This window comes from Lycium barbarum, chromosome 1, assembly GCF_019175385.1.
Source record: "Lycium barbarum isolate Lr01 chromosome 1, ASM1917538v2, whole genome shotgun sequence".
Taxonomy (NCBI): domain Eukaryota; kingdom Viridiplantae; phylum Streptophyta; class Magnoliopsida; order Solanales; family Solanaceae; genus Lycium; species Lycium barbarum.
The window spans coordinates 126,808,484-126,880,572 of NC_083337.1; the positions used below are offsets into that span (position 1 = coordinate 126,808,484).

The 72,089-nt window shown below is 36.2% G+C and overlaps 2 protein-coding genes across 2 annotated transcripts; both read left to right on the top strand.

Moving 5' to 3' along the window:
• Positions 1-12,298: 12,298 nt before the first annotated feature.
• On the top strand, positions 12,299-15,219 carry LOC132599586 (uncharacterized). Its single transcript, XM_060312934.1, has 2 exons — positions 12,299-12,663; positions 14,413-15,219. Exons 1-2 carry the CDS (start codon positions 12,499-12,501, stop codon positions 14,920-14,922), a joined length of 675 nt encoding a protein of 224 aa, XP_060168917.1. The 5' UTR covers positions 12,299-12,498; the 3' UTR covers positions 14,923-15,219.
• A 3,935-nt stretch (positions 15,220-19,154) lies between these two features.
• LOC132613829 (uncharacterized) lies at positions 19,155-30,904 on the top strand. Its single transcript, XM_060328105.1, has 3 exons — positions 19,155-19,304; positions 22,645-22,720; positions 30,522-30,904. Exons 1-3 carry the CDS (start codon positions 19,155-19,157, stop codon positions 30,902-30,904), a joined length of 609 nt encoding a protein of 202 aa, XP_060184088.1.
• Positions 30,905-72,089: the final 41,185 nt, after the last annotated feature.

A 72,089-nucleotide genomic window follows, 5' to 3' on the forward strand; every position in this document is an offset into this window, starting at 1 on the left:
AATATATAACAATTATCAGATCACCAATACTAAGGGCAGGCCTAGAATCGTGGCCCAAAATGATCTTCTCCTTAAAATTTTCTAAGTGTCAGGCGGTAATATACATGATATACCACTGATATACCTACTAAAATAGAGAGCAAAACCCATGAAGGGCATACCCTCTATACACCTCAATATACACTTTATACTCAACTAATATCAACCCTCAAACATCATATTTAGATCACATAGAAGATTTCAAATCTACCCAGCAATGCCACAATCCCAAACTTAGGTATTTAGTTATCAATTAGGACCGAACAAACCGTCTTAGATTCTTTAGTATACATAGTTTTAAGGCCAGCTATCAACAAATTCAAAACAAGAGTGTCACAGAGTGACTCAACTAGTACAAGAGGAAAAACCAAGCAGTTTCAAGCAAGCAAGCTATTCATGAGCCAAATTCAGAACTTTTGAAGAAGTGTCAATGCAGGAAAATGGCATAGAGATGGATCACCACCTAAAACTACAACCAACATATTGCAGGTTCAAGCAAAATGAAATAGTACCAATCTGAGCTAAATATACTTTTAGTTTTCAAGGTCTTCAAATTACACTCAACAAGTTTTGAAAATTCATTTAGATAGTCAACATGTTTTAAACCAAGTCTCAAAGTAAAGGTGCCAACTTGCATTTTTTCCAGAAATACAAAGAGGTTTAGAGGTTTAAGATAATGCACAGGTGGGGTTTCCAAACACAGGTTAAGACAAGACACAAGCAACTCAACAATGCCAAATTCTGTGGGGTGTTCAAGAACTTTTAAGGAATGCTTCAAATCCCAACTTATTTTTCAAATTTCCTAATTAGACTAGTGGGAGCAAAATGATAGTCACACACAGTTATGGCAACAAATCACCAAATAGACATCTAGACAATTTCCAGACAACTTCAAGGAACCAAATAGGTGTAATTTTTAGTCCTAAGTATAAATTAGAACTAAATGAAAAGGGAGGATTATAAGCATAAGCACAGATTCCAAAAGAAAGGGCAATATCATCACTGTTTTCACTTTTCCTTTTAAATATAGACAGAATTTAGAGGAAGTTTGTAGCAATATTATTGGATTTTAGTGTAGGGTGATCTATCAGACAAGGAAAAAAAAAAGGAAAAGTAGCCAAGTTAAAAAAAACAAGCAAATGCAGTTTTAGCTTTTCAAAAATGTTTACAACTTCCTTTCATTATTAACACAACATACTTAAAGAATAAGCTCACAGTTTTAAACTTAGCACCTCTTTAATCATATTTCAGACAAGTTTCCAAAATTTCAAATGTCACAGAGATTGTCAACACAGGAGGAAAGCAAGACGGGCAAACAAACAAGTAGTCCAATTCATTCTTTAGAGGTTTAAAACTAGCTCACATAAAGCAAAGATACAGAATCTCTCTGAACTTTTTTAAATTAGTTTTGAGTCTCAAAATCAAATTGTAATGCACAGTTAAACAAATAGAGATGCCCTATGGCCTCAAGTAAAGGGAATTCAAGTAATAAAGGGGAATGATCCTTTCAGAGTTCTTGTTTCACATCCTAGATTTCTTTTAATGCTAAATGCCCTACTGAGTGATTTTTATTTATCAAAGCCAATTTTATAGACTAAGTTTTACACTATTAGAGGGGTTTATCTAGGTGGAAAGTTAGAGTAATCACTCAAGTGAATCATAGGATACACAGTTTACACATACGAGGTTCAAATCTCCAATTTTATAGTTTTATAGCCTATTAGTCAACAAAATTGGTATCAATGATAAACAGAAATAGAATCCACAAGTTTAAGTACAAATAGCTAATACTAGGTTCAACATGTACTCTAATCACTTAGCAGGAATCACAGAGCAATATTACACAAGAAACAGTTTTACTTAACTTCATACTTCTCAGATTTGGAACAAATGAGCAAAAATGCAAACCATAGCATAATTATCAATCATAGTCCACTGGTTTTGAGTCCAAACAAGTTCTTTCTTCTTAAAATCTCAATCTTAAAGATTCCAAGTATTAAAAGGTTCAATTTTTCTTCCAAAATAGCAATGTTACTCTAAACAGTGTACAAGTTACAAATACTATCATTCAAAGAGGTATTTCAAGCTAGGTTGATTTCAAGAGATCTAACAACGTCTTAATAAGGCTAACAAGGAACATGGCCTAGCCTAGGAATGGTTTTAAGTTAAATTTCTCACATTGCAAGTCATACAACAAAGACAGTTTCAAACAGGGAATACTACAGTTTAAGAGAATCTAATGAGGATTCATATAGGGTACATGACACTCAGTGTAGGATCATCAAATGGCAAATAGAGATCAATCATAGTTTAAACAATACTCCAAGGCTAGATTTAGATAAAATGTACCTTGAGACTCATTTCAAAATAAAGGAAAGACAAACTGAACTAGTAGGAGTGTCTCCTGGTTTTAGATCATGTTTTAGCTTAATTCAAGGACCTCTTAGTATTCCAACTTCTAGAAAACTAAGTGTTTTAAAATCTATAACTAAGCTAAGTTGTTTTAAAAGAACTTAAGCTATAAAACAAACAGTTTTGCACACTTAGGACACACAAATGAGGAAAGAACAACTTTTACAAATCAGGGACTACATTCATAAATTGACACAAATGTAAACTTCTTATGGTCATTTTCTGAAAACACACTTCATTTTTCAATCTCTTTATGACTTAAATGATTTCAACCAAAGCAAATGTTAAAATGCAGGGCATTTCCGGCCTAGTTTATTGTTGAACTTTTCAAAAAATTCAAACAAGAAACAATACAAGATTGTACAGACTTACAAAATCACAATTCAGCAAACAGATTTCAAATTTTAGACTTAGCAACCCTTAGTCAATTTCATGATCTCAAAAACTTCATGAACCACACACAAGATTAACTTACACTTTTATTTAAACTATTTTGACAAAGTTAAAAGCTAATAAAGCATCCAACTTCTCATCTTAAACCATAATATTTACTTAGACAGTTTTAAAAATTCAAATCTATGAACTATATTCTAGAAAAAAAACTTAAGCCTCTTTAGAATTATTTTTTACTAATCTGAAAGCTAAATAGATCACAAATCAAGTTTAAAGACTCTTAACTTTATTGAGTATCAAGTTTTTGCAGTTTTAAAGTCAAAAGATGACTTGCAAATCCTGTTTTTCAAACTCAAACTCACATAGGACATTCAAGTTTTCACAAATTTCAGTTAAGCTTTAAAACAAGACTCCATGGTCTATTTTAATAAAATTTGCTTATTTAAAACAGTTTTAATATCTTAAAAGCAGTCTCCTCATTCTATATGGATCAAACTATTTAAACCAGCCAATATTCAATCAACAATGAATGAAAGAAGTCATTTTTTAACCTTTAAGACAAAAACAGATTTAAAGGGGGGCACATTTTCTAGACTTAGAGGTAATATTAACTCACTAAACTTACTCAAACAGCTTCTAATTATTATGATTCTAAAAATATCAACACAAAGTCAAGAATGCATAAAGGTTATATACTAGGGAAAAAATTCCAAGCAAACAATGTTACTTAATCAAGAACTTATCAAAAGTAGCTAACTTAGATTAAAAACATCAACTTCACTAACCTTGTGTCAAGAATCCTAACTTAAACTATCTTTTTCTTCATTTTTATTAACTTAACCAACTCAAAACTACTTACTATTGTCTAACTTTAAGCTTCCTAACTCATTTTTCAATTTCAAATCACAACAAAGGACACAGAATGCTCATTTAAAAATTAAAATAGAATCAAACTAATATGTAACCATTTTTCCAGTTAACAAGTATCACAAACAATAGATAATCATAGTTTGAAATGAAAACAAGGATTGAAATAAGAATTTACCTTTTGTTGGGGAAACCTAAAGGTCAAAGGTGGGATTGGTTCAACACTTCAAGCCACAAAACCATTCTCCAATCCTTAAAATAACCTTTTGTTTCTTATATTTTTATATTCTTCTCTATATATTGTATTTTTCCTATATATTTATCAATTGTATAGCTAATGTAGATGAGACATGGGGTTTTTTTAGGGAATAAAACTGGACCCATAACTTGTTCACAAACTTGCTATTTATAGCACAAAATCTATAGGAATCCTAGGACAAAAATAGAAGGACACCTGGCCACTATTTCTCCCCCCAAATTCCCAAAATTCGTACCTTATCTAGATTTTAAAATAAAATCAGATAGGACAAAATGAAATGCTAACTAATTGTACCCTAAATTTAAAATAAAATCCACAAAAGTCAAATAAATACAAGGAATAGTATACTTGCTAGCACAAACCATCTCATGGTACAATTCCAACGGTGCAATTGTACCAGAATTGTACCAATGGGATAAAATCCCCAAATTCGTACCCAACCAGTGGAAACTCGGGGAAATTACCGTATTTCTCCACACAAATATGTGTGGTCCACAAGATGGCTAAGGACTCGAAGTCCCGCCTATGGCAACCATCACTCATGGATAAACCCGAGCAACATCCATAAGAACACGGCTCAGATGGTGTAAAAACTAAAAATTACACGAATTTAAACCTGGTAATCGTAAGAACTCGTGAAAGGACATAAAAGCCCTCTCAAATCTGGCCAAAAATGGTCGTGGATAGCCATGGAGGCGGAACCCTAGAAACGCCTCCAACATTGCCTGAGAAGAGAGGAGGAAAAGGGTCGAGGTCGAATGAGGAATTGGTGGTGGGGGGGGGGGGGGGGGGGAAAGTTTATTTTATTAAACTTTCACTCCCCCTTTTAAAAACCCCCCCCCCCCCCCCACCCTAAAGTTTTAAAAGCATTTAAATTAACCCCCCTTTCCCCAATTTAAATTAAATAAAGACTAAGTATTATAAATACACATATAACTAAATATAATAGTTGTTTAGGCTAATTAAAATTTAAAACCCATAAATTTAAAATATTAGCTTCAAAACAAACCTAATATTGATATAGTTCTAGGGAATATTTAAAAATGTGAAAAAATGCGATAAAAAATGAGCCGTAATTCATACGTCGTCTTAATCAACAATTTTCCCGAGTTAGACGGAGCAAGATACATATTTTATTTTTGAAATATATTTATGAAAGTAAATAACTCGTATTTTTCTTGCAATTGTCAATTTTTACAGAATAATAATTTAAATTTCAATTTTTGCAATTTTCTCGGGATTTTTGAAATTTTAATTTTTTAAGGGTGCATCCTTGCTCCGTCTTTGACTCGGGAATTTTAAAGATTAAAATACGCGTCTTATGAGGTGAAAATTAGGTGTCAATAGTAGTGTTATGATTACCATTAGTTGTTCTAAAGCTCTTTGGATCATGTGTATAATCGATGAGGACTCTAATATAGTGTAATCAAGTGTTAATATAGTGTTAAAATAGCATCAAGTCTTTTTATTTATTCTATTTTATTTAAATATAGCCTTTTTAGGCAAATATTTGATGATTAAGGACCATTACTTGTTCTAAAGATCTTTGGATCATGTGTATAATGGATGTGGACTCTAATATGATATAATAAACTGTTAATATAGTGTCAAAATAGCATCAAGTCTTTTTATTTATTTTATTTTATTTAATTATAGCCTTTTTAGGCAAATAGTGGCCTGGTTTATATATCAACTGCTATTTGGACTTAGGATGTTGTTATATGGTTCATTAGCAGTGTTTGCTATTTGGAAATGTCTAATGGGTCTGTAGTGGGATTGAGTCTTTCATTTTGTGCGTTTGTATGATGAATTATTAAGAATATAAAGAAAATTTTATTTATATGAGTTTGCGTATAAATCTTAGTCATAGTCTATAATAATAATCACGTCTATAATAAACATTCAATACATACTCATAGTCGATAATCATAAATATTGACTCAAGTCTATAATAAACAAAAGCACATTCAAATCCACAAAGCAACAACACAGTTAAATACAAATGTTGCAATGCTCCAACCTTGTCATAAATTACCACTTACAATTCACAAGGCAACAACACAGTTGTCATAAATTGTTTGTTAAAGTAAAAAAAGTTAAAACTAAGCAATAAAATTGTTTGTTATCATCCACCACACACAAATTAATTGTTATCATCCACCACACCCAAATTAATTTCCTCGACAACAGTTGAAACAACTTTTTCAGCGTCAAACTCAATATTAGTTTCATCATTAGAGACTTCTTTTTCATTCTCAGCTTCATCATTGGGGACTTCTTTTTCTACCTCAACCTCAGTAGTAGGGACTTCTTTTTCCTTCTCTCCTTCAGCAGCAGGGATCTCGACTTCAGCAGTAGGGACTTCTTTTTCATTCGCAACTTCAGCAGCAGACTCCTTCTCAACTTCAGTAGTAGACACAACAGCAGGGAGATCTTGATCAGTTGGCACAGAGAGATATTGAGCACTTGGCACATGGACATCTTGAGCATTTGGTACATCGACATGTCGAGCAATTGGCTGATCAACATCAACCTCAACCTCACCAACAGCTTCATTGAGAGTCTCATTCTCTTTCTTCTTCGCCTTCTCGCTCTTTCTAATTCTTAACCCCCCAACATAAGCGACAAGAACCTTCAAAGACTACTCAATCTTCTCCACACGCTGCTTCAGTTGCTCATGCTCCACCTGCCCACTTGGTGCAGCACGACCCATAGATGTCCTAACACCAATATTATCTTCTGCGGCTGAATTACCACCAAGATCTTCTGAATGATTATCCTCGACCTTTTGAGTATAGCCCTCATCAAAATGCTCCATGGACTCCTTCCCTTTCCTACTAGAAGCCTTCGAGGAATTTTTTGGTGTAATCAAAACAATCACGCCTTCAAGTTCATGCTCCAACTCATCAATGATTGGATCATTGTTTTCATCATCATATGGCAGTAGATTTTTCATGTAATCCTGCTCCAACTCACGCGCTGTAAGGATGAGGTAAGAGTGGACCATCTACAAATAAAGAAAATATTAACATTAAGCTTATCGTTTTGCTAAATAATTAATAATAGACTCTAAATTTATACCTCGATAACTCCAGCTCTCTTAAATGGATCTCCTTCAGCGAATCGCTCCATTTTCTTCATGTGCTACCTAAGAATCCTAGGAATAGGGAAAGGAACCTCCTCTGATTTCCCAGCATTCCTTCCAAGTGTAGGAAAAGCTTCATATGCCCAGACCTGTAATCACAGAAATAAAAACTGAGTGAAAATAAACAAGACACCTCTACTGTACCAGTGGTCTATAATATTTACCATGAATGCCCAGGGGAAGACATAGAGAGCATATGATGCAACCCTTTTCTCCGCGTACACTTGGTGGTGCTTGGGAATGTCTATCTTGTTCTTCAAGTGGTCTAGAATGAGTTCAAATGATTCCTTTCCCTAAGGATAGTTGTTGAAGAACTCCAAATCATCTGCCATTTTTATCGTGTCATGATCCACACCCCTCGACACATCTTTGGCAAGCAATATTGTGTGTAGAAACCACACTAGACAACATTTGAGCTTTTCCTCTTTGGTCAGCCTAGGCCCTCTGATCACCGCCAACAGCTTTTCTGCAGAAATCTTTCTATCGCGACAAACTTTTGTGCAGAATGCTGCCCCTTTCATAAGTTCCCTTTCCTCTCTAGTTCGGCTGGGATATGATCCACAGTTTAGACCAGTGATTAAAGCAAACTCACTCAAGCCAAAACACACGGTCTTGTCATTCAACAAGAACCACATCTCACGCTTCTTCTTATAAACCACACGCACTTCTTCTTATGAACCACATGACGAAGAACCGTATAGTGTACCAACATTCCATTGAATCTATTGAAGTGTTCTGATATTTTTCTTAAGTGACCAAAACACGAATGCCTAAACATTTTCCTAAGTTTATGATCTGTTATCAATGTTTTAAAATCAGCAAGCAATGCCAGCCTACTCCTAACCGAAACTTTTACTGGAAATGATTCGTAATCATCCAGCCAATTGATCAGACCATACTTGTCGACGTCAATTGTCCTTGCACAATATGGCAACGACAAGGGATCATCATTTTCATCACCACCAGACTCTTCAGAAACATGGGGATCATCTCTTTCGCCTTCCTCGACATTATACACATCATTATTCTCCTCCATGTACGCTTCATTTTCAGGTTCTACAGTTTTTCTTCTTTTACCTTCTCGGCTATAACTTCTCTACCTTTTATTTTTCTCTCGTCAGATGTGGCCCTAGAACGGGTTTGAATTATGTGCCCTCCTCTTCCTCTAGTTGTAACCATTTTTTATAATCTATATACAAACAACACAGTGACGTTGATCAGCCACGACAAAAAAACAAGAATAATCGACCAAAAGTCTATTAATAGACCATACTTTACAAAAAGCAAAAACAGAAAAACAAAGATCGAAACAAGCAAAATAAGTAGAAATAACACATATTTCTAGCAAAAAACAGGCGAAACTTCCAAAATTTTGAAAAAAAAATAATCTCAACTTTATGAACACTAGGGTTCTATCGAGTTCGTAAAATAATAACAACTTTCATGGCAAAATGGAGGTCTAAATGTTCTGGAGAAATTAAAGAAAATACCTGAAATGAAAGGCAGGAATGTTACCAAGATTGAGGGAGAGGGAGAATTCTAATGGAAACTTCAATTTTTTTAGGGCGGGAGTTGGGAAGAAGTGAGGAGAGAGAAGGGGCTTTTGTATATTTTAATAATAAATGAAAGGGGATTTAAGTGTATAAGTTGTAAACTCCAAAGTTTTTAAAATTATAAAGTGACCCCGGGGCCATAACCCTTAACCCTAAAATGAAAAAATAAAGGAAAAAGAAAATGAGTAGCTTTTTGCAAATTAAACTAAGGGAGTGGCTTAAAAGCCAAATACTCTCCAAAGTCTTGGATGCACCTTCCCTAATTACCTTTTTAACTGACTGGGCATCTTTGGCACACGACCACGATAATAATCTTGTGGTGCCAAAACTTGTCCCTATTGCAAGATCCCTACCAGCTACTAAAGAAGCCCCACCATCACCTTTCGTTTTTTCCTTTTTATCACAGAAGTACTCATGCCTTACAAATATTTATATTTTTAGCGCTTCTAACATTGAAAATCTTAAAACAAAGGCAGCTTGTGAAAACATACTAACGCCATCGCGTGTTCAAGCAGTGACAGCTTTCATGTGGAAGAACCTGACAAACGTTTCCAAAAGGACATCATCTATGATAATCCACCTCGTAAACATGAGGAACCGAGTTAAACCTCCGTTGTAAGTTCATCGTAGCATTGGAAATTTCATCGGGACCTTCGGAGCATTTAAAGATGAGAGTCATTACAAAGATAATTTAGCTGACATGGTGGCTTTGTTACGAAAAGGTATATCTGAATTTGATGATAAATATGTTAAAAGAATGACGGGAAATGAGGCCATGGCAGCTACTCTAGAGCTACGAAAAGATGCAGGAGATTCACATCTTAGAAAGGATGTTGATATCTTCAGATTCAATAGCTAGTGTGGTTACTCATTTCATGATGTGGATTTTGGGTGGGGGAAACCAATATTTTTCAATACATTTACCGGACGGCCTTTGGAGAATTGGGTTATGCTAATGGATACAAAAGATGGAAAAGGAGTGGAAGCCAGGATTACTTTGAATAAACAGGACATGGAAATGTTTGAAAAAAATGAAGAGCTACTAACTTATGCAACTCTCAAGGCCAGAATCCCTACCTAGATGAATATGTTTCTTATCATTTTGGTCTCGACGAAACTTCTTTCAATACGTCTTAAGCTAGTCTCTCTGAAATAATACTACTCCGAATAATGTAATAGAGTTTGATAATATTGATCTTTTCTTGAATAAAATTTGAAATTTTCTCTTTTCAGGGGTTTATTGTTTGAATTAACGTAATTCCAGGATTAGGATTGAATCCTCTCCTCTGACCTATAATGCAATTTCCAGAAGAAGAATATATAGTAGTAATAGATTAATAGTTATCCCTATATGTTGTAAATCACGAACCAATGTAGTCTTTTTTGCAAAAGGAACTAAAAAGAAAATCACATTTCGCATTATTATAATACCCCGAGTTAATTCATATATACTTTAATTACTTGCTACTTGGCCAGACAATGTTTGTTACAGCATACATGTATGTTGTTGTGCGTTGGCCTTGGTTTTGATATATTGAGCTTGTTGGAAGCCGTTCGAATTGATTTGGAGTCCCCTAAATAAAAGAGTATAGGTCATGAAAAATATATTAGGATCATAGTGTTAGGGTTTTGCCCTAACTTTTTTATCATATTTAGATTTTACCTATTTTTGAAGAAGGGCAAAGAGTTTACCATATTTGGTTTTACTTTTCCCAAAAGGAAAAATTTTAATATTTCATTTTTGGGTAACCTCTTTCTCGGAGAAAAAGGTTTTGAACCTCTATAAATTGAAGAATTCTTCTCATACAACATAACATAATAACATCCACAATGTAGTCTCTAAAGAGTCTCGTTATGGGGACATTGTTCTCTCAATAATTTTTATATTTTTTTTTTATATTAGTTTTTCAATATGTAAGCCAATTGGTCAAACCATATTATGTTATACATATTATAGTTTTGTGTCTCGTCTAATTTATCGTAGTTCAAGGTTTACAATCTATAGCTTCTGCATGACGCCCTGTTATTTCGATCCCAACACATAGTGTTAAATATAGAAGTTAGAATCCATAACCTAATTAACTAGAATCCATAACCTAATTAACCCCGAAAATGGAAAAAGGAGAAGAATACGGTGCTCCCTCTATTCCAAATTAGATGTCATGTTCACTTTTAAAGAGTCAATTTGACTAATCTTCGAAGCTAAATTAGATTATAACAACTCAATAACTTAAAATTAAAAATTAGATATTCAAAAACTATACCAAAAGTATTACCAGTTGCAACTTTTCTCATGTCAATTTGATGAAAAATAATATTTAAAATATTATTCAAAGCTTACATAGTTTGACTCTCGAGAAATCAAACGTTACAACAAATCTCATATTTGTGTTTTTTAAAAAAGCTACTCCCTCCGTCTCAAAATATTTGTTGCATTTTTCATTTACACGCCCATTAAGAAAACATTTATAAGGGTAACATTTTTTACTATTTTACCCTCTTAACATATTTCATCATGTTCTCTCTCTTCAATAAATATTTACTCCATTAATGATGAAACCTCTTATATGTTGGTATGTGAACTCACAAAATCGGGAGAGGATCCCCTCCGGTAATGATCCACCCGCTAATTCTCAAAGGGGTTTTGGGATGTCTCCACGTGTTCAAGAACCTTTTAAAGGTCAATATTTTCGTAGATATTATGTCTCATTTATGTTTAAAATTCTCGTTTCTCTTTCAAAAAATAAAATTTAATACAATAATTTTCAACTTCTTCCTTTAGCTAAGCTTCTGTGAATGATGCATACTCCAATTTAAATAGGATGATGCTGCTGCCAACAATACTAATGGCTCGGATGACATTATATTTGAGCTTACTCTAGTTATTCTCTATATTGTTGACTTGTAGTCAGTAATCCACTGTTTTATTGATCCACTTTCTTTAAATTTGCACCAACAATCTCCTTAATATTTATGAATGACTGTCTGAAATCTATTAGAGAAAATTTTAATGGAAAACAAATCCCTAAAGAGAAATAAGAGTGGAGGTGAGAACCTGACTTGAAGTTTATTTTTCCACTCGGGTTGTGGACTTTGCTGGAGTAATATTTTGAAATGAACATGGTATCCACAACAATTTAATCTTGACCTTTAAAAAGTTCCTGAACACGTGGCAATATCCCAAGATCCCATTGAGAATTACCGGACGAATCATTACTGGAGGGATCCTTTTCCCACAAAATCAGCCCATTGATGTAATTAATTTAAGGGTAAAATGGAAAAAAGCTATTTAATTTTATCTTGGGTAAATAAAACGATAAATATTTTGAGATAAGTATTTTTAGTAAGGACGATAAATATTTTGAGACGGAGGGAGTATGAGTTGCATCTTTTCTCATATCAATTTAGTGAGAAAATATATCTTAAAATGTTAGTCAAAGACTCAAAATTCATGCAGTTTGAATTTTGGGAAGCGAAAGTGTTACATAAATTGAAAATATGTAATAACCAACCAAAATGAAAAAAACAACGTGAAGACCAACGAAGAAGTCTCCCCGCCGCAGAAGGTTATTCCCACCCAATAAAACATTATGTGTTCCCCTTGCATGTTTTATTCCCTTCAAACTTCTTTGTGATAATTAATTCTCTCATCTCTATTAATTACATCATTGCCTTTTTCCTCTCTTTCCAATCGTCTCGCTCAACAAGGCCTAAATATTAACCCAAAGGATATTAATTATATTCTCTCGATCGATCAATCAGTAATTTAATTTTCTGATCATCTGAAAAATATATATCGAATAAATCCATTGTTTAAATCATCTTAAAAAATGGGAGCATGTGCAAGCAAACCTAAGGTCTTGGAGGGTACCGCTCCTGAAAATGAAAAATCAGATTTGGCGAGAGAAGACATGAAGAACAATAATAAGGAAGAAGGAATTGTGGGTGATGATGTTGCCAATAAGCCCCACTCTCTCAGTAATTTGTTCAAGGAGGTATATATTCTTAATACATTGATTATCACTACTTCATATCTCTCTATATATAATATCTAATATACTCCCTCCGTTTCAATTTAAGTGTCTTAGTTTGACTAGGCGCAGATTTTAAGAAATAAAGCGATACTTTTAATCTTGTGATCCTAAATTAAAGATGTCTATAATGTACTAAAATGTCCTTTGAATCTTGCGGTTTTAAACTTGTCATGTATGGTGTTTGAATTCTCAACTTACTAATATAGAAAAGGAAACTCTTTTTGGGACTGACCAAAATTAAACAATACATGCACGCATAATAATCGTACTGTCGCATGCATTGTGATCTTCTATCTGTCCTTTCCTTGGCTACATTTTTAGTTTTGTTTTAGAAGGCTTTATAAAGCTGGAACATATATGTGAGATTCCGAATGGAACTCTTTCAACTTTTCACATATTGTCAATGCAACTACTTTGATATTAATGTAGTTTTTCAATCTTAAAAGAAAGCTATGCATTTTCTTGGATCTAAAATGCTTGACATGTTCGAGAAGCTAGCAACTATCACCCTATTGGTAAAAACTTGCCCGTAGAAACTTCCGTTATTTGATTTACTTGCCTGAGATTGTTATGCTACTTGGAATTAAGGCCACAAATGTTTTTGTTAAGAAGTCCAAATTATTGCCGTTGATATTTGCTATTATTGCGATTAATACAAATATATATGATCACTTAGCGATGAATATTCAACCTTGGTAGACTTAGCCCCTATGTTTACGTCAAGTCAATAGAAATGACATATGTTTGTACATAATATTTTTTCACCTAACCATAATTAATTAATATATATTCATACTTTACTAAATCACTTAATCATAATATGTTGCTATGATTTGGTGTAAAATCGGGTGCGACTAACTTTTTACTGTTTGTTGGATTCACATCTAAATTTAGCTTGTATTTTTTTTTTTTTGTAACTATAAAATCTTATTACCATCAACAACGAACAGAAAAAGCACAAGCTAAAGAGCACTGGAACTCTTAACCACCTTCTAGGAAGGTGTCAAGAGAAGCAAGCCTCAAAGAGAACTAAGTACAAAGAGCCTCAAGAAATCCTATACATTTGCTAGCCTGATTCGATCCTACAAACTATCCTTTCCTTTACTTTATCTGATGCACTACAAAACTAGTATTCACAGTAAGTTCCTTAAATATTTTCCAGTTTCTAGCTTGTATTTATAACGGCCAGTCATTAACTAATAGGAGAAAGCTATATTGCCTCTTGGTAGACGCCATTTCTTGCACCAACATAGTACTCCCTGAGTCCCTTCAGGTTCATTTTAGATGGGAGTGTTTGGTCATGAAGTTTGAAAAATAAAGGAGGACATATAGAAATATAAAAAAAAATAAAAAAATAACTTAATCATTTTAAATATGTCATGAGATTCTTGAAACTGACTAAAAATGAAAAAATATGTCATATAAAGTGGAACAGGTGAAATAGTTTAATTTGTTAGTATTAAAAAAAAAAAATTGCCCCTAAACTATGCGAAATAGAACAGATTTGCCCTGAATTAATAGTCGGGGTCAAATATGCCCTTGCTAGTACTAATTGAGCTCAATTTTGCCCCTAAACTGTGCGAAATGGAACAAATTTACCCTTATTTTAAACTGTGAAAACTTAGCACACGATGATGCCACGTGTCACACAATTAATTTGTAGTAATTGATAAGTTTCTTTGCATCTAACTAAGTGTTGATTGGATGCAGAATGAAGAAGGCCAAGGCTCAGAACAAGTGAAAGAGGAGACATCTCAGACCACACAAGCTACTGAATCCCAGCCAGAAGAAATTGAAAAAGCTGCTGATGCCCATATAAAGACTGAGATAGAAGAAGTTGTATCAAAGACAGAAACACCACAAGCTCAAACTTTTCTTGAAAAGACAACAGATGAAATAAAATCGGAAGAGGAAGTTATAAAACCAGAAACAGAAACTCCCATGGAAAAGAAAGTAGAGGAACTAAAAGAAACAGTGGAGACTCCAACAGAGAAGAAAGTAGAGGAAGTAAAAGAAACAATGGAAACTCCAACAGAGAAAAAAGTAGAGGAAGTAAAAGAAACAGTAGAGATCACTCAAGAAGAGAAGAAAATAGAAGAAAACTCTGAAACAAAATCCGAAGCTCCAGTGAAGAAGAAAATGGAAGAGAAACCAGTTATGGAGGCAAAAAAACCTGTCATTGAAGAAAAGAAATCAGGAAAATTTTGGTCGGACAAGTAAATGGAGATGCTTTGAAGGGCTAACAGTTGGTTCCTTGATTACTTGAAAGTTGAAGGGTGTGGTTAATTTAGATGGTATGATCCTGATTTTCTTATTGAACAAGTTGGGATGAGCAAGACTTAATATTTCAATATTCATATCATTCATCTCATTATCATACAGTATGATTCATACTATGTTTTCACCTCGTACACTAGCACATTTGATGATTCATACTATGTTTTCACCTCGTACACTAGCACATTGGACACAATCTACTTTTAATTTTCTCTATCAGTAACAAAAATATGTTTTATTCATGTTCACCATTCATGAAGCTAAATTTATACTTTTGTGGATATAAAAAGTGAAAGAGAGGGTGAGTTGCAATTTATTCGACTTTAATAATTTTAATTTTTTTAATTTCTTTCTTAAATTTTGTGTCGGATCAAACTAATCAAATAAAGTAAAACGGAGGAGTAGTTATTATCACAATTTATAAGCTGTTAAGAATTCTTTAACAAAATCCTTTCAAGTTTCAATTGCGATTTTTTTATAAATTGGAGATGGAAACAGATATAAAACAACAAATATAACTGCAGTAAAAATATAAAAAGAACACAACAATTTTGTTATATTTGTTCGACCTAATAAGTGTTGAGCCTATGTGTAGTTCCTTCGACTCTCAAGCGCTTTTATATTTTTCTTGATTACTTAGTCACAAGCAAGTTTTGACACTATCATCACGAACATGCAATTTTTCCTCTATCACCATGAAGCAATCTTCAGTGCTTCAATCATTCCTTGTACAACCTCTTTCAAGTAGTTTTTAACATAGCTTCCTTACTATTGTATTTCCTTTCGATACTTAATTTTGAGCTGAGGGTCTATCGGAAACAACTTCTCTACCTTCACAAGGTAGGCGTAAGACTGCGTACACACAACCCTCTCCAGGCCCCACTTAGCTTGTGAGATTACATTAGGTATGTTGTCGTTGTTGTACCTTTGGGAGAAAGATATTCAAGTTGCACATGAATTTGTCCATCAAAATGTGAGATTTACAGAGATATGCAAAAATAAGTCTATATTTAAATAACTCACAATACTATTCCACTTTCAAAATATAACAACAAAATCTTTACAAAATAAGTACAACCCCAACAATCCCACAAATTAAAATTAGGGATTTTGGAAATCTTCCTTTGTGATCTTTCTTCTTATCTTCTCTTTCTTTATTTTTTCTCTTTTCACAAATCCTAGTTATCGTTGTCCCCATCCCAACCCCCATTCTCCGTCACCGGATTCTACCTGTTTGTTGTTGTTCGCCGAAACATTGATAGAGTTTTTTTGTTATGGCTGCTTCTTCCCTGGAGTTTTGGCATTATTCATTGTACACTTTGTATGTAACTATATATAATAGTATATCGTATGTATGTTAATGTATACATAGGACATATACTTACATACACATGAAATACAATTATATACATGTGGCATACATAGTATATATCACTTGTATGTCACTGTATATCAGGTGTACGTTGTATGTGTTGACACTCAATTTTTACCCTCCCTCTTCCAGTTCACTTCCTCGAGCTTCTAATGTATTTTTACTATTATAAATATTATTGTTATTATTGTTATCCTTTTATTATTCATGCTACATTTTTATTATCAATGTTACTACTATTACTTTACACTTTTTTTTTTAATGAATGATTCTCATTACGTTATTTCCGTACTTATTAATTAGCTATAAGTCGATACATCATATGCTAAATCATTAATATTAGTATTTTATTTTCTACATATTAATTACTTTTATTTTCTACATATTAATTACTAATTGTCATCACATAATATATATTGTACTAGTTATTATTAAGGGAAAATTTCACAAATGACTACCTTTTAAGGTTAAATATTGGGCGTAGCTATATGTTTAGTATTTACGCGTCGTAGCAAACATTGTAGCTTGTTTCAGTGATTGTGTATTTGTGTATTCAATATTGTAACTAGCTGTATTCATGAATACATTCGCTGGATTTTGCTGAAATAATTGTGTAATTTGCTGAAATCGTGGGATAAAATCTCGTATACATGGCAATCCAAATAAAATCTTCCTAAAATCACTCTCAACAACCTGGCTTCATAATGTCACACGATTCTTCAATTATTTCATTAATTCAAATTTAAAATCTTCTCCAAAAACATGAAAATAGAGCATATCCTTTCAAAAAAATTGAATTCAAATATTTCAAAAAACATCCAGAAAACTACATCAACATTCAAATGCGAATACACCACGTTTGTAGACATCCAATTTGCTATTGTTCGTATTAGTTTCTACTGTTTCATTAGCGTTGATGTATGCCGAAATTATTGTAGTGTTTTCATCGAAATTATATACGTTAATTGATTGGGAATTTTGAAGGTAGATATCAGTTCAAATGATGTTGATGATGAAAGATTAGTTTTACGTTGATTTTTGTTGGTAATCAACATAGCTGCATTCAAATATAAAAAAATGTCAAACATAACTGTAGTTATTCGACATTCCGGGTTTTGGAACGCTGAGAATTATTTTGTGAATTACACAATAGATGCTATAGTTTTCAAAGATTATACCTCGTATGATGATTTGGTTGCTGCAATAACAAATCAGGTGCGAATAGATACAACTACGAAAATGATCAATATCACATACATGATCGAGGGTGATTCTATGCCTCTTGAAATACACAATGACATGAGTGTCAGGGTGTATGTTGAACTGAAGAAAGAGAATAGGCAGTTCGGGATGTATCCATTGTGTATTATTACAGCTGATAAGGTGGGTGAACAAAGTGTGTCGAGTGAAATTGTTGTTCAAGGTGAACCAGCGCTAATGTCATATAATCATGAAATACAATCTATGAATACAGATGATGCTATGTCACTGGTAACCATGACTGTTGGTCAGCCAATAGTTGTATACAATGATTTGATCATTTCAAACAATAATCACAACTAGGTTATGGTAAATCAGGAATACAGTGATAAGAATACTTTGAAGGTTGTGATAACGAAGTATGCAATTGACAATAGGTTTCAATTCCATACGGAGAGGTCAAATTCTATAAGTTAGTAATATGTATATATATTTCTGTATCTTAGTTTTATTTTTAAGTGAGTGTATTAGACATAGCTGGTTATATTTGTGTCTGATTGGTATGTGTGTTCTAAATTGAAAGATTGCATAATGAATTTAGCTGTATTAGCTACTGAATGTATATGTATACAAATCTGAATTTGCAGCTACACCATTAGGTGTATTTCAGAACAATGTGAGTGGAAATTAAAGGCTTCAAGTATTAACAGATCAACAATGTTCAAAATCAGAGAGTTTGTGGACAAACACACATGTCTGTTGAAGGATAAGGTGTATTCTTGTAATCAAGCAAGTAGTGATTTTGTAGCAGGCATTATTAAACCGAAAATAACAAATTATAAGAGGAAGTACACGCCAAGGGATATAATATATGATGTGATAAATGAATTTGGTGTGTAAGTGTCCTACATGAAGGCTTATCGTGCTAAAGAAAAGGCTGTGACGGAGTTGAGGCGGGATCCAGCTGATTCATACAAGAAATTACCTGGATATGTATACATTTTGGATAAAACATACCTAGGTTCTCATATAAGAATGCTCAAGAATATTGGGAATGAGTTCTTGTATCTGTTTGTTGCACTGTATGCCTTTATAAAAGGGTTCGACTATTGTCATCCCATCGTAGTTGTAGATGGCAGCCATCTCAAATCAGAATACAATGGGACATTTGTTTCGGCAAGTACTTTGGATGGTGCAGGTATTCTAAAATACATTTTCTGATTATTTGTGTAACCATGAATACAGTTAGTGTGACTAATTCAATAACTGAAATACATTTTTTTTTGTTGAACTGTATTTGCAGGGAACATACTTCCTCTAGCATATGGCGTTATTGATTCAGAGAATGATAGGTCTTGGACATAGTTCTTTCTGCAGTTGAAGGAAGCATATGGGATACAGGAGAACATGTGTATTGTGTCTGATAGACATGAAAGAATCATCAAGGATATATCTAGAATTTATTCTGGTGTTCCTTATTTTTGCGTGCATATGGCATCTTTGGAAGAATGTATACAGTAGATGTAGGAAAAGTCACGAGATATTGAGTGGAGTGTTCTATTCAACGGCAAACACATACACGTAAGAAGAGTTTGATATGTTAATGGAAAAGGTTGAGAAGGTGGATATTCGTGTGAAGGAATACTTGGATTTGGCTGGAAGGGAAAAGTGGGCTAGGCTTTATGCTCCAGTTAACAGAGCATGGACTATGACATCAAATATTGCTGAGTCTATCAATTCAGCAATCGTGCAAGTAAGAGAATTGCCAATCTATGATTTCCTTGAAGAAGTTAGGATGATGGGATGATGGAATCACACCAACCAACAAAACAGTTCATATACATTCACTACTCTTGGGAAAAAATCAATGATTTGCTATCCATCAATGAGTATAAATCGACGCGCATGAAGGTTTGTTTTCGTGTTCTTAGTATGTATTTATTATTGTTGGCCATGTTGAAGTGTTCTGAATTATAAGAGTAGCTTTTTGATAAGTTTATACAGTTGTGTATTTAAAAAATACACCTGCAAAAAAACTGAATTACAGTATACTGCAGATCTGTATAGTGTATGCAACCATACTTAACTCCAATTTAAATGTTGTGTTACACCTAAAAAAACATTCGCGTCGTTTGCATCGTAAGTAAACTAAAGTAAGCTCGGAGAGGTCATGGAATCCTTTTAGGTTAATGAATACTCTTAACAAGTGTCAAGCAAGTGCCTAAAGGTTCCGGGACCAAACAAATCGAAGAAAATAAATTTGTAGAAAAATTTGGAAAAAAAGTTGGCAGAATTTTGGGCAAATTTTTAGTAAACTTTGGAGGGGTATATATCCTAGTATATTAGGAGTTTTAAGGTGTTTCGAAAGCCTAAAGTGAATTTCGTCGAGTCTAGTTTCCAATGCAACAAACCTCTCATCGATACGGTATTGGAGTAGAGAATTATGGACGTTACAAGTTAGGCTGACAGAGCAGAAACGCGTGCTACAGTAACCGAGTTGCTACAGTAATCGAGCTGCTATAGTAACCGACTTTAGAACTCTAGAAATATGAAACTGACTTTAGAACTCTAGAAATATGAAACTGACTTTAGAACTCTATGTCACACCCCATTTTAACCCGGATCAAAATTAGGAGTATGACATATTGGTGATTCCTATTTTGTGTTTTAAGGAGTCGCCACCTAATTAATTTTGAAGGTGAATTAGGACACCTAAATATTAACTAAGGCAAAGTTAAAATCTAAACCTTAATTAATGGTCTGCTTAACCAATGTGATTCTAGGTAAGGGCTCTATATTATCCTAAAGGGAAGGGATTAGGCATCCTTTAGAATCCGTTAACTTACGGCTGTCCGACCAAACTTAGGTTAATTAATTTAGATTGAATATAATGCTTAAGTCTTAAGAAAATAGGTTATAAATGCTATTAAGGTTTTAAGGGAAAAATAATAATGCTATTTAAACTAACTTGTAGAAATACACAGTAGTCCACTTAAGATAAACTTATAAATGTTATTAAGCTTTAAATAATAACGTTATCTAAAAAAAAAAATGAAAACTTGCAAAATATAATGATTTGCATATAAATAGAAACTTTTAAATAAGACTTAACCAATTTAATCTTAGAACAGAATTATATTGTATAAATATAGTGGTGTAGAAAATCTAGACTTATTTTGAATAGGATGTAAAATAGATGAGTTTTATTTCTCTTATACTAACTCTATTTAACTACATTTAGTTTAAAACATGTATGATTAGAAGAATCTTGGAACAAGGTTTATAAAATATACTTAAGTTGCTATTTAGTGACGTTTTGAAATTTTAAGATAGTAAGAATAAAATGTGATTCCTTTTAACTTAAAATATATAGTCATGGCATTTTGCAAATCAATTATTCCAAATAAATATTAGACCTTACAAATAGTTTTAACATGAAAAGAAGAGAATAACTTATGGAATTAATTATTAGTCTTCCTAACTACCCATCACTAAAACTAAACCTACTAATTCATCTAAGGTTCATCTAAATTAAGAAAATAAAACAAAATAAAAAGTTAGTCATACAATACAAATTAAATGCACAAAATAAAATGGAGGTGTAGAAAGATGGAATGAGATTAGCCCATTTTTGGCTGCTGCCACTGTTATGGGCCTCAGTTTGTTTTGCTGCTGTTGGCCCTGATAAAGAAATGGCTTGAGAATATTATGTTGGACTTTTAGCCCAACATCGAATGCGGGAGAGGGACGAGTCCCTCGGACTCGTACGCGGTAGTCATGCAAAAATAAAAGGAAAAGGATTAGGATATAATCAAATAAACGAGGTCAAACACGCAAGATATACTCAAACAAGTCAGCCATGCACGTATATTGTACGTATATTTGGAATATACTTCATATACACATGGGTATACCACCTCACTGCCTTAACAAAATTAAAAAAAAAACACTTATAGGTATATTGAGAATATTCCAATCAATCATACAGCAGCCAATGGCCATCGCAAAACTAACTACAAAATGCGCGAAGACGAAGAATCTGCATCGCAGTAGCAGTAACAAAGGTCTGCAGATTGTGAACAACTAATGAATCATATAATCCCACGTATAAGCATTCGACAGCAGGCAGATAACACAATAGACACATCAACCCTTAAATTCACAAAATGGTCTTAAATCTGTTTAAGTAAAACAGAGAGTATATACAGACGATCCAAAACAGATGGCTCATGAAGCATAACTACCTTAAGACTCTTAAGTATATTACTCTTTTCCCATGGTCAACTTATACAAAGATAAACTCATTTATTAAGATTCCAAGGATCATAAGACAACAAAACTGTTAACAGGAGAAGGCAGAAATATTACAACACACAACTTACCAGAATTCTGATAACAGCCACCTTACGTACAAAAAAAATAATTCCCTAGCCAATGTTTGTAACCTTAAACTAACATCTGAATTCATTTACCCTTTTTAATTGTGTCCGGATATTTAACTTCATCTTATATCAATGAACCAACAAATCTATTGTGACAACCAAGTTACATATCAACAGTCTTAAGAATATTCAAGTTGTCTCTCTCTATTTAAACCACATTAACCCTCTTATGTCACATTGCACACTTGTTTAGTCATGTAGAATTATTGGGTAAGTTCACAAGATCACACAGGCTCATTTTACCACTTCAAATCTTTTCATACTAATACAGTGATACTTAATAAATAAACCTACTTATAACAGCCACAAGGGCTAGACAAGCGTACGACATTCCCCAAATAGACAAGAAAGTTGAGGCACCATAGCAACTAAACCAAATGAGACTAAAAGAAACACACATATCAGGCTAAAACAAGTAAGGGGTTAATTGACTGGATTCCATCACGATGATCCAAACAAGGATGGATGGTCAACTTTCATGGGCTCAAAAAATGATAGATTAAGCAAAAAAAGGCAACCAAGCTAGTTAGGCACATATGACAAAACATAGTAGGGAACATGGGGATCAAACACCATGTCTAATCATGATGAGTTAAACACAGAAGGAATGGAACTGAACACTGGCTAAGCTAGATGAACTGTGCTCATCAGGGTGACAAGGAACTTGAAATGCTGCAGATTAATTTAAAGCAAGAAACCAGGGAACTAGACATCGCAACTAAACATGGTAAGCTAAACCAAACCAACCGATAAGCTAGAAATATAACTGGACATGATGAACTTGGGAAAGTAGTAGGCAGAAAATAGGCTAATATATAACAGCCTGATTCAGGACCAATAGCATTCTGACTTTGCAGCAATTAACTAATTCATTTCAACCACAACAACACATAGACCAGACAATGCCACATTTAAGACAAATTCAATTAAAAACAAGTCAGACTAACACCCAAACATGCTCAACAGATCTTGCTCATACGTTTCGGGTTTAACTAAACCATCCCTACACATAAACCACATAAATCATATAAGATATGCTTTAACTACATAACTGGAATGACTTAACTAATTTGCTAACATATCAACATATTTTAACTGCCAATCTAAGATAAACAGAGTAGGGCTAGCAAATTACAGGAGAGCCAAACCAGTTCAAAACGAACACATAGATGGGATACCCAGTACCAATACAGAGGACTAACACATTATACTACCTTTAACATGAATCATATGTACACACCAGATTCTTAAGTTAACAAACTTCACATCTAAACTTGTTCAAACATTGTCAACTGGAGATCAAACATGCTAACCGAAACTAACAAATGTTTTAAATCGAACAGGGTCCAATTAATCAACAGACAGGCTACTTAAATGGACATTTAATGAAAGCACTTGATTAAACAGCATTCTAAGGACTCCCAGTCAAGCTTATTAATAACATTCCGACAATTTTAGTCAAACAACACAATTATATTAGCATGTCTTTACCCTAATCATGCTCATTACATAACATCTAAACAATAACTCTAGTTAAGCAATATAAGCATAAAAATATTTAACCACTAATCATGCTTACTACTATAATTATAACTAAACAACTAACATAACTTAATCCTAATCATGCTTACTACTGTAACTCTAACAAACAACATAATTATCCTAATCAAATTTACTACTAACATGGGATTAAACACATAGCATAAACAGTATAAACAACAATTTAAACAAACAGAAATAGTTAAGGAAAGGGGTTTACCTTCTTCGGGTGCAGCGAAGTGGGTGCGAATCTTCGATCTACACTCGAACACTTTGAAATTCGAACTTGCGTATGCTCGGATTAAAAGCGACCCAGAGGCAAGTAAAAAAATAGAAAATTGATTTAATGTTCTTGGTTCGACGTTTAGAATTTTCTTATGACTACTGAAAACTTGAATTTTCTTTGGAGAATTTTGGGGTTTCAAGATCTTTAATTTTCAGGGGGTTTCTACGGCTAAAAGAAAACGGATTCTTGGAGGAATTTTATGAAACGAACAAAGATCCTCTGTTCTTGAGGGATTTCACCCATCAAAAAAAATCCCCAGTTTCTTTGGGGTAATTTCATGAATCCCCAAAAAAAATCCCCCTGTTCTTGACTTGGAAAACGATTATATATAGGGCGATTCTAGGGTTTGTTGCGAAGAAGAGAGAGAGGAGCGGGGGGACAGGAGAACGTGGGGTGGCAGAAGCGTGGGGGAGACAAACGGAAGTGGGGGGGAGCGGCATGGTGGAGAGGAGAGAAGAGAGACGAAGGGAAGAGAGAGAAGGGGGGAGCGCGGCGGAAAAATGGGAAAGGGAAAATGAAGGGAATAGAAACCCTACCCGTTTTCAATTAATTAAGAAAACGGGTCGGGTCCCTTTTTTGGGTTGGACCGGGTTAATGGATAATGGGCTGGTTTAATTTCTTTTGGACTGGTATTAAGTGAATGGGCTGGCCAAGATTAAAAGGATGGGCTGGGGTGAATTAAAATGTGGCCACATAAATTAAAATGTGGACTGGTTTTGTGAATTGGTCCGAAAATAATATGAGTTGATTGGGAAAATAAAGGCCTATTTAAATAATTTGTATTAAAATATTATTTATATAAAATATGCAATCATTAATGCTCAGATAAAAAAAATGGCGTTGCAATAGCCGTGCAACAATATTTCGAAAATCCACAGTAAAATAAATACTATTATTTAATTATGCAAAGATAAATGCGATGCGTGTGAGTAAGCTGGTAAAATGCCGAAATGATAAAAAAAAATTGTGAATAATAATAATAATAATAATATTGATGGTTAGTAACTGTAATAGAATAATGAAACGCCGATATTGATAAGAGGCTAGTAATTATAGTAAAAATACAATATATATTTTTAATTTTCCAAAATATTAGAAGCGTAAATAGGTATTTCGAAGGAGAGACGGGACAAAATTGGGTGTCAACACTCTAGAAAAAGGGTTTACCCTTATTTTTCATCCAACATCTCTAAAATATTCCCCAACCCTCTAGAATATTTTCCCAATTTCCACCCACTAAATTTCAACCCAAATCAAGTGGAAACAACCCAACTTTCTATCAAAAAAGTTAGAAACTACAAGAGTAGCAAACCTACGGTGTTGTCTAGTGATTGAGGGTGAAGTTAAACTGATCCTGCCGTGATTTTTGGGTTATATGCACTGCTTAAGGTATGTATAACACCCCTTTGGTCATGTGTTAGCTTAAATTGATGTTGATAAAGTTGTTTGAGGCTAAACACCGCAAGACTACATCGAAATAAGTTAAGTTAAGCCACTGTTTTGTAGGGGCTCTTTTGAATGTTTAAATATGACTTCTAATGGTTGTAAATTGTGGATTATAACCTGAATATATTATCACTGCGATTATTGGGATTATTCACGTGTTAGTTGGAAAAATGGAGAAGAAAGTATATGAAATCTACGAATAGAAAGTAAAGGATGAGGCATAGGAGTATGGATTGTTTTGGAATACATTTAAGGATATTTTGAGCTAACTATGATATGGTAAATATATGCGTATTGTTATGAAGGGTGCGGATGGAATTTTTAAAGGAGAGTTAGGGTTGAATGACATTTGTTATTCGTTAAACGAGCTTGCGACTCGATATAATTCTTAAAGTAATCGAAGCGGGTTATATTGGATTATATTGCAGTTGTTGCCATTGTTGGTTGTTGTTGTTGTTTTTGGGCTGTTTGATGACCCTTAGTGGTCTTTGGGATGTAGTATAAACAGGGGAGATGCTGTCCGAATTTCGGCAGATTCTCAACGGAATTAAATTGAAGGCTTAAGATGAGCGTATGACATTGAGCCTAATCATAGTATGAATGGTTTATATGTAGATTTATGAGCTTGGAAGGATGAACGTTGAGTGGCTAAGGAGACCGAAAGGTATGTTAAGGCTAGTCCCTTTCTTTCCAAAGGCATGATTATTTGCTTATGAACCCATACATGTTTTCCATAATATCCTTACTTCCAAAAGTTAGAAGTTCATGATTCTTAAAAACTTCTTATTATACTAAAGATGAGATGTTTTCTAGGATGAACATGATGATGATGATGATTCTAATTCTAGAAATTCCAAAGCTTATGATTTGAATGCTATTATGAGATTATTGAGTTATTTCATGATTTTCTCGATTTTATTCATTGTTGTTCATATCACCTTATAATAATTGTTTCTTCAAGTTGAGATAGAGCGATAATGATTGTTCCATAATATAAATCGGAAGTTACCGACCTTAGGTGTTATATCCCGCATTTTGTACATTCGGATAATTCAAGATAATCGCGGGAAGTTAAGGGCAAGGCTATATTTTGATCTTGTTTAATATATAAGTTGGTTATGAAAAATTTTGATGTGGAAATATTAGGAAAGGCTAGGGGTAAAAAGGGAAATTCGCAAGATGGCTCATAGAAATACGGGGGAAGGCTAAGGGCAAATTTGGAAAATAAATTTTCATAAATTACAAAACAAAAAAAAAAAATTGGGCTTGAGAAAATAGGCCATATGGCCGGCCACATGGAGTGGGCCTTGGCCACATGGGGGCCCAATTTTAATACATAAAAGATGAGGGCTTGAGCATATTTTTCATTCTCCACAATTAGAACTCTCAAGAACTTTGAAGAAGACCAACAAAGTAAAGGCCATTCGGCCAAGGAGGGAAAAATTGAGGCTTTCAACCTTGATCCAAAAAAATATTTTCTTCTAGTATTCCTACTAATTCAAAGGTCCTCTTTAACGTGGTACAATTGTTGGAGCAAGAAAACCTTTCTTTGTTGCAAGATCATAATTCTAGCCAAGTGAGAAGTTAAAGGAAAAAGGTAAGAATTAATCTTCTTTTTGTATGTTATGGATTATTATGTATGTTGTAGTATGTAAAAGTGGATGAAATTCATGAAAATATGGGGGTTTGTTGTGGCCGTGTACATGTGTGTGGTGTAGGAATGATGAATCAATTGTTTTATCTAGTGTTTTGGTTGTTGTTGTTGTGGATTCTATGTTAATAATAAAAGTTTGATGGTTCTAGCTGAAGTTGTAAGTGTTGGAGAGTTGTTTAGGAGCTAATGTGATATTAAAATCATTTCTTGTATCTATGGAAAATAATGGTGTTAGTGTATGAATTGTTGGTGTAGTTGATGAATTTGGGAGGAAGGAATGTGTTGTTGTTATTCTTGGTAAGTTGGAAGATTTTGGATTGTGTTGTTGTGGCTAATTTGAACATAAGTGAAATGCCGTCGAATTGCGTAGAAATGGTTACCGATGTCAGAATGCGTTTTGAATCAATTGTTGAAGTTGGAAGTATGGTTATGGGTATTTTTGTTGATGATTTGGCCGAGTTGAATTCTCGGAGTTGGTTGTATTTACAGGGGAGGTGCTGCCGAAATTTCTGTAAAGTGTAAACAAAGTGTTAGTTTAGGATTGGACTCTTAAGTGTCCATAGCTAATGTTTGATATCTTTTGACATTGTTGTAGACCTTACGAAAGACGAGACTCAAGTTCGAACTAGCTTAGGAGGCAGACAAGGTATGTAAAGCCTAACCTTTCTTTCTTTTGGCATGTCCTAGAGCTAAGTAAGTTATGATACGTGTCTTGAGGTAACTCTATTCTTGGTTCCGAGCTTGTTAATGATTCTTATTCACTTCTTGATATGCGTATATTTAGTATGGTCGCGCTTATTAGATGAATGAATAATAAGAAGAGCATAAAGAGTCTTTGTTTTATTTAAAAGAGTTCTGTAAGTAGTAACGTCCCTAACCTTTGTAGATGGTCTCGGATTGTCTTGAAAATGTTCGTGGAGGTTTCTATAATGAATGACGTTCCTAACATGATTGTTGCTTCGATTTTCCAAAAATGGCCTCTGAAACGCTCGTAGAAGGTTCTGTACTTCAAACGCTCATAACTTTCTTATACTAAATCGGATTGACCCGAAACTTGTTTCTGAGCCTTCAGGTGTCGGTAAGCGAGTCTTAAAATTGATTTACATGCATATGGTTTTACTACTGGTTTTGAGAAAAATGGGCTTTGTACTAAGGGATGGTTTCGAGAAAAATTAGCTTTGTACTAAAGGAAACATAAAGTTGATGTTTAAAACCACTCCGAAGGGGGTGCGAGATTTTACTATTCAAACTTTCAAAACCCCTCCGAAGGGGGTGCGAGATTTTCGAGCCTAAGCTATTAGATGATCTCTTGTCGTGATTAAGTGTGCTATATAACACACGACCTCAGTTTATGTTATGAATCATTCAAAGTGATACATGATAGTTTTGAGAAATAAAAAGGAAGAAGTCCCCATTTTTAAGTGAAAGGGAAGAAGTTCCCGTTTTGAAACTAAAGTTTCTCCGAAGGGAGTCTTTCGATGGTTTATAAAGATTTTCATGCATCTGCATATTTACATACATGCACGCCATCATTATTATTAATGCCGGAAGCGGCATGCCCGAAGGGGCCATCATTATTATTAATGCCGGAAGCGGCATGCCCGAAGAGGCCATCACTATTATTATGCCGGACGAGGCATGCCCGAAGGGGCCATGATTATTATTATGCCGGAAGCGGCATGCCCGAAGGGGCCACCATTATTATTATTATGTCGGAACCGGCATGCCCGAAGGGGCCACCATCATTAGTATTATGCCGACGACATGCCCGAAAGGGCCATCATTGTTACTATGCCGGAAGCGGCGGTCCGAAGGGACTATTATGATACTATATTCTCATAGTGTATTCTAGAATTTGGGTATGCTGTACTTATATTGTGTATGCTGAAATTGTGTAAGGCACTACGTGGCACGGTTCAAAATGTTGTTCCAGGTTACTCCCGGGTTGCTCTTAAGCTGGTTTACTGTCATGTTTTTCCTTGTTTATGATTCAGTGATGCTTTACATATTCAGTACATATTCCGTACTGACCCCCTTTCTTCGGGGGCTGCGTTTCATGCCCGCAGGTCCAGGGACGCGGTTCGGCAACCCAGCCACCTAGAAGGAGTCAGCACTGGGAGTCAGACAGCTCCACTTGCTTCGGAGACTGTTCCTGTTTTGGTATAATTTTATGTATATATTGCAGGTCATACTCTTTAGAAGTCTGCGAACATCGTGGGTGTCGTGGTTACTGTTTGGCCTTGTCGGTCATCATTTTGTTGTACAAAAGTGTTGGTAGCCTCGTTGGCTTACCTCGTCTTATGTCATGTATATATATGTATAAATATGTCTTGGGATGTTTTGAGTTACCGATCGACTTCGGTATTCTATTTACCGCTTTCAGACTTAGTAAAAAAAAAACTACTGAATGCCATATTTGAGAACAGGTAACATAAGTTGGGTTATCGGGCAGGATAAGCTCGGTCACTCGTCATGGCCCTAGGTTGGGTCGTGACATTAGGTCACTTTGATGTATTTATATCTTTTATTTAGCTCTCATGCATGCGTTAAATATATATATATATATATATATATATATATATATATATATATATATATATATATATATATATATATATATATATATATATATATATATGTATGTATGTATGTATTTTCTCACACCGAGCAGCGCTATAGTCGGCCGGGTACGACACCTATTGTACAACCATTGATCAGTTGGTATTACACACCGAGTCCCGAAAGGGCTAGGTACATTACACACTGAGTCCCGAAAGGGCTAGGTACATTACACATCGAGTCCTGAAAGGGCCGGGTACGTTACACACCGAGTCTCGAAAGGGTCGGGTACGTTACACACCGAGTCCTGAAAAGGCCGGGTATGTTATGATGATGATATTATATATATATATATATATATATATGAAAAAGATTTTTTTAAAAGCTAAGCATGCATGACATCCGCCTTATGAGGCATCCAGATGTACAAGTTATCTCTTTTATTCCAGGTTATCTTTCATATCTATATTATGTTGTTATTCATGCCTTACATACTCAGTACATTATTCGTACTGACGTCCCTTCTTGTGGACGCTGTGTTCATGCCCGCAGGTTTAGGTAGTCAGGCGAGCAGCCTAGCACATTAGGATCTTCCCTCAGCTGCAGTCAGTGCGCTCCACTTGGTTCAGAGCCGCAGTCTATTTTGGTATGATATTTTGATTTTTACATATGGGTATGACGAAGCCTTTTCCCGTACTTCCTATAGTTTATATTCCATAGAGGTCTGTAGACATTTTTACTTAGTTAGCAAGTTATGTAGCCTTGCCAGCTCTATGATACTCGTGACATTGTAGCGACCTTGTTGGTTCGCATATGCACAAATATGTTGGATTACCAGATATTTTTATGTTGGGCCCTTTCTGCGTGCAGGTATTCTTTGAGTTATGTTATATGTTGTTCAAGGTAACTGTTAAGTCAGGTAGTCCCCGACCTATGGGTCGGAGCCCGTCATGCCCCTCATTTGGGTGTGACATGTTGTTTCTTAGGTAATACCAACAACTGAATACTTGCACACAATAATTGTTGATGGACGACATTTCATAGTTTGTCTTGAAAAGAAAACGTGCACTTGTAAAGAGTTTCAAATGGAGGAGATGCCATGCCCACATGCTTGGGCTATTCTTAAAAGCAAGAATCTAACAGTAGACAACTACTGTTCAAACTTATACAAACTGGAGACTGTTGTGAAGAATTATGATGTCGCTGTGTATCCTCTGCCCGATGAGAGTGAGTGGAAAATACTTGCATCCCTCTCTGAAGAGATAGTTCTGCCACCGAGATATAAGAGACCTCCCGGAAGGCCAAAGAAGAAACGCGATAAGCCTTTAACTAAATTGCTACCAAATAAACGTTCAAATTTGTGTAGTAGATGTGGTCATGAAGGTCATAATAGGTGCTCTTGTAGAAATGAGCCTAGAAGAAAATAACAGCTTTTCCTTCTAATTTTTATGTTTTTGATGTGATATGCCTGTTTTAGTATGGATTTTAGTCATCTATATCTGTTTCAATGATTGAATATAACAATTTTATATTGTGGTGTATTTCATGATAAGTGAATTGATGATCTGTTTGTTGTGTATTCATTGAGTTTTCTTGTAAAATATTAGAATACAGTATGTATTGAATACATAACCATCATGGGTTATGTATTCAATCTTATTTTAGAATACAGTATGTATTGAATACATAAACCATCATGGGTTATGTATTTAGAATATAGTATGGGTTATGTATTCAGTAAAATATTAGAATACATTATGTATTGAATACATAAACCAACATGGGTTATGTATTCAGTTTTATTTAGAATAGAGTATGTATTGAATACATAAACCATCATGGGTTATGTATTCAGCTTTATTTTAGAATACAGTGTGTATTGAATACAAAAACCATCATGGGTTATGTATTTAGAATACAGTATGTATTGAATACATAAATCATCATGGGTTATGTATTTAGTAAAAATTAGAATATCAAATACAGTTAAACAGTAAAACACCAAAAATGAATACATAGACCAGCATGGAGTGTATTGATTAAAAACAATTAGAAGAACAAATACAATTTTCAAATCAGAATACAGCTATGTCTTTTAGGACAAAAGACTGTATATACCAAAATGAGATATATTCATAACAAAGTCACTGCACAAATTGAGCGTCCATTACTAGAAATGTGCATTTGTAGCCATGAAAATATACAATCATAAAATTCGATACGGACAACATCATAATCTGATTTACAATCGCCGGTCTAACTAACTAAAGAAACTAAGTAAGAACTATTTTTTCAACTTTCTCAAAATCTATCGCTGCTCTAACTGGCTTTAGAGGTGCCTCATCATCGCTTATCGCCTTAGCTTCCATCTTCTGCCGAGCGTAATCCCATATAAGTGCAGCATATCTGGTGCGCAGTAACTCAGCATCAAAATCTTCAGCTGGTATACCATTTCCCAAACTCAAATACTCCGCATATGCAACAACATAAACCCCACAATCCCTGCATACAGAAAAACATATAAATGTATTTAGATAGATGGTTGATCTGCATATTTGTAACGAGAAAAAATAATAAACACACATACATGCTACCGACCCTTTGTTGTGGCAGATTTTCAACATACACGACCTCAAATCTATCAGCCTTGACTTTTTCTTTGTATGTTGGGTGACCATCCCAATCAATGCCTTTCTTTAATTGATAGAATTCAGCAATGTGTAAGTAGAGTGGCAATAGTGAGGATGTCACGACCCATTTTGCTTAGGTCGTGCGGGCACTTACCTACCTATCTCAGTAAGCGAACCCTCATCCCAACAACGAATAAATACACGAAGAATTAATTTAAACAGCGGAATAGAACAAATACGTAAGTCTCATGATATATATAGATAAATAGTAGTAAAAAGTGCGGAAGACAGTAAATACCCCTAGGGTCTAGTCTGAATAATACAAGAGCATCTAGAGAGAATAATACAATCTGGAAGTACTAATACAAAATATCTATGTCTCTGGAATAAAAGTAAGACATATAATGAGAATGTCTTCAAGGTCAGCAGACGCTATGCTCACCCTGGCTAATTGCTCATAGGGGGAGTCTCACCGACACCACCCTGGGGGACCCGCGGAGTCCATGCACTAACAACGATTCCGGAATAACATCGGAATCGGCCATGCAACAATGATGTCGGAATATCTCATCGGACATCGGCCATCTCACAGTCACTCAAGTGAAAGAGTCTGTCAAATATCAGTTTCACATAATCAACGATTCCGGAATTGAACCTCGGACATCGGCCTTCTCACAATCACTCAAGTAAAAGAGTTCATCAAAATATCAGTATCATATAATCAATGATTCTAGAATGGATCTTCGGACATCGGCCTTTTTACAATTACTCAGGTAAAAGCGTTTATTAAATATTAGTTTTGCTCAATCAACGATACCGGATCATCACCGGGTATCGGCCATGCATGAATGTGAGAGAATGCGTGCAATGTATATGTAAATCGATCAAGTTCAATATCACAAGTACCACAACAGGGTACGCCAACAAGTATCACATCACAATAGCAACAGTGGGTATGCCAACATATATCAATAAGTCAAGTACCAACAGTGGGTACGCCAACAATATATCTAAGTACAAATACCAACCACGGGTATGTCAATTCTATTCAAATCAAGACGATAAGACAGAAGTCGATAATTACCAACTACACATGGCATCAAGCCAATCACAATTGAACAATCAAGCACGCATAATGGGGTGGCTAGTCCCAACACACATCAGGGCCAACCTCAAGCAATATTGTCATGACCCAGCTAGGGGCCATAACGGGTAATCGGAGCTGACTACCGAGCACCACTCATTATGCTAATCATCATACCCAACCTGAACATACACAATCTCCACGGCAACACATGAATATATATAAGCCCTCACGGCTGCAAAAAAATGATATACAAAAATATACACTAATGGATCCATGAGACAAATACTATCCACGCATACGTATCTACGAGCCTCTACTAGTGTACTGAGACATAAGAATGGGACAGGACCCCGTTGTGCCCGAATATATACACAAAAGGATATGACCATAAGTAGCACCTACGGAGTAGTGGAGTGCTCCTGTGAATCCGCTGATAAGCTCCTACGGGTCTGCACCATCTCCCTGTTTACCTGTGGGCATGAACACAATGTCCAAAAGAAAGGACGTCAGTACAAAAAATGTACTGAGTATGTAAGGCATGAATAATACTAGCATAATAAAGAATTAATGAAAACATGAGGTGAAGATATAACCTGTACGTCAATTGCCTCTTAAGGCGAATACTATGCCTGCTTAACTTTTAAAAGAAAACATATGTTATGCATATCAGATATATCATCATCGTTAACCCGTGTCCGGGTAACTATCGCACGCCGCCCACTAGTGGTGTCATGTCCGGCCATCTAGGAACGGTGTTATCTTAAGCCGACCGCCTTAGCGGTGTCATGCCTGGCCATCTAAGCACGGTGTAATCATAAGCCGCCCGCCTTCGCGGTGTCATGCCCGACCATCTAGGCACGGTGTAATCTCATCATTATATACTCATCATAAAGCATGCATTAGGAATCAATTAAATACTACAACTCTATCGGGGTGACGTAAGGTCGAGAACACCCGATTCCATTATGGAGTAGTCATGATCATCATGCCTCACCTTGAAGGAACTAGCATTATAAGGTGAATCTAGCAGCAATGAATAGTATCAAGGAACCATATAAGGATCGTTAGCTTCGTAAGAATATCATATCATAAGCTTTGGAACCTCTATACTTAGGCTCATCATCATCATTTTTATATTCACAACGCATCTCTTATCTTTATTTCATGAGAAGCTCTTAATAATCATAGACTCATAGTTTCCGGAATATGAGAAAATCATGGAAAGTTAAAGGAAGTCATATTATAGGAGTCATGACTTAGAAAAAGAAGGGACTAGCCTCACATACCTTTACGTCTTTCTAACTTTATCAATTAAACGCCTCCTTCCAATGTTCACGATTCTACATTCAAGAGAATTCGGACTAAGGTTAGATAACCGGAAACATACTTAAGCTTAAGCTGAAGCTAATGAAAATTGGGCAGCATCTCCTTTGTTTCTACAACTTTCTCCATACAATATAACAACTCGAAAACATCAACAACACCCCCACAATATCATAATCAATAAACTTCGTTAAGTTAGTCATTATTCAATTCTCAAAGTTTCCTCTCAAAGTCATCCATAACCATAGCCATAATACAACACCACATTCATCCTCATATAATGCTTCTTCAATATTCTTAATACCATTTATAACAAAATTATACTCATAACATGTCAAGAACTATGATTCAAGTCAAGTTACTATTCAAGAATACCATTATTCTCACATTTGAGCTTCCATATTCTACTTTCTTCCATAATCCAAGTCTTTCAACCATTCAATATTCTTAATAACATGAAATGATCATAAAACTCACCTTTGATTATGTAGAAATGGGATTTGGATGAAAATGCTTCACTTGGAGAAAACCCTAGCTCCACTTCCAAAGAAATTTCTAGCTTCCATCAACCCTCATTAGCATTCTTGCACTTGATTCTACTAGTTTTGGTAGTTGATCTTTGATTTCCTTTGATTTTATGTTAGTGAAATGTGTGGAACCTTCTAGAGGTCTTGACAGAAGTTGAGAAGTTGGAAAAATGAGAAATTAGAAGTGTGAACTTATATTTATACTTGGAAAAACACTCAACCCGACGGGAGTTATACGGATCCTTATACGGTCCGTATAATGTTATACGGTCCGCATAAGTGACCGTATTTCACCATCAGGGAAATCCCCTTTTCTGTAAGGTTATACGGACCGTATAATAGGTCATATAACTCTATTTTTCTGAAGTTAATCTCGTCGTTTCGTTTGATCTCCAATCCTTAGGAACCTTCTTAGCACTTGTTCAACACCTCATTATCAACCTAAGGAGCGTTATAACTTTCCCTCAAGACATTACTAAATCAACATTAGCTCGGTACTTTGCAAATCCTTTTCAAAACACGACTTATACTTTACCTTCTTCAACGAATTTTCTTCTCTTGCCTTAAATGTCTTGGAATCTTAATTAGAATCATTAATTACCACTTCTTACTTGTAGGGACATCATACTTCTTACCTTGCGTTAGTCTATCTACCACATGACGACATGAAATTTTTTCGAGGTGTAACACTCTTCCCCCTTTTAAAAACATTCATCCTCAAATGTTAAGTTCTCGGAAATTCTATAAAATTTCGCCAGAGTTTCCCCTGTAACATGGCGCTACCATCCTGTCACAAAAACCCACAATAACATCGCCTCACAGGGCTACAACACAATAGCAAAAAAATATGGCCACACACGACCAACAACATTAAAAGAAAGCATCACATACCTTATGATAACGACGTCTTATCTTGAATCTCCTCCGGGGGTGGAAACAATTGCGGGTACTTGGACTCCATGCTTTTCTCCATTCCCAAGTCATTTCTTCTCGGTTATTGTTTCTCCATAAGACCTTGACTGAAGCTACCTCTTTGTTCCTGAGCTTCCGCACCTGTCTATCTAGTATGGCAATGGGAACCTCTTCATAGGCCAACTTCTCAGTAATCTGGACATCATCTATCGGCATAATTCTGGATGGATCTCCAACACATTTGCGGAGCATCGACACATGGAAAACTGGGTGGACTGGTTCAAGCTCTAGAGGTAAATCCAGTTCATAAGCTACTTGGCCCACTTTGCGTACAATCTTATAAGGTCCAATATATCGGGGACTAAGCTTTCCCTTCTTGCCGAATCTCATTACGCCCTTCATCGGTGACACTTTCAAGAACACCCAATCATTGATTTTGGAATTCCAAGTCTCGTCGGTAGTTGTCCGCATAAGGTTTTTGGCGACTTTGAGTGGTCAACAATCGGTCTCTGATAAGCTTGATCTTTTCCACCGCTTGCTGGATTATTTCTAGACCTATTAATTGTGTCTCCCCGACTTCGAACCACCCAATTGGGGATCTACACTTTCTTCCATATAGAGCTTCATATGGGGCCATCTGAACGCTGGAATGATAGTTGTTGTTATATGTAAACTCAATAAGAGGTAAGTGGTTATCCCAACTACCACCGAAATCTAGCACACATGCTCGTAACATATCTTCCAAGGTCTGAATAGTGCATTCAGCTTGCCCATCAGTTTATGGATGAAACGCTGTGCTAAGCCTTACCTGAGTACCCAACTCTTTTTGGAAAGACTTCCAGAATTTAGCTGTAAATTGTGCTCCTCTATCTGTGATAATAGATACCGGGACACCATGAAGTCGCACAATCTCTTTAAGATACACCCCTGCATAATCTTCTACCGAATATGTGGTTTTGACTGGAAGAAAATGTGTTGATTTCGTGAGTCTTTCCACGATCACCCATATGGAGTCATATTTGCGTCGGGAACGAGGCAGCCCTACAATGAAATCCATGTTGATCACTTCCCATTTCCAGGATGGAATTTCCATGGCTTCTAACAATCCTCCTGGCTTTTGATGCTCAATTTTCACTTGTTGGCAATTTTGACATTGAGCTATAAATTTTGCTATGTCTTTCTTCATTCCATCCCACCAGTACATTAACTTGAGATCGTGATACATCTTTGTCTCTCCTGGGTGAATAGAATACCGAGATTAATGAGCTTCTCCTAGAATCCGACGACGTAGTCCTACAACATTTGGAACACATAGCCTGTGTTGGTACCTAAGAACTCCATTGTAGAAACTTCAAATGGTGACTTCCCTTTCTCAGGAAATGTATCTCTATAGTGACTCAACTGGGAGTCTTTATATTGGCGCTCTTTCACCTCCATATCTAAGGACGAAATAGCTGGGTTGTGAATACCAATTCCTGCATTGCCTGAATCAATTAGACGAACTCCAAGACTGGCTAGCTGGTGAAGCTCACGGATTAATTCTTTCTTCTCCGAATGAACCTCACATAAAATACCCATTGATTTGCGGCTAAGTGCATCAGCTACTACATTCGCCTTTTCGGGGTGGTATAAAATACTCACATCATAATCTTTTAGTAGTTCTAACCACCGCCTCTGCCAAAGATTCAACTCCTTCTGTTTCAAAATATATTGGAGACTCTTGTGATCTGTATAAATATCTAATGTCTCCACATTTTTAGCGCATGGATAACTGCAACCAATTCCAGATCATGGGTTGGATAGTTCTTTTCATGTTTTCACAACTGTCGGGTAGCGTAGACAATGACTTTACCGTGTTGCATCAGCACACAGCCTAGCCCAACACCAAAGGCATCACAATACACAACATAACCATATGGCCCTTCTGGGAGTGTCAGGACTGGGGTTGAAGTTAGTTTATCCTTCAATTCCTGGAAACTGCGTTCACAATCATCAGTCCACTGGAATTTTGTTGATTTCTAAGTTAGCTTTGTTAATGGTGCTGAAATAGAAGAGAATCCTTCCACAAATCTTTTATAATAGCCTGCTAATCCTAAAAAGCTACGGACTTCTGTAGGCGTTGTAGGCCTTGGCTAAGTCTTCACGGCCTCAATTTTCTGAGTATCAACTCGAATACCGTCAGTTGAGATAATATGGCCCAGAAAGGTCACAGAATTCAGCCAGAACTCACATTTTGAAAATTTTGCATACAATTCTCGAGTCCGAAGAATCCCAAGGACAATACGCAAATGGACTGCTTGTTCTGCTTTTGTCCGAGAGTATACTGGAATATCATCAATGAACACGATCACAAACAGATCTAAGAGAGGCCTGAATACATTATTAATCAGATTCATAAACACTGTCGGGGCATTAGTTAACCCAAACGACATCACCCGAAATTCATAATGGCCATACCTAGTTCTGAAGGCCGTTTTCGGAATATCCTCTTCTATAACTCTCACTTGATGATACCCCGATCTCAGATCAATTTTGAAAAGCCATTTGGCACCCTGTAATTGGTCAAACAAATCATCGATTCTTGGAAGCGGATATTTATTCTTTATCGTCACTTTATTCAGCTGTCTGTAATCACTGCACATCCGTAGGGAACCATCTTTCTTTCTCACAAATAGGACAGGTGCTCCCCACGGTGATGAACTGGCCTAATAAATTCCTTCTCAAGCAAATCTTTCAGTTGCGCCTTCAGCTTTTTCAACCCTGCAGGAACCATTCGGTAAAGAGGAATAGATATAGCCTTGGTGTCCAGCAACACATCAAGCGCGAAATCAATCTTCCCTCTGGGGGAAGGCCTGGAAGTTCATCTGGAAATACGTTCAGAAATTCGTTTAATACTGGGACGAATTGAAAAGTCGGCAGTTTTTCTTCAGTATCATGAACTCGAACTAGATGGTAAATATAGCCTTTCGCGATCATCTTCCTTGCCTTAAGGTAGAAAATAAACCTACCTCTTGGAGACGCTGTATTACCTGTCCATTCAAGCACGGGTTCTCCCGGGAATTGGAATAAAACTATTTGCGTTCTGCAATCCACAATAGCATATTAAGAAGCCAACCAATCCATGCCATAATCACATCAAAATCTAACATTTCCAGCTCAATTAAATCAGCAATAGTCTGACAATTACATACTACCACCACATAATTCTTATATACTTGCCTAGCTATTACTGGATCACCAACCGGAGTAGATACCTCGAAGGGTTTAATCGGCTCGGATTTCACCCCAATTCGGCCAGCAATATAAGGAGTGATATAAGACAACGTAGAACCCGGATCAATCAATACATAAACATCATGAGAGAATATGGATAATATACCTATAACCACGTCTGGAGAGGACTCGAGATCTTGACGTCCGGCTAAAGCATAAATACGGGGTTGGTTGCCACTTAACTGGATGCTCCCCTTCTGCCCCTACCGTGGCCTGTTAGAGTCTGGGGAGTCTGCCCTACCGGATGCACAGACGATGAAAAACCAGCTGCGGATCCGGTGGGCCGAGCCCTAACTCTACCACCCATCGATGGGCAATCACGCATCATGTGCCCCACTTAGCCACAGGCATAGCAAGCGTCTGAGCCCTGACGACACGGACCCGAATGTAACTTTCTACACTGGCTGCATCATGGAACCGGTGGCCTCCTCCGACTATAATCACTCCCAAACTGGGAACTCGAAACTCTAGAACTCTGTCCCTAACCTGAATAGATGGGGCGGTCAAATCTCCTACCCGCAAATCGAGGAGTGCACTAGTCGCAAACTGGCCTGAATATCTTGAATATGACTGCCTCTGACCCCCTTTGTACCCGCTACTAGCACCGGCATACCTGGCCCTCTTACTCTGCCCTCTATCAACATCGCGCTCACCCCTCTGTGGTTGTTGCTGTTCTTCTAGATTTTGAGCGTGGGCCTGAATACGGGAGATGTCCATCCCCTCCTGTATTGAAGCCGTCAAACAATCCTTGAACAAATGTGGCCCTAAGCCACTCACAAATTTATGTACTATATCTTCCATGTCAGCTACCATGGTTGAAGCATATCTAGCAAAGTGAATGCTATACTCCCGAGCACTCATATTCCCTTACTTTAGATTCAGAAACCTGTCAGCTCGAGCCCTTCGAACCTCGGGTGGGAAATAGTGACAAAGGAAAGCATCTACGAATTCCTGCCAAACCGGGAGAGGTGCATTTTCCTTCCTCGAAGATATCCAATTATTATACTATAAGACTGTTACATCCCGGAGTCTATAAGATGCCAGCTCTACTGACTCAGTATCCGAGGCATGAATGATCCTCAACGTCCTTAATATCTCATCTATAAAACCTTGTGGGTCTTCGTCCGGCTTCGACCCGAAAAATTCTGGGGATTTAAACTCATGAAATCACGGGCCCTTGCACTAGTGGCTCTATCACCGGGACCCGCACTTTGTCGTTGAGCCTGAGCAGCAACTAACTGTGTCAACAGATGAATGGCCTCGGTCATCTGTTGACCCGAAGCACCTGGTGGTGGAGGCACTGGAGCTGGAGCTGGCGCCCCTTCGTGTTCCTCCGAAACAGACGGAGTATGAGAGGTGTGAGATGGAGCCTCATTATGGGACTCACCCTCCTCTACCTGTACCAGTGGCTCCTGCTCAACCCGCCTTCCTGCCGCAGTCTTAACCGTCTGGGCGACTGTTGCTTTTCTCTTTACCGGCATCGCTGAAATCATAACACACAATTAGAGAAAAGGAAATCTTATAACATGGCTCTATCGCACGATCTAATAAGAAGAAAGATGGTCATTTTTCCAAAATGCCCCGCAGTCTCTCGTTTATAAGTGTAGCGCGATTCACACCCATAAACAAGACTCTAGTGGACACGGCTCGTAGACACACCCTAGGACGGAACTGCTTTGATACCACTTTTGTCACGACCCAGCTAAGGGCCATGACGGGTACCCGGAGCTGACTACCGAGCACCACTTTTATGCTAATCATCATACCCAACCTGAACATACACAATCTCCACGGCAACACATGCATATATATATAAGCCCTCACGGCTGCAAAAATGATATACAAAAATATACACTGATAGATCCATGAGACAAATACTACCCGCACATACGTATCTACGAGCCTCTACTAATGTACTGAGACATAAGGACGGGATAGGACCCCGTCGTGCCCGAATATATACACAAAAGAATATGACCATAAGTAGCACCTCCGGAGTAGTGGAGTGCTCCTGTGAATCCGCTGATAAGCTCCTACGGGTCTGCACCGTCTCTCTGTCTACCTGTGGGCATGAACACAGAGTCCAAAAAGAAAGGACGTCAGTACAAAAAATGTATTGAGTATGTAAGGCATGAATAATACTAGCATAATAAAGAAATAATGAAAACATGAGGCGAGGATATAACATGTACGTCAATTGCCTCTTAAGGCGAATACTATGCTTGCTTAATTTTTAAAAGAAAACACATGTTATGCATATCAGATATATCATCATCGTTAACCTGCGTCCGGGTAACTATCGCACGCCGCCCACTAGTGGTGTCATGTTCGGCCATCTAGGCACGGTGTTATCTTAGGCCGCCCGCCTTAGCGGTGTCATGCCCGGCCATCTAAGCACGGTGTAATGATAAGCTGCCCGCCTTCGTGGTGTCATGCCCGGCCATCTAGGCACGGTGTAATCTCATCATTATATACTCATCATAAAGCATGCATTAGGAATCAATTAAATACTACAACTCTATCGGGGTGACGTAAGGTCGAGAACTCCCGATTCCATTATGGAGTAGTCATGATCATCATGTCTCATCTTGAAGGAACTAGCATTATAAGGTGAGTCTAGCAACAATGAATAGCATCAAGGAATCATATAAGGATCGTTAGATTCGTAAGAATATCATTTCATAAGCTTTGGAACCTCTAGACTTAGGCTCATCATCCTCATTGTTATATTCACAACGCATCTCTTATCTTTATTTCATGAGAAGCTCTTAATAATCATAGATTCATAGTTTTCGGAATATGAGAAAATCATGGATAGTTAATGGAAGTCATATTATAGGAGTCATGCCTTAGAAAAAGAAGGGACTAGCCTCACATACCTTTACGTCTCTCTAACTTTATCAATTAAATGCCTCCTTCCAATGTTCACGATTCTACATTTAAGAGAATTCGTACTAAGGTTAGATAACCGGAAACATACTTAAGGTTAAGCTGAAGCTAATGAAAATTGGGCAGCATCTCCTTTGTTTCTACAACTTTATCCATACAATATAACAACTCCCAAACATCAACAATACACCCACAATATCATAATCAATAAACTTCGTTAAGTTAGTCATTATTCAATTCTCAAAGTTTCCTCTCAAAGTCATCCATAACCATAGCCATAATACAACACCACATTCATCCTCATATAATGCTTCTCCAATATTATTAATACCATTTATAACAAAATTACACTCATAACATGTCAAGAACTATGATTCAAGTCAAGTTACTATTCAAGAATACCATTATTCTCACATTTGAGCTTCCATATTCTACTTTCTTCCATAATCCAAGTCTTTCAACCATTCAATATTCTTAATAACATGAAATGATCATAAAACTCACCTTTGATTATGTATAAATGGGCTTTGGATGAAAATGTTTCACTTGGAGAAAACCCTAGCTTCACTTCCAAAGAAATTTCTAGCTTCCATCAACCCTCATTAGCATTCTTGCACTTGATTCTACTAGTTTTGGTATTTGATCTTTGATTTCCTTTGAATTTATGTTAGTGAAATTTGTGGAACCTTCTACAGGTCTTGACAGAAGTGGAGAAGTTGGAAAAATGAGAAATTAGAAGTGAGAACTTATATTTATACTTGGAAAAATACTCAACCCGACAGGAGTTATACAGACCCTTATACGGTCCGCATAAGTGACCGTATTTCACTATCGGGGAAATACCCTTTTCTGTAAGGTTATACGGACCCTTTATACGGAACGTATAAAGTTATACGGACCGTATAAGTGGTCGTATAACTCTATTTTTCTGAAGTTAATCTCGTCGTTTCGTTTGATCTCCAATACTTAGAGAACCTTCTTAGCACTTGTTCAACACCTCATTATCAACCTAAGGAGTGTTATAACCTTCCCTCAAGACATTACTAAATCAACATTAGCTCCGTACTTTGCAAACCCTTTTCAAAACACGACTTATACTTTACCTTCTTCAACGAATTTTCTTCTCTTGCCTCAAATGTCTTGGAATCTTAATTAGAATCGTTAATTACCACTTCTTACTTGTAGGGACATCATATACTTCTTACCCTGCGTTAGTCTATCTACCACATGACGACATGAAATTTTTCCGAGGTGTAACAAATATTCATCTCAACTTTATACCCAAAGGTTCATATGCTGTCTTCGATATTATAATCTAAATATCTGATTCACTATACGAAGTCTCACTAAAGGTAAACCATAACCTACATGGACTGCCGAACCGCAACACCAACAAGTCACTCATTTGCCTTGCCCTTCCTCTGAAGCTCAGAACCAAGGTAGTCTAAGCATAATCGAATTCTAAATTAGAAATCATGAAGAACGATACTAATATTGCTATGATATCAATTAGGTCAACTATAACCCTAGGATTTGGGGAAACGGGCCCACAAGGGAAAAACGAAAAATTCGCTGGCAAAATAAAAAATTAAGTACTAGGCGATCATAACCCAACCACTAATTGTTGATTTAACTCAAGAATTGGCCTAAATTTTTTATTTCAAGTAAAAACCACCAAATTGGGTATAAACCCTAAGTTTCCAAATCCGAAATTCAATGTTAAAAGTGGAAGATACTTGATTAATAATCTTAGATTAGTCAATATCTCACATGAACATCACCAATTTACCAATAATAATCTAGGGAGATGTTCTTCCAAAACCCCTCTCTCAAATTCCATCTCTAAGGGATTGTTAAAGGGAAGGGGGGAAATCTAAGATGATTGTGATTAAGGAAGGGTAAAGGATTAGGAAAGTTTTACCGCCAAGAATTACTTCAAATTATCTCCAAGAACAGTTTCTCCATGCTCAAAAATCGAGATGAGAAATAATGAGGGTCTAGGACTTATTTAAGACACATTTAATGAAAAATCACTGCCCATCACCGCCTCGGCGGTAGAGATGCCGCTACAGCGGCGCCGTTACGGCAGCTGGTGGACTGCCACAACAGTATGGCCAAAATATACATGGCCGCCCCAGCGGTCGCAACAGCGATGCCGCCATAGCGGGCACTAGAATTCCCCCATTTTTCTAAGTCTTCAATCGAAATCCCAGGTTATTCTCGAGGACATCTGCTCACAAACCGCCCACATAAAACCACACAAAAATACCCTGTGAATGTGCTCGTGGTCTCGAAATTTTCAACGGAAGCCTCGTTGACCGAGTCAACCCCTGATGCCTTAATTCCAATTTCCCATCGTAAATCCCAAAATGCATCCGAATGCATTGGGAACCGAACCAAATACCCATATAGGTTCTAAAAACCATTCGGACCTCTCGGAATCGACGGAATTTCGAAAAAGGTCTGTTTGCTCAAAAGTCAACTTTGGGTCAACCATTTTTCACTTTAAGCCTATATTTTCACCAAAGTTGCCCGAATTCGATCTAGACACCTCGGGAAGCATATCAGCGGTCCCCTCGGGTCAAAAGCGAGCTAATCAATGCTCGGGAATGGGCGAAAATGCCGAAAGAACTATAATGACCAAACGGGTCGTTACAGAGGACAACGAACAGTTGCATCATGGCCCGATGTTCTGTACGAATCGTATACATATAGACGTCTGTCCATGAATGATAAAACAGCTACAACCAGTGATTTTTATCTTTCATGTTCACTGGGATAAATACATTATAATCCATATGCCAGGGGAGAGTGCAAATCATCTGGTGGTCTTTCATATATTCACATAAAACATCTTCTTGATTTCCTAGGTTTGGGACATCATCCGGATCACCATAGGATTTAGATATAGCATCAATTTTTGTGTTGAAAAGACAGTCACCAATGGTAAACTTGTATGTGCTATTGGTGTCATACTTGCATTTCTTGCGTAACTAGTAAAAAATCACATCAATGTGCTGGAATAAAGGGATACTAACAGTTAGCGTTTAAGACCTAAGAAAACTGTTAAATACACTACACTATTAGTGAAAAAAAGAAAGGTGTATCACACCTCATCATTCAACAACTGCCCATCCATTGCTCATAGGTAAAACCAATTTTTGTCGTTGATCTTCTTAGTACCACAATCCAAAAAGTACGACAGTGTTGCCTTCCCCTTTTTGTAATGGTCATCTTTGCTCTTTCTATAAAGTATATACAAATACATATCAATAATATTATTTTTTTGGGACAATGATAACATTGATACATATTAGTAATATAATGGAAGTTATATCTATAAAACAATTAATTACGAAAGATGAAATAACTTACTTGCTCTCATGCCTAACTAGCAGCCCATCGCTAATCCATTTTGAGAACTCTACGCAAACTACTTTATTAGGAGCCCCAGTGATGCAACACTACTCAAATGGGTGTTTTTTGTCAAATATTGCAGTCAACTTAACTGAACTGCCTGCTTGAATACAGTAAAATTACATTAAAAATTGGATCACAAAAAGAAATACAATCGTAAAACGACCTATCTGATAATACATACCAGAAGCTGAACCAAAATTTGACAGATAGCGAGATATTTGCAATGGTCCAGGACGCCTATCCTTACGCAATGTCATTACAATTCTCAATATGGTTCTTTGCGATGGAAGCAACTCATCAGCCAACTCAAACTGAGTTTCCTGATGAATCGCGTCACCTTGCTTTTGAGCATCAACATTGTATGGTGTTAGCTATTTTGAATCATGTTCATCAAGATCAACATGGGCAACATCGTCGGCCAGTGCTTCGACAATTTTATCATCATTGGAATGGCTATGTATGCTTGCAGGATCAACATGAGCCACATCACTTGTTTTTTGTTGAGGTGTATTAATTGGGAACTGGGATCCAAATGCCTAAAATTAAAGTAAATGGCAATATTTAAGAATTTCGATCGTAAAGTTTAATAAAAATTCAAAAAAAACTGAATACCTCTGGTTCATTATGTTCTCCAGATATGTCACCTTCTTCCTTGATCTCTTCTGTGGAAGCCATTAAGGTATCTCCACTAGAATTAGCCTTGATTAAACCAACATCTCCATTATGCCAGTTCTGGTAGTTGCAATGCCCTGATTTTAAGACAATAGTAATGTATACATGAATACAGTCTACTGCATTATTAAAAATCAATAGGCAGGTGTAATACTCATATTGTATTCATTCAACTGTATTTTAAAATACAACACACATTATATAGTTGAATACTCATATTGTATTCAACTATAAAAGATGAATACAACAAGTTGTATTAATATGTAGTGTTAGAATACGGTATACTATAGCTGTTTTTATCATTTAAATTTAGTCTACTGTATCAATCTGTATCATTAAATTCAGTCTACTGCTTTTCAAAATACAACACACTGTATTCCAAAAAACAACACAGTTTTTAGCTATATCTATGAAGAAATGACTTCTTAAAACTTACATAAATTCCTAAATACTTAAAAATATGTAGCTGTAATAGTCATATTGTATACATCTATAAAAATCTTGGTTTAACCGGATTTGGTAAAACATTTAGCCGTATCGAAAAACTTATTCAACCTATAATATTACCTCCGTTGCCTCATGAACTGGTGACTTGTCGAATATGTCATCCTCAAATGTACGATGTGTTTCACCGTCATTTTGCTGAAATGCAGCCTCGCTATGAGCACCCTGAAAAAAATGTATGAGTGTTAAGTTGAATAAACTAGTGTGTTTAATTGTTTTATTTTACCTTATCTGAATCATTATTCCCTTTGATTGCTTGAAGAATTTTTGTCAAATTGTCGTTCATCAAATCGCGAAGATCATTGAACTCCTCCTTCACCTAAATTTACAAGGAAGTATCAATATATTATGCTTACCATACACTATCAAATATACAAACAAAAACTAAACAAATCTACAAAAATATACTTACTGACTTCTTAAATTCATCAAATTCTTTCCTCGTTATATGGAACTCATCTTCTTTATTGGTTGACTGGACGTCACACTGGGTAGATATGGGGGTTGGAGGGACTGCCTCATTGGCCTTTGGAGAAACAGACCTCTTACTCTTCCCCCGTGCAGTATTCCTTGGTGTTGGAATTGGTTCATTCACCGGATCTGCTTTCTTTGACGATGAACCTCCAACGGACAACTATCTACGTTTCTTGTGTGGTGGAGATCTGGATGCAACAAAACCCTTTACATCAGTGTCCCTAGCCATGCGCGGTGGGGTAGTAGTAAAATCATCATCATCATCATCATTAATTGCTTGTTGCGGGAAATTTGTAGTTGGTGCTACGCGAATGTCATTCAGGGGCAATTGAAGAGCAGCAATCTCATTCACGATTGGCACAATGTTCCTAAAAAAAGGCATCCCCTGAGTAAGATTTTAACTCTGTTAGATCTTGTATCAAAAATATAAAAACTAAATGAATGTAAATGGCTATGTAAAAAGTTTGAGCAGAAACAATTACCGTTTTGTCTTCTTTAAACATGCCTTCGTTCAGTTCTTTAAATGTTGGTTGACTTTTTATGGTGGTCCAATTCAGTATTCTGGGAATGTTGTTCCCGTTCCTGACCGTAATAGTCGGATCAACATTGGAACAACACTCATACAGCCAAACTTGCATAGCAAGTGGCATTCCACGAAGTGTACAAAACTGCTTCACAGAATCCATCTTCTGTGAAATACTCTTCATTAAGTGACGGAAAGCTACCTTGCCCCACGGGAAATCTCTGTAATGTCCATTCTCCACTAAATCCAGATGAAGCCTTAGTATATTTACAGCATTCTTCTGATCGGACAATATGTACATATAAATGAAATATAGAATGACAATCTTAACAGCATCAGCATCGTTGAGGCCTAAATCTTTTTGCTCGAAGCATTTTATCAGAGTTGCCTTCTTCGGCAGATGTTTAGACCCACCGAAATATCTTTCCATTAACATGTTTTTCATGTTTCTGTTAACTTTAACTTTAAACTCCTTTTCATCACCAATATAATTCAAACTAGTTATTAAGGCAAACTCCTTAATAGTAAATCGTAAAATGCTTCCATTTATGTCCATTGCAAATGCATCTTTAGAGCTTTCCTTTAGCTCTCTCAGCATGAAGCACCTAATCATTTGTGACTAAACCTCACAATGCTGCATCTGGAGGAATACACCAAAGATAGTTTCACCAAATAATTTAAACTGGTTGTCGGTCAATTTATCCTTCAGATCTTTAAATACTCCAGTATGACAAAACATGTGCACGAAATGAGTAGGAGGATATCTCACAAAGAATCTACTTTCCTGTATTCAATAACACAAATGCAAAAGGCTCAGACAATAAAATCAGGAACTGAAAGTGTAAATAAATACAGTATCAGTCAAAAGTTGTACAACTCATAACTCAAAACTGAAATACATGAATTCATCCAAAAAATTCATTAATACAGTACAAATATTTGAATACAAGCTCAGACAACAAATCAGAAAAAGGATGGCCAAAACATATAGATGAATACAGTGTGATTGAAAAAGGTATACTATTCATATTATATTACATGAATACAGTATCTGTACATGAATACATTTCCAGATAATAAATCAGATAAACAAGAGCCAAAACATAGACATGAATACAGTAGCACTCATAAAGGCTACTAGTCATTTTGTATTGCATGAATACAGAGCATATACATGAATACAAGCTCAGAGAATAAATTAGATAAACAAGAGCCAAAACATATACATGAATACAATATCATTCAAAAGGGCTACTACTCATCTTGTATTGCATGAATACAGAGCATATACATGAATACAGTTTCTATCTTTATCAAACTCAAACACAACAAAAATACAAATATCAAAAAAGACCAAAAAGATACGGCAATCAAATACATTATTGATTTATTAAGTGTATCAATAAAATACATTGTATTTAGAGATTACAATACCTGTTCTACCACCCCCACTAGTTTTGAAGACTTGTCTTCATCAACATTTTTACTACCCAATGCTTTTGAAGACTGCTCTTCCGCAACACTTTTACCCTTGCTCTCAACATCAATTTTAGCCTTGCTCTTTGAAGAGGCAACAATGACTTTTCTACGCTTGTCACTACTTGATTCAGATACTTTGGAATTCGATGGAGTCTGAACACTGTTTTTCCGCTTGGTATATTTTGCACCTTCCTCTTCCGTAATTTCGATACCTACAGTATCATGGAGCAACTTGACACTACTCTCAGCAGCCATTTTAGCAACAGAGCCTGCAATTTCGTCTTCATCTTGAGTGATACACAAATCAAAAGATGGAGCATCATTAAAATGCTGGACAAAATTAGGTATACCTCTAGTAACTTGAGTTGGAGTTCTTCCATCGGCCATTAAAACAAACTTCTAACCTTTTTCGAATAAACCCTAGCAATGTCGTAAATTTTTGCTTAAAATCAGCAAAAGGAAGAATCTATGAAGCAAGATACACTATAAAGAACTAAAAATAACCCCAGAAACTTACCTATTAGTGGGCAGCTACAATTTAGGATGAATGAAACAGTGAGAATCATGCATAAGGTAAATGGAGAAAAAATAGGAGAAGATTGATCGAGAAAGAGAGAGAAACTGGTTTCAAATTGGATGAAAATGAGGATACAAGCGCCTTGGGTTTTCTTGTACTTTGTCTTACCTTGTAAGTTACTAAATGTCATTAATAAACACTTATTAGATATAGGGCATAATTAAGGGAAACTATAGTTACGAAATTTAATTAAGACTTAACTGTTTGTTAAGCCACGTAATTTTCCCTATTATTAAGTTAGAAGCTAAAGAAGTGTAAGGAAGAAGGATTAAATCCCAATCAGATGGACCAAACGACCAGCCCAATAAACCCAATAAGCCCAACCCAATAACACATACACATTTTAACATCTTTCCAATTCCTCTAAGCCTAATTCCTAAACGAGCAGCCGCACCTTCTCTTTGTTCCTATTCGTCTCTTGGACAAAAGTCCAACTCTTCTCAGCCCTTTCAAAAGATTGCTTCTCCATTTTGGTGTAAATGTTTGAATCCTCTCCCGTTCCTCTTTAACTCTCTCATTAAAAGTCAAAGATCATTGAAGAGTATCTCTGCAAAACTCACAAGAATCTTTGAAATCCCACATGAAGACAAACGAACGGTGAAACTTTTTCGTCCTTGCCTGCTGCAACTTCTGCCATGACCAACGGCTAAATCCAAATGGCTATTTGAAACTTTATTTCAATTTTCCACGCATTCGACCCTAGCCCAAGTTTCTATCTATAAATACTTTCTCATATCAGTAGCCGCAGAGGGGGTAACATCTGAGAACACCTTGAATCTCATGACCCACGGCTGAACAATGTAAAACACTATTTTTACTCTAAAACACTAGTTTTCTTCAATTTCTTACTCTATCTCTGTTGGCTTCGAACCATAGCAGAGATTCTCTAGTGTTGTTCGTGAAAACAGAGTAGATCTGAGGCCCCGACGTCCCTGTTAACTGCACCCACAAGAGTATCCGACCATGTTCTTCTTTATTTTCTATCAAGACATCATATTATGTTGTAGAAAAATCATATCTTTAGTTTTCGATATATCCATGTCATGTAAGTTTGAATTTCAGAAATGTGTTTAAGCTTTCTGTGTTCGTTTCAGATTCTGAGTATGAAATCATATAGTATGTATTTTATGTGATTTGGGTCATATTTGGTTTAGTAGATTATTAATTCTTCTCATGAGTAATATTACTTGGTTATTTTCCAGAAATTTTCTTCAAGTTTGTGCTTCATTTATCAGTGGTTAAGTCTATGTATAGTTAAGTTGAAAACTTAAGGTGGAACATTTTTTATTAATGTGAAATTTAGAGGTCACTGCTATATGTACAGTCCATTAGTACGCATTTGAAGGTCTCTTTTGGTATTTTGGGCACTTTTTACCTCTACTCAAATTAAAGTTGTAGGAATCATGCCTATAAAAATATTCATATATAAATATACTGTACTCCATCTCTCTGGCTAATAATATCCTTTGTTGCTTAGCAACCATGCTTTAGAACAGTTCGTCAACGAAAATGCTATTTTTGTTTTAACCTGAGTTGCGCCTTTTGTTCTTATAATGCTGATCTGGCAAATGTTATCTTACCTTAGGCTAAGTTGTAGAAGCATGCTTTTAAACTCACCCTTCTCATAGAAATCATGTTGCAGATTCATTTTCTCACATGTACCATGTCTATAGGATTAATAACTTGTTCAATAAAATGAGAATATTGGGCATTGTTCGTTTCTTTTAACATGTTATTTAATAATTAAACAATAGGAGTATCGTATTTTCTGTTTTTGTAATTCCAAAATGAACTGTATGAGAATTCTTGGGGGTCACATTCTAATGACTTTACTTTGTCTATTTATTATCATATTAAAATCTGCTTCTTTGTTCCTAATCTTTTCTTTTTACTTTGTTTCGCATGATAACACCGGAGCCGAAGAGTTTCACTTTGATACTCAACGACACCGCTACCACATGGAGTCCGTTCATCGTCATTCTTCCCGGTCTTGCATTATTCAGACAGCAAATTATGAAGGATTTTTATTCTTCTACAGAACTCAATCATGGCTATTGTTTTGTCATGTTATTACTGTTTACTTCACTTGATTGTTAATGTGGCTAACATCTTCAATTTTTGGTTACCACTAGTAGGACTTAGAATTGTCATACAGTCAATACGATACTTTAAGTCCAAGATTTTTAACTGACTTTAGTATACTCTAGAGACCACACTTTAAACTCAAATTTTTAGATACAAACATCTCAAAAAGTTCAGTACATTTAGCAAATGGGTTTAGTCATTTTTTCAGATCACTTTTGGACCTTTGCTTTTAAATACAAAATGGAGACTTTACAAGACTTATCAAATACTTTTACTTTATAAATCAAGCTCTTAACTGGTATATATGTCTTTACGTGCTCACTTGTTTTTACTGAACACTAAATTATCAAAACACTAGCCTTTTTATTAACTCTAAGTCCGGCCAGTTAATCGTCTTTTAATGGATTTTAAAGGATGCTTAACACCTTCCCTTTAGATGAATTGAATCCTAACCTAGAATTTCTAAGTTTAGTAGACCTTAAAACGGTGTTAACTTTAGACATGTACTTTATATAACTTTAGGTGTCTTAATTCATCATAATAATTAGGTGGCGACTCCTTAACTTTAATTAATCGTGAAATTACCTGAATGTTGTAAATCATTTTGACTTCGGTTAAAATGGAGTATAACAGTATGTATGCCACATGATACACATGAAACACATACATCATACATGTGATATACGTCATTTGACCGCCAAAACGCCATTAGAAACCATCATAATGACCCCTCATTCCACCACAACAAAGCAAAAGCCATTTCCATTTAAAAAGGAAAAAGAATTGAATTTGGCCAGATCTCTCCACTAATATATTTTAGATCTTGGAGCAAACCCAGAAATTTCGAAAGTCAAGAATGCGATTTCACTTTTTCTGGTGTTAATCTGGGTTTCACTCCAGGATTCTAATCTCGAATCACACAAATATCTTGCTTAAACACATATTCAACCACAATTCTCAAATTTTACAAAAATCAAACCCCATATGAATGAGAATGAAGATTTGGAATAGACATGAGAAAGAGAGAAAGAGGGAGAAACAAAATGGAGAAGATTGAGAGGGATATCAAATTTAGAGCCTAAAATGGAGGTATACTTATTTTCTTAACGGAAAAGGGTCAAATATATCCCTGTACTATTAGCAAATGGCCAAATATACCCCCTCGTTATACTTTGAGTCTAAATATACCCTACCGTTATATTTTGGGTCTAAATATACCCTTGTCACTATGCTTTGGCACGTATATACCCTCCATTTTAACGGAAAGACACGTGTCATCATCCTATTCGTCTATTTTAAATTACCTCTTAATTAATTAAAATTCAACCCATAACCCGGTATTCAATTAAAAAACCATATCCATAACCGGAAAATTAAGGCAAGCTTCTTCAATAGCTAGAATTCTCCTTATTCGGGTGGATATTTCAGCCATACCCATACCGGAATAAGGAGAATTTCAGCCATTGAAATTTCTCCTTGGCTGAAATATGAAATACCCATACCCATTGAAGATTGAAAAAACATACACAGAGGGCAGTTTGGTGTTTGCTAAATCTTTCATTAGTTGGATGTGGGTCCATCAACAAAGTTAGTTTTCCTTTTTCTAACTGTGATCAATGTATTCGTTTAAAGTTTAAGCTTATTCATGTGGTTAAAGATAAACTGGTATTTGAGTGATCTAGAGCTTTCACTCAATTTAGGACTCTTCACCAGTGGAATTTATGCAGAAGACTGCATTTTTGAAGATCAAACTATAAAGTTCCGTGGTAAGAGGAGCTAATTTCAATATCGGATGACACACTATTTGATATTTCAGTTAAGCAGAGTGGCTGAAATTCTCCTTATGTCGGTATGGGTATGGCTGAAATTATCCACCGGAATAAGGACAATTCTAGCCATTGAAGAAGCTTGCCTCAATTTTCCGGGTATGGGTATGGTTTCTTAATTCGATACCGGGTTATGGATTAAATTTAATTAATTAGGAGATAATTTAAAATAGACGAATAGGATGATGACATGTGTCTCTCCGTTAAAATGGAGGGTATATACGTGCTAAAGTATAATGATAGGGGTATATTTAGACCCAAAATATAACAGTAGAGGTATATTTAGACCCAAAGTATAACGAGAGATATATTTGGCCCTTTTCTGATAGTACATGTAACACCTCGTAACGTCGGACGAAAGTTTGACTCATAAGATGATAATATAATGGAACCAATATGAGGGTTATAGGAAGTGTTTTGAAAACCAATTAAGTCATAAGAAATGTCTTTGGGCAAAGAAAAGTTGGAAGCCACTCTACGGGGCATGTTTGCAAGTGAGTTTATGGAAGGTCTTACTTCCAACGATCATAACCCCTCAATTAATTTGGATTTTGGGAAAACTTCCTTGATGAAAGTTGTAGCCCCTTGAAATAGCTTTCCAACGGTATATTATGGGCCTCAAACGGACATCTGTGCAAAGAGTTATACCCATTATACGACAGACTGTTCGACAGAATATCACCCTCTGTCACAAGATGCGACTCAGGATGCGACTCGCAAACACTACATGCGACGCCGCAGTCCCGTCGCAAGTTGTGCCAGAGAGATTTTGTCCAGACTTTTCTGGACTACTTTAAATAAGACCCAACTCGTCCAAAATCATATTTTCATCATTCTTGGTCAAGAAAACCTCTAAAATACTCTCTAACATTCATCCACAAGAAAATTCAAGGGAAATCCATGATCAATAACACCAAATCCATGAACCCAAATGTATGAAACCTAGCCAAAGTTCATCTAATTCAAGAAAACCCAAGGGAAGTGAAGTAGGGTTTTGGTGCTAAAGGAGTAACTCCACTCAAGACTTGTTCAACCACTATCTAAGGTAAATTTCATGACTTTCTCATGATGATTAAAGTGTTGATGTATTCTTGGGAGAATAATAATTGGGTTTGACGAAGGGAATTATATGAACTATGCTAGAGTTGTTGGATTGTTGACTTGGGATTTGTTGTATTCATATGAGTGATGAAGAATGATGTTAATTACATCTAATTGAGATTGTAGAATCATCTAGAAGTAATAGAATGAGATTGGGTGAAGAAAACACCATTAATGAAGGTTGTGGAGCTTCATGCCCACCAAGTGTTTGATAAAATACTTAGATGACCAAAGCATGAATATTATTGCTAATATAGAATCCCTTTGACTTGTATTGATATAGATCAAAGTTGAGAGGGTTGACGAACATTGTATTACGCTCAAAGGCTGGAATTGAAGTATGTGAGGCTAACTATCTACGTTAGGGAATGTTCATGATTCTCCCTACGCCTCATTCTTCATACTTGTTAGAAATTTGACTCAGAATATAGTTAACTCTAGTTTCATGAAATGATATAGAACTGTTATCTTCTAGGGTTGCAGTTACAGAATTCGTTCATGGTTGTCACTTTGAACATCATGAACCCAGCACGTAATCCTTATAGACTTATGCATTATTATCACATGAGTCTCAGTCAGTGTATAACCAGTTAACTGCAAGAGTCCCAGAATCAGAAACAGTTATCATGCTATCAGCTATAGCCAATCTCAGTTTTGTAAAATATCAATGTTGAACACCTGTATCTGTACTTTTGGGCCCTAGGCCACAGTTTATGCATATGTATTGCTTGGGCCAGAGGCCACAGTTTTGTGCACATTATTTGGGCCCTAGGCCACAGTTATATATATACAGTTTTACAGGTGATTCTTCATCCAGAACAGGGAGTACTTCAGCTTCTTGCTTTCCTGTGTAGTTCAGTTTCAGTTTTCAGTTTCAGTTCCAGTATTTTATTGCTTCAGTTGCTTTACATACCAGTACAATTCAAATGTGCTGATGTCCCTTTTTATTGCTTGGGGGCCTGCATCTCGCGATGCAGGTAACGATACACAGGTTGACGACTCAGCTAATTAGGAGTGCACGTATCAGCTACTGGTGAGCCCCACATTCCTTCGGGGTGTTGTCAGCTATCCGGTTATTTCAGTTTATAGACAGATCTATCATTCAGTACTCTTAGAGGCTTCATAGACACAGTTCAGACAGTCAGATATTTATTATGTTAGCCTTGTTGGCAGTTGTTCAATCGTTTTGGTTTAGCCATGTTGGCTACTGTCAGATATATTTCAGATTGTCTAAGTATTTCCGCATTATGATTTCAGTCAGACCTTTAGTATATCAGCATGTGTTTAGTTATTCCACATTTAGTTATGTTTTGATATCACATGTTGATTCAGTCAGCCAGTTGGTTCGCTCGGTCACATGCAGTCAGGCACCGGGTGTCGTGTTACGTCCAGGCCTAGGTTCGGGGCGTGACAGTACAGGGGTATATTTGGCTCTTCTCCGTTTTCTTAAAGAGCTATGTTTTGAAAGTCATTGCTAAACAGGGTAGTTATCTGAAAGTGTCTGTAGAAATACTCTCTATGTTTCAATTTGTTTGTCTTACTTTCTTTTTTAATCCGTTTAAAAAAAATGTCTTTTTTTTTCGGCAACTCTCTAATTCCAATTTTCCTCATGACATGCTTAAGACTATAAAATTAAAGGACATTTTGGTATATTCTACATATCTTTAGATTAAGATAAGAGTGTCTCTTTTCTATTTTGGTAACTCTTTAATTTCAACTTTACACAAGATAGACTTAAGACTATAAAATTAAAAGACATTTTGGTATATTCTACATATCTTTAGATTAAGACCACAAGATTCAAAAAACTTTTTATTTTCTTAAACTCTATGTCAAATCAAAACCAGACAAACAAATTGAAATAAAGAGAATAGTAATTAAGAGGTTTATAACATTAGAGAGCGTAAAATTTACATTATTGAATTATTTATTTCTAACCTTGGGTGCCCATCCACCATGGCTGGGCTAACTTTTTTTAACACTACTCTGAGCAAGCTGAGAAGAGATGATGAGAAAATTGATTTTAGTATGATGAAAGGATATAATTGGAGAGTTTTTGGATGAACACATACTGATTTGGCTGAAAGCCACATATAAGATGTGGTGGCTATCAAAACGACGTGGATTGAAATAAGAATAGGGCATAAAATATAAAATGACGAAAATACCCTTTAGTATAATAGTGGGAATAGACCGAAGCAGGCATGTCCATCCACTAAAATGCAATAAGAAAACTAAGGAAGCTAAGAGGATTCTTCGTTCATACTCTCCAAAAGGAGCTCAGCTCAATACAAATAGCGTGTAAACTTGCCCAAAAGGGCATGGACCTAAAGTGTAGGAAAATGCTAAGCAGGCTATATGTAATTAGCCTAACTATTATTCAAAAACTAAAGGGACTAAACCGTAATAACTAATGGGCTGAACCATAAAGGGACAAAGTGTATAACTAACTCATTATAACAGTCATGTACTCCTCCGTAATCTTAAAGTACACCCCTCTGATGCACACTTTAGCCTTCCCAAAACCCGAACACATCAGAGATAATGGTTAAAAACATATCTGAAGTATTACTTTTTGGCGAGTTTTCTACCTAGACTATCATTTGTTTGCGTTTTCTACTTGAACTATCACCTACTATTTATCAAAACACACCTCAAAGTTAGTGAGTCATACGAAATTTTATGGGCAAATTAAGTTGTCACGCGCTTTATGGCGATTGTACTCAAACACTTGGTCTAGTCAACTTCGAGTTGTATTTTGATAAATAGTTGCGATTAGGGGTGTCAAAGGGACGGTTCGGTCGGTTATTTTTAAAAATTTATGTCATCCTAATTCTTCGGTTATGTTATGTTGTATAACCAAAGTTAGACTTTTCGAAACCGTCCCATCATCTCAGTTTTTCTTCAGTATCAGTACGGTTCGGTTAGTTTTCGGTTATTTTACTTTTAAAGTGTCATCTAAGAATACACCATTATTAAAATGTGACGACGCAGACCTCCATAAACCTATTTGTAGTACACCATCAAATAAAGTTGCTTCTTGTTTCTTCTGAAATATTTAATGTAAAAACTATTAAAAAAACTACACAAAGTAATTAAACAGAAATGTGTTATATCAATTAGCAAGATCCAACAATGATGGCATCATCGTGACGTGAATCCCTCATTGATTGACCAGAGAGAACATTAACTTGCCAAAGACAACAGTATTGAATTGAGCCAAAACAAACATTAGCTTATAGGCCACAGAAACCACAGCTTGAATTTGATACATATATGTCCAGCAACATAGTAGAGGAGACCAAGATGAAAGTAAACTTCTGTTAGTGCTAAGTATAATAAAAAAAAAATGCCTACTTAAATTATCTAAATCTATGACTGTATGACTATGTCTATGAGGTATCCTTTTGAAACTAAATCCAATCAACTACAGACCCAAAGTTCAGTGGCCAATTTTTTTTATTTTTTTTAATACTGAAACATAACTTATAAAAAATATTTTATATATTGAATTTAACACATTTGTAATATATAAAATATATTTCATACATGTAAGGCTGTTCGGTTCCAGATTTTTTTATAAATTAAAAAGACCGCCCTAATTGTTCTGAACGGTTACAAGCTTAGATAAAAATTTCACGGTTTTATTGAAAATATACTATAATAATTTGCCCATAAAATTTCGTCCACATGGCAGCTGACTCAGGTGTGTTTCCATAAATAGTTGGTGATAGTTCAGGTAGGCAACACAAATACTTGATAATTCAGGTAAGGTCGTTTCGGTATGGTTAGGTTTGGTCGGTTTTTAATATATATTTGACCCCCTATTGGCGATAGTACAGGTATGAAACGCAAACATAGTTCAGGTAGGAAACTCGTAAAAAAATGATACTTCAGATGTATTTTTAACCATTATCTCTTTCGATTTTTGAAAATTAAACTGTTGCAATCTTAATTTCAGAGCTTTATTATTGGAGATGAGCTAACTCTTGGGGTGGTTGTACTCAGGGGCGAATTTGTGCAGTAAAAATAGGTCACGTGAACCCATGGTCACCCGACTAAACTCGATATATTATGTATATAATTCTTAAAATATATCTAATATTAATTGAAGGAACACATGGTCAAACAAGACAGAGTGGAGCACTGGTTAAGCGCTGGGTTTAATTCCTTAAGATCGCGGGATTGAACCCTACTAAATGCATGTTTGTGTATTTTTTATTTTATTTTTATTTTTAAATAGTGAACCCATCCTGTTGAAATCCTGGATTCGCCTCTGATTGTACTGGGTGCAACTGGTGCAGTGCATACCAGTTTGATAACCTGATCTACGGAAGGATGACACGAATATTGTTAATTACACTCAGACCCCTTAAGGGTAGTTCTTTAATTATGCATTTTACCCCAATTCTTATTGTAATAGTTTTTTCTAGACCCATTAGCAAACTAGAGTTCGTAGTATATATATATTCTCTTTCGTGTAACCATTTTCGATTTTATCAATGAAAATCCCCTTTAGACGCATGTAGGAATTGAATCCTCTTGGAATTATGTTTCTTTTTCAAAGAAAAAAATCAACTAGGAATTACGCTCATACAGGAATTGAATATACTTTTGTTGGAGTTGGAATGAGAAACACCATTGATGGTGTCGTTGGTGTTAGCAACAAACAGAAGAAGAAACAGATGAAACAAGAGAAGGGTAAAAAGACATTATGCCACGTGGGTTTATCACAAAACATCAGACCAAGTATGTTTTAATTTCTATCAACTGTTGGATTAAATCATTGTGGGCTGTTGGATCACTTTGTGCACAGCTGGAAAATCTGTTACAAATCTCATGTGTGGTGCACATGAGAGAATATTGAAATGATGAGGTCTTGAGTTTGTTAGAAGATGCACAATCAAAATAGAACAAGTGTACAGTCTAGATTAATAGCTATAACAAATGTACAGTCTAGATTAAGAGCTATTTTAATTTTCTTTTATTCTTTGTACAAATACAATTGTATAAATACATGAACAGTGCAATGAGAAAGGGACAGAGAAAATTTTCCCATATCAGTTTCCTTCAAATCTTTCATGGTATCAGAGCATTAGGCCTGATCCAAGTCCATTTTCTCTTGTTCATCTGCTGCAGCATACTCAGGGATAGAAAATGGCTGAAACTGTAGTAACTGCAGCATCCAGTGATGGAAAAACAATCACCATCGATCACACACATCCCTATTACTTGGGATCCTCTGATTCACCCGGAATGACCCTTGTTAACACAGTTTTTGATGGAAAAGGGTATCTGGGTTGGAGGAGGTCTATCTTACTGTCACTTTTAGCCAAGAAGAAGCTTGGCTTCATAAATGGAAGTTGCAAATCTCCAGATCCAACTTCAGCAGACTTTGAACAATGGAATTGCTGCAATGATATGGTGATTAGCTGGATTCTGAATGCATTATCAAAGGAAATAGCTGACAGTGTGATGTCCTCCACAACAGCTAAGGATTTATGGGACAACTTGGAACAAAGGTTTGGGAAATCTAATGGAGCCAAACTTTATCACCTGCAAAAGGAATTATCTGTCTTAGTACAGGCAAATAATGACATAGTTGGATATTTCACTAAGATAAAGAGAATCTGGGATGAACTGGACTCACTAAATATCATTGTATGTTGCTCATGTGTGTGCACTTGTGAAGGCAAAGAGAAACTCACAAAATCCTTGGAAGATCAGAGATTAATTCAATTTCTGATGGGGTTAAATGATGTGTACACACAGGCAAGGGGAAACATTCTAATGATGAATCCCTTGCCTAGCATCAATGTTGCTTATTCCTTATTGTTACAAGATGAGAATCAGAGAGAAGTATATGCAAATGCACAGTTCTCTGCTGATTCTGCATCTTTCATGGCAATGGGACAAGGTAAGTTTGCAAACAATCAACTAATGGCTGAGTTTGCAGCTTTTATGGCAGCTGGGCAAGCCAGAAATGCTCAGAAGTTCAAATTTCAGCCACAAAGAGGAAGAGATATGAATCAGAACTCTAACAATCCAGCACAAAGGTTAGTAAAACCACAACAAAAGTTCAAAGGAAGGAAGAAGTATAATCCCAATGCAACATACTTATTGTGGAAAGACAGGACATGTTATGGATGACTGCTACAGACTGATAGGATTTCCTCAAGATTTTGAGTTGACAAAAGGGCAAGACCAGCCTAGGGCAAATGGGATAATATCAACAGAAGGAGAGGGAGATAAGGCCATACAATATGTTGAGAGTAAAGAGACTGACATCACTCAGCAGTATACCAAAGAGGAGGTGGCAGAGATGATGCACATGTATAAACATGCAAAGCAGGCACGGAAGGGAATTAATGCAAATGCAATTGCTGGTACTGTTTTAAAATATTCAGGATCATGTTTTGCTAGTCTAACATCAAGCACCTGGATCATAGATTCAGGTGCTTCAGAACACATGTGCTACAACCCTAATTCTTTCCTGTTTTTAATCCCTCTTCCTGTACCTTTAAACATTAGTTTACCTAATTCTTTCAAGGTTAGTGTTACCCATACAAGAAGCATATCTATCCTGCCAGGTCTGGTCTTAACTAATATCCTCCATGTCCCAGACTTTAAATATAATCTTTTGTCTATGCATAATTCTGTGTACAGTTCACATGTGACATCTTATATACATCTAGTAGTTGCATATTGCAGGACCTTTCAAAGATGATTCCACAAGCTTTTGGTGAAGTAAGAGAAGGACTTTATCTGTTGGAGCCTTCTAGTCCTAAGTATAGATGTTTATTTACTTCTGATGTTGTTTCAATTCAAAAAGGAAGCAATTCCATTCAAGAGTCTGTTTCAGTTCCTAGTTCAGTAAATGTCAACTCTATCCCTAATGTAAGACTTTGGCATGTAAGATTGGGACATCTCCCATTTTCAGCAATGAAACATTTACATTTCCTTCATTGTGCTTCAAACTCTAATTTTATATGTGATGTGTGTCCTAAATCAAAGCAAATTAGGCTTCCTTTTCCAGTTAGTACTGTCAAGTCTAAAGGAATTTTTTATCTTATTCATGTGGACACATGGGGCCCTTATAAATCAAATACATATAATGGTTATAAATACTTACTCACTATAGTAGATGGCTATAGTAGAGGAACATGGACTTTTATTTTAACCACTAAGAGTAATGCTTTTCCAACACTTAAGAGTTTCTTTTCTATGGTTGAGAGACAGTTTAAGGTTAAAGTGAAAATGATCATATCTGATAATGCTTTGGAGCTAGGAAAAGGAACACAAGAAGCTGCCTATTTAGCATCAGAAGGTATTTTACATCAGGTATCTTGTGTTGCTACCCCTCAACAAAATGGGATTGTTGAGAGGAAGCACAGACACCTCTTGGAAATTGCTAGAGGTTTAATGTTTCAGTCACATCTGCCTATTTCTTATTGGGGAGAAGCCATCTTAACTGCTACACACATCATAAATAGGTTGCCATCTCGTGTTCTTCAAGGGAAAACACCATATGAGATGTTGTTTCATCATCAACCTACTTATGACCACTTAAGGAATTTTGGCTGCTTATGCTATGCATCAACTTTGGCACAGGGCAGATCTAAATTTGATGCAAGGGCTAAGACATGTGTACTTCTGGGATATCCTATACAACAAAAGGGATACAAATTGCTGGAATTGGACACAAAGAAGGTTATTATTTCAAGGGATGTGGTCTTTCATGAGGATCGCTATCCCTTTGCAGAGACAGAACCTACACATGTCCCCATGTTTCCCAATTTCACTTCATCATCAGATAATACCTCTTCATTCCTTGATGACATGTTTTCAACATCAGACATCACACATACTCAACCTTTATCACCTAGCCATTCTCAGTCTAAAAATACATCTAATTCATTTGAAACTCCTAATTCACTTCCTACCAGCACTACAAACATTCCTTCTTCCAACACTACTGATTTTCCCATTACTCCACCACCAGATAATCCAAGTCAGTCTGCACCACCTAGAGTGCCTACCAGACAAACAACTAGAATTTCAAATCAACCAAGCTATCTCAAGGATTACATTTGCAACAGCATTAGGTTTGCAGATTTGAACAATGCATACATAGGGGAAACAGACAAACCAAGTACTTTTTCTTTCAATGCACTAACTACTGACAACCAACATGTTTTGCACTCTATTTCCAATCTTAGTGAACCTAGCAGTTTTTCTCAAGCCATTCAACATCCAGGTTGGGTTACAGCTATGGAAATGGAAATTCAAGCCCTACAGGACAATCAGACTTGGGAGGTGGTGAAGTTGCCACATGGAAGGAAAGCACTTCCTTGTAAATGGGTTTAAGTAGTGAAGCATCTTTCAGATGGCAGTGTTGAGAGACTTAAAGCAAGGCTTGTGGTAAGGGGGGATATACAAAGGGAAGGCATTGACTATGGGGAAACTTTTTCACCAGTTGTCAAAATGATAACCATTAGATGTTTACTTACAATTGCTGCAAAGAAAGGGTGGTGTGTCTCACAACTTGATGTCAACAATGCATTTCTGCATGGTGACCTTCAAGAGGAGGTATATATGAAGTTTCCCCCAGGTCTTGAACCTCCTAATCCTACACATGTTTGCCTTCTAAAGAAGTCCCTATATGGTTTAAAACATGATTCCCGCCAATGGTATGCTAAATTAGCCGGTGCTCTAAGTTTCAAAGGTTATTCATCATCTTTAAATGATTACTCTTTATTTTTCAAACAATCAGGGGACCTCATTTCTATACTGGCAGTGTATGTCGATGACATACTCATCACTGGGAACAATTTATTAGAGATCGAAGACATTAAGTGTTTCCTCAATTCTGAGTTCAAAGTCAAGAACTTGGGCAATATTCACTACTTTCTTGGCATGGAAATTTTGTGGGAAAGACTAGGATTCATAGTAAGTCAAAGGAAGTTTACCTTAGATTTGCTGAAGGAGTTTGACATTTCGCATCTACCTCTGGTTACTTCGCCTTTGGATCCATATTCCAAACTTTGCGCAAATGATGGTCCTTTAATGGAAAATCTGAGTCTTTACCGACATCTGGTCGGGAAATTGAACTATTTGACACATACCAGACCAGATCTCAACTTTACTGTGCTTGCATTGAGTCAATATATGCAGAATCCTTGTGTGACACACTTCTCCGCTGCTTTAAGGGTTCTGCGATATCTCAGTGTCGATCCAGCCCAGGGAATATTATTGAATTCTGACCCTTCTTTCACTTTGTTGGCATTCTGCGACGCAGATTGGGCTGCGTGTAAGGATTCTCGCCGATCTGTAAGCGGATTTTTCATCACTCTCGGTGTAGCTCCGATCTCTTGGAAATCAAAGAAGCAAATTTCGATCTCCCTTTTCTCTGTTGAAGCAGAGTACAGATCCATGCGACGGGTCACCTCCGAGCTTACATGGTTGATTCGTCTCCTTGAGGATCTATTTGCTCCAATTTCTCTCTCTATTTCTCTGCATTCCGACAGTCAAGCGGCTATACACATAGCACGCAACCCAGTCTTCCATGAGCGCACAAAACATGTCGAATTAGATTGTCATTTTGTGCGGCAACAATTTCTAGCCGGTTTGATTACATTGTCATTTCTTCCGTCTTCTCACCAACTTGCAGATCTCTTCACGAAACCCTTATCTGGGGCTTCTCACAGACAAATTCTTAACAAGATGGGGGTCAAAACACTCCCCTCCATCTTGAGGGGGGATGTTGGAGTTGGAATGAAAAACACCATTGATGGTGTCGTTGGTGTTAGCAACAAACAGAAGAAGAAACAGATGAAACAAGAGAAGGGTAAAAAGACATTATGCCACGTTGGTTTATCACAAAACATCAGACCAAGTATGTCTTAATTTCTATCAACCGTTGGATTAAATCATTGTGGGCTGTTGGATCACTTTGTGCACAGCTGGAAAATCTGTTACAAATCTCATGTGTGGTGCACATGAGAGAATATTGAAATGATGAGGTCTTGAGTTTGTTAGAAGATGCACAATCAAAATAGAACAAGTGTACAGTCTAGATTAATAGCTATAACAAATGTACAGTCTAGATTAAGAGCTATTTAAATTTTCTTTTATTCTTTGTACAAATCCAATTGTATAAATACATGAACAGCGCAATGAGAAAGGGACAGAGAAAATTTTCCCATATCAGTTTCCTTCAAATCTTTCAACTTTTGGTTTGTGCATTTACCCACTCGGACTTCTATAATGAGGGCAATAATCTGCAGTGACACTAAGCCTTCATTGGGGTTCCTTTGCAGGCTAATCATGACCAACATCTTAATATGATTCTTGGTGATGTTGAAGAAATTGTGACCACAGTTGAGATTGATGATGAAACATACGAGGAGATAGTTCGGGTACACATTTTTTTTCTGCTTTTTGTTTCTGATCTATACTTTCTTCTTAGGATCAGATATATTTGCAATCAAATAATTGTGACCCAAACTTGTAAAAGTGTCCGGCATTTTGGAAGACAATTATCATTATATGCGATAAAATGACTCGGAAAGTTAGTTGTCCAATACAACAATAACGATAATTATTGCCTCTCCCAAAGTAGTTGGTGTCAGGTAGGGGTGTACATAGACCGGGTTGGTTTGACTTTTTCAAATACCAAATTAATTGTGTTGGGTTTTTACATCTACAAACCAAACCAAACCAATAAAAGTCGTGTTTTCCAACTTCAGGTTTTTCGGATTTTCTCCGGTAAAGTCTTCATACAAAACATATAACTTATGATTCAAATATTTTTTTAGTCCCAGTATGATACAACTATCTAATTTAGGTGTTTCTTAAGAAAATAACACAATATGTGAGATGAGTAATGACATTGTACCAAAATATTCAACAAAAAAAATAATGGAATTGCTAAGCTATAATGAAGATTATCAAAATCTAAAGGTACTAAGTCATGCTAAAATAAGTATAGTTAATAAGTTTAATTACATGACTAAATATTATTAAAGAAAAACTAAATTAAATTATGTATTTTCATTGTCTAAACCAATGCAAAACTTAGAATAAATATTCAAGGGCAAAGGTGCAAATATACCCGTCAACTTTGCGATTTAGAGCAGATATACCCCTCGCTACGAAAGTGGTGTATATATACCCCTGCCGTTACAAAATGGTGCAAATATACCCTGTTCGCTGATGGAATTTTTTTTAAAAATCATTTAGGTTATTTTTTAATTAAAAAAAATGCCACGTGACTTTAAAAAAAAGTCTACCTATTTTATTTTATTTTTGAGTGGACATACTTTTCTAAAGCCACATAATAATTTTTTTTTCTGGTGGGTCGGGTTTGGTTTGTTTAAAAAAATGGGTAGACTTATTTTTCTTAAAGCCACGGAGATATTTTTTTAAACTAACCAGACGCGACACAGTAGGAAAAAAAAATACCATGTGGCTTTAGGAAAATATGTCTACTAAAAAAAATAGGTAGACTTTTTTTTTTAAAGTCACGTGGCATTTTTTTAATTAAAAAATAACCAAAATGATTTTTTTTTAAAAAACTCTCATTAGCGAAAAGGGTATATTTGCACCATTTTGTAACAGCAGGGGTATATTGACACCATTTTGTAACGGCAGGGGTATATATACACGACTTTCGTAGCGAGGGGTATATCTGCTCTAAATCGCAAAGTTGAGCGGTATATTTGCACCTTTGCCCTATTCAATATTATTGTTACTCCTAGTATTAGAATTGATTTTTTTTTTTTTTTGTTAGTATTAGTCTTGATTTGGGCTTTATTTGAATCACTAATATCTATGAGCTATAAAATTTATTGGATCATTCTAAATTTTAAGTCCAAACTTGCAATAATATGTGAAAAGACAAAAACTATAAAAACATTTGAGAAATATTTATAAATTACATTACAAATAAATGTTTTTATGTATAAAATATTTCTAAAAATTGTATACATGTAATGTCGGGTTGGTTTGGTTCGGTTCAGTTCGGTTTGACTTTTTTTTAGTTAAAACCAAACCAAACCAATTATGGTTGTTTTTTTTTTCTCCCATACCAAACCAAGTCAAACCAAACCACTAGTCGGGTTTTTTTCTCGGTTGACTCGAATTGTCGGTTTGTCAGTTTTCTTTATACACTCCTAGTGTCAGGTGTCGGCTATATGAATCCCCACTCTACGCTTCATTTTGACCTGTCTTAATTAGACATTTGATAATTTTGGTTTTCTAGCACCAGAAGTCCTCTACATTTTCTAATCGCATACAAATCCTTGAAAACATTTAGTGAACATGAACCTAGAATAAGCATACCAACTTGACATGACTAATTCCAACTAAGTGCTATCACTTTTATGAGTTTTCTTGTTCCACTGAGCGATGATTTTTGGTAAGTCTGCATGGATTTCAATAGCTTGTATGTCCTTGAACTCATTCCGTTCTATGTGATTTTATGTCTACTTTGTCTCCATGTAACACTTCAATCACATGGCTTTACACCTGCAGACCGGTGCATGTAGAAGTCAATGTAAAACATGACCAAATTATCTCAACCAATCTTCCATTTTCCTTTTATATGCAGTACTTGCACCTTTTGCTAAATGTGATAATTTCTAGGATGGCTACACATCCATGTTAACTTCTGCAATAGTTATCTTGTGGATATGTTGGACACTCCATTGTAAGATGACCGATCTCACAACTATTCTATAGAATTTGCCTTTCATTTTAATGGGTGTCCTCGTATCGCATATCTCTCCGCTTGCATTTCTCCATTTCAACTATTCTATTTTATATTATCTATCGTATCATTATTTTACAACATTGAGCCTAAATATTTGAATTGCTTCCATTCATCTTATGCCAACAGGATTTTACTTTTACATATTCAATTCCAGTATAACTTATATTAGCGATCAGATATTGCCTATTAACTTTTGATTGCTGTAATCTTATCTACTCCTTTTTGTGTTCTACTATTCTTTCTCATTATTATCAATTACTTCTGTTGATTGGAAACATTTCTTCAACATCACTAAGTCCTTTTTTTAGATAATGGTAACATCTCAACATCACTAAATACTAGACTTTGCTTAATCTTTTTTTATGTCCTCTGGACATAAATTTTAGCGGGTTTAAAGTGTAGATAATATTCAAATATCTATTAGGCAGTCCTTATTGGATTAGGTAGTTCCCGAAGATGGAAGTATCTTCTTGAAATAGCATAACAATGAAGTTATTGGAAAATGTCGTTTTAGTTGTTAAAGAGGGAGTTATAAGGGGTTTTAATCTCTTGTTGGGCGTACCAAATGTAAAGATAATCAGCCTGTGAGCAGAGAGAATTGTTCCATGAGTAATTTGTTACACCTCAAAAATTTTTGCATTGTTTGCGTTGTAAGTAAACTAACGTAAGCCCGGAGAGGTTATGATACCATTATAAGGTTAAGGAATACTTTAAACAGGTGTTAAGCAGAAGTCCAAAGGTTCCGGGATCAAGCGAATTGAAGGAATTAAGTTTGCCAAAACTTTGGAAAAACTTGGCAGAATTTTGGACAGAAATTTTGGTCCGACTTGAGAGAGGCATATCTCCTAGAATATGAGGAGTTACGGAATCCACAAACCTATGTAAATTCAAGTTCAGAGGGTCTTCTTTCCAATGCAATCAAAAAATTGCAATTTTGAAGTACGGGATGAAAGAACGAGACGTACTTTGAAGTACGGCCTGCACCTTCTGTCCGTACTTGGCCAGAATTTCTAGAATGTTGAAAGTCGGTGGAAACTTCCTATAAATTGATTTTCACGACTTGGGGTCATTTTATTTGATAAAAACAGATCCTAATAGACCCCTTAAGCTCTCCCAACCATTTCTAATCATCTCTAATCACCCATAAACGTCCCAAATCAAATCAAGAGAAGATCAAACCTTGAAAACCTAAGTTAATTTATGGAAGATGGATGTTCTTGCTTTCACTTGGAGTTGTGGAGATTAAGTCTTGAAGCAAGTTGTGTGAGTTGAAATTCTTCAACTACAAGGTATGTTGTTCATCTTATTTCTTACGTTAAGTTGATTTGAAGGTTTACCAAGTCTTAAAAAGTGGAACGAGTTATGGGAAAAAGTTCAAATATGAATTTGATGATATTTTGAGTTGTAAATTAACTTGAGCTATAATTGTTAGCATGTTATGAGTATAATCTTGTTATGAGGGGTAATAATGATGTTGAGAAAGTGTTTTATACAAGTGAATAAGGGGTGTATTGAAGTTGTTGTTATGGAATGATTATGAAAAGAAGTTTTAGGATTGAATTGAGTATAATTTGAATGTAATCTTTGGTTATGGAATTGTTGATGTTTTTATTGTGATTTTGGGAGTTGTTTTTGAGTTGGAAGAAATAGAATATGTAAGGGGAAATGTTGCGCAATTTTCGTTAGCTCATTTATTAATTTAGTTTGACCATATAAGCGTTTCAATGACTTACCCGTAGTGCGAATCATCTTGAATGTAGATTTACGAGCTCGGGAGGATAGGCGTTGAGTAGTTAAGGAGACAACGAGGTATGTTAAGGCTGTCCCTTTCTTTCTTACAGCATGATCTTTTTGATACAAACCCATTCACATGATATGCATAATGTCCTTATTTTTAGAAATTCTAGAAGCTTATGGTTCTTGAGGTTCTTATGATATTGTTGATAATTGTCTCATGATTTATTGATCTTTACCTTATGGTTATTGATCTCTTTCATTGATGTTGATCTCATCTTATAATTTTGTTCCTTCAAGGTGAGATATGTTCATGATGATAGCTCCATAATGATTATCGAAGGTTTACCGACCTTACGTCACTCCGATAGAGTTATAGCTTTATTTGGGCTCTCATGCATGATTTATATATATGTATGTGTTTTCTCACACCGCGCCGCGCTATAGTCGGTCGGGCAGGACGTAGATGTGCTCATCACTGTAGTGGGCTGGTTATGATATTACTCCAGACGCGGGATGATGATGATATGATGATAACACCGAGCTTATACGGCCGGGTACGGTATTATATATGTATATATGAAAATATATATTTTTTTAAAAGCTAAGCATACATGACTTCCCCCTTACAAGGTATTCAGATGTACAGGTTATCTCTCTTATCTCATGTTATTCTCCATATCTTTTTATTATGTTGTTATTCATGCCTTACATACTCAGTACATTATTCGTACTGACGTCCTTTTGTTTGTGGATGTTGCGTTCATGCCTGCAAGTAGATAGAGAAACACGGATCAGACCCGTAGGCTGCTTTCTCAGCGTTGTACAGGAGCACTCCACTTGTTCCGGACCTGCAGTTTAGTTGGTATGATCCTTTTGTGTATATATGTGCAGGGCGGGGTCCTATTCCGTCCTTATCATGTTATGTACTCCATGTAGAGGCTCGTAGACAGATGTGTACAGTTAGATGTCTTTTGACCTTCTCGGTCTATATTTAGTTATATCCTTTGACAGCCTTGTCGGCTTGTATACATGGGCCCAGTTTGATGATGTATATATGTGTATAGATCTTTCGGGCTTGTGTCCCTTACAGATTATGAGATATATTAGCTAGCATAATGGCCCACTCAGGTATGGATATGAGATGTATGTATGTTTTGTGGTGCTCGGAAGGTTAGCTTCAGGTGCGCGTCATGGCCCTCCGGTAGTGTCGTGACAAAAGTGGTGTCACGACCCAACCCCGTAGGCCGTGACTAGTGCCCGAACTGGGCACCCGAACACACTCATCAAATCCGAATCACATACAGATAGCGTATACGGGCACAAATATCACACGCTGCCTCAAATTATATCAAACTGTCTCAGATGAATTTCAAACACAACCATATATGTACATATATATCAGAAGCCGACAAGATTATCAAATGGCGCAACGGCCCAAAACATATACAAACGCACGCCGACAAGGCTGCCATGGCAAGTGGGATCATACAAACACACCCGTACAGAAGTAGGCACAAAACCCACATATACATCTACAGACCTCTAAACAGACAGACCGAATCATATGGCGGGACAGGGCCCCGCTGTACCCCTGAACAAATACATACATATGCAACGAACGAAGATATATACCAAAATGTAGGCTCCGGAATAAGAGGAGCACTCCAAACAGCAGAAGAAGGTATCCTAAACGGCTGGATCACCAAACTGTGCGTCTGCCCCTGCGGGCATGAAACGCAGCCCCCCGAAGAAAGGGGGTCAGTACGAAATATGTACTGAGTATGCAAAGCAGAAGATACAGAAAACAAATCTGAGGCATAAACGAAATAGAAGTACCGAACATAAGTGCAAACCCAAAATATCAAAATGTTTACTCTCAAAATATAAGTCATGCATAGGGCACAGAGAATATGGTCGCCCGCCCGTCGATGGCGCCATAACACAGCATAACACCACAAGGTTCAAATCTCCGTATACCCGTCACACATCATAACACAGCATAACGCCATACACAGCATAACGCCAAATATAAGTGGAACCCGGCCCTCTAGCGAGTGGCTCGGTGAACCATCAACACAGCATAACACCGGAATATATCAAAGTGCGCACGACAACAGAACCGGCCCGGGATCCGGCGAAAGATATAACAGAACGCACGAACAGAGTCGTGAGTAACCATATGCATAAAATCATTATCATGGACTCAAATATAAGTAAAATGACCATACTTGAAAATCGAAATAATAGTCATACCAAATTCTTTCAAAAGTCTTCCGAATTACATAAAGGAAAGTCGCGGGACCCACGGACGGGTATCGACCTGAGACGGGCCCGCCTATGGAGAACATACTCATCATACGCCATACAAACTCCTACGAAGATATCGAAGCAATCCGAGCCTTTATGTGAAAGATACGGCGTCCAGAATTACGGAATTCTTTAAAACAAAACTTTTTGTGAAACATTTGGAAATCAGTTATTTCGAAGACATAAGGATTCATATTTCATCACATCAAACATACGAGTGCCAAGAAATATGTAAGAGTCATAACGTACTCGGATTGCGAATTTAGAATTTCCTCGAGGCTCGTGACATAGCCTATTTATAACTAAGACATGCCAAAAGAAAGAAGGTTGAGCTTTACATACCTCGTACGCACTCCAAGCTAACTCAACTCAAGCTAATCCAACCTACGCCTCGGGCTCCCCAAGGTCTACAAATACGTCAACGAGTATTACACATTAGCCATCGGCACTAGTCAATTTATTCCAAACTAACACTTAATTCTACAGTAATTTGG

Coding starts and splice junctions, on each gene's coding strand:
- LOC132599586 (XM_060312934.1), top strand. CDS start 12,499: ATGGGAGCATGTGCAAGCAAACCTAAGGTCTTGGAGGGTACCGCTCCT. Junction 12,664..14,412: donor TCAGTAATTTGTTCAAGGAG/GTATATATTCTT, acceptor GATTGGATGCAG/AATGAAGAAGGCCAAGGCTC.
- LOC132613829 (XM_060328105.1), top strand. CDS start 19,155: ATGGAAAAGGTTGAGAAGGTGGATATTCGTGTGAAGGAATACTTGGAT. Junction 19,305..22,644: donor TCAATTCAGCAATCGTGCAA/GTAAGAGAATTG, acceptor TGTGCTCATCAG/GGTGACAAGGAACTTGAAAT. Junction 22,721..30,521: donor AGACATCGCAACTAAACATG/GTAAGCTAAACC, acceptor GACATTTCATAG/TTTGTCTTGAAAAGAAAACG.